Source organism: Humulus lupulus, chromosome 8 (assembly GCF_963169125.1).
Source record: "Humulus lupulus chromosome 8, drHumLupu1.1, whole genome shotgun sequence".
NCBI lineage: Eukaryota > Viridiplantae > Streptophyta > Magnoliopsida > Rosales > Cannabaceae > Humulus > Humulus lupulus.
In genome coordinates this window covers 96,413,872-96,485,960 of record NC_084800.1, presented here as the reverse complement: position 1 = coordinate 96,485,960, position 72,089 = coordinate 96,413,872, and positions in this window count along the sequence as shown.

The window sequence follows — 72,089 nt, the reverse complement described above, 5'->3', positions numbered from 1 at the left end:
TGGTTAGAACTAGTAAAGGATTATGACTGCGAAATCCTATACCATCCAGGAAAAGCAAATCCAGTTGCAGATGCGTTAAGCTAAAAGACTTACGAAAATCTAGCAACATTATCCGGAATAGAAAAGTCTCTACAGCAAGAGCTAATTAGTGCCGGAATAGAACTATTCAGAGGTCAACTGGCTAACTTGTCCATCCAGTCGAGTCTACTAGAAGATATACAGATCGGACAAGGGCATGATGACGTGTTAGTATCACCAATGGCTGCAGTCAAAGAAGGCAAGACTATGGATTTCTCCATGTCAGAACAGGGGTTCTTGAGATAAAAGGGCCGGGTATGCGGGCCGAATGACCATGGAATTAAGATGAAGATTTTAGAAGAGGCACACACTACCCAATACTCAGTTCACCCAGGGTCGACCAAGATGACTCATGACCTTAAGGCACTATACTTGTGGCCGGGAATGAAGAAAGACATAGCAGAGTATGTGTCCAAATGCCTTATCTTCCAGCAAGTAAAAGCAAAATATCATCGACCTGTAGGCTTATTGCAACCACTTAGTATTCCGAAATGGAAGTGGGACGATATAGCCATGGACTTCGTGATAGGATTACCATGAACAAATAAGCAACACGACTCGGCTTAGGTTGTGGTAGATAGACTCACCAAGTTAGCTCACTTCCTACCTGTCAAGACTGCGTAAACTATAGATCAGTACGCATACATTTATGTTCGAGAGATAGTACGACTGCATGGAATCCCTAAGACCATAGTATCCGATAGAGGATCAGTGTTTACATCGATATTTTGGGGAAGCTTGCAGCAAGCCATGGATACGAAGCTAAGTCTTAGCATGATATTTCGTCCTCAGACCGACAGTCAGTCCAAGCGTACCATACAGATTTTAGAAGATATGTTGTACGCTTGTGTACTAGACTTCAGAGGATAGTGAAGTAAGTATTTGCCACTTATAGAATTATCCTACAATAATAGCTACCGGGAAACGATCGGTATGGCACCCTATGAGTTACTTTATGGAAGGAAGTGTCGATCGCCGTTACATTGGGACGAGGTAGGAGAAAGACAACTTCTTGGACCCGAAGCTGTTAGAGAGGCTCAAGATGTAGTGGCACTAATTAGAAAGTTTATGCTTGCTACTTAGAGTCGATAGAAAAGTTATGCGAATGCCAAGCGGCGAGATGTGGAATTCAAAGTCGGAGATCAAGTCTTCTTAAAGATATCTCCTATGAAGGGAGTGAAGCGATTTGGGAAGAAAGGAAAACTTAGTCCCCGATTTATAGGTCCTTTTGAGATATTGGAAAGGGTGGGAATAGTTTCATATAGATTAGCCCTACCGCCAGCTCTAGCAGATAGCCACAATGTGTTTCACATCTCGATGCTGCGTAGATATGTGTCAGACCCATCTAGCTGGTATTATAACCTAAAGTTTAGATAGAATTATTATGAACGTGACACTTGTCACAAGCATGTTTATTAAGGATTTAAGGATTTTAGATGAATAAATTAATAAAAGATAGATATAGAAGCTCTAGAACCTTCTTGCAACTATTAGGATTACGTTTTACTCAGTAAAAGTTGTTATAACAAACTTCAAGTGTGCCGAAAGTGTGCAAAAATGTGTTTAAAATATCATCATATGCCGATATATCGCAGCTATAGGGCCGATACATTGCCTACGAAAGATACGAAAAACACGTCGACTTCGCATGAACGAAACCACGAAGGCTTGGGGCATAGAACTAGGCAATATATCACCTAGGGTAGGGAGATATATCGACCCTAGGTTTAATTTTTGAAACTTCGTGGAATCCAAGCTAGAAACAACCCTTAACCACTTGGACTTTCTCCTGAACATTTTTGACCGAGTTCTGGGCATCTGTTGAACCAAAAATTCAAATATATTCAATTTATATTCATTTATTTATTCATTTAAAAAGGGGTTAGTTTCACTCCTTAAAATCTATAAATAGGACTTAGTACTCAGCCATTTCATTCATCATTCATGCATTTTTCAGAGGCACCAAGCTGCTAAGTTTATTCTAGAGAGAAAACACTGAGGTTTGGGATTTAAAAGATTTTCAATCTAAGCTTTATAAACACTTGGGAAGTAAGATAGAGTGACATTTCGGTATTGAGGTGTAGAACGAAGTCATAGACTATCCAAGGTATTCTTATCCTCAAATTTAGTTCATCATAGTTCTTTTATTTTCTTTCAGATCCTAACTCATTATTATGGCTTTTGGTTAGGTGTTTAAGTTTCTTGAAAGTTAAGGTTCTTTGGTAAGTTTCTATCTTGATGGTTTAGATCTCCTTTTTCATCTCCATTTCTTTAGAAACTCATGATTCTTACTGTTGGTTTTTAGGAGTTTTCCAATCCCGTTCTTGTCTCCATTATCCCAGTTTTTGGTAAGGAAAATAGGTTAGATTATATGTGTAATGATATGTTATGTGCTATGAATATATGTATGAACATGTTTTTAGTCGCTTGGGGCTTATAGTTGCTTAGACAGCAAACCCCAAGATTTTTATCATTATCGTGGTTTAGAGTTATGATTTACCCTACCTCGATTAGTAGACTGAGGACCTAGATGGGTTATCATATAATATTTTGTGATCTAAGCTACCTCGATTAGTAGATTGAGGACCTAGATGGTTTTATCACTTGCTACGGTAATGAGTTAATGGCCATTAATATTGTAGCCATATATGATATACATTTTTACGTCATATGTTTTATAGTATATGTTTTATGATACAGTCTTATGATTTATGATATATGTTTTTAGTAGATTTTCCTTGCTGGGCATTAGGCTCATTCCTTTTATTTTAGATGGTGTAGGAAAATAAACTTGGAAGGCGGGATGGATTCATGGCAGCTTAGCATGTGTATTGGGGATGGATTGATTGAATGGACTGCTGGAAGATCGAGGATGACGTTGTTTCAAGTCTTTTAATTTATGTTCTTATGTATTTCCGCACTTAGTTTTTAAACAATTAATTAAAGTTTATGTTTTTATGTTTTATGTAGTAAACAATGGGATACCGTAGCATATTTTGTATTCCGTACAGTATTTTGGATTTTCAATAAAGTTTTATTATTTCTTGAATTTATTCCAAAATAGTAGTTATGTTTAGTAGTTTTTAATGGCCCAAGGTCTAGAATTAGTTGGGGCATTACATAAGGATCCCAATCTTGACAAAAAATATCTATCGACATCTTCATTATATACAATGGTATCATGTCATTTGAGAGACTATCAAAAGTATACCCAGTCATGTCAAACTCAATGAAGTTAACTGCACAATCTCCCCTGTTATAAGAAAAGTTTAAAATCAATAGTACATTTAAGTTTGAAATAAATATAGACTAAGTAAGCATGTATAAATAGAGTTAAATAAATATACTTACCTTGAATTTTGTGGAACACTAAGTAAGCATGTATATGTCCATGGTTTGTGAAAACATTGTGCTATGTCACAAATTGTGAAGATGCACGAAGCATAGTTTGAATCATCATTTGGAGCGGCGACATCAAAGCATCCATTTCTTTTGATGAGGTCGCTCCAATACTGCAGTCATATACAATCAACTATAACGCTTGTAAGTCTACTTTTCCTACAACTCAATGATGGTCCCATATGTTTAAAGGCATATACAACTTTTTTGAGCCTTTCCATTTATTTCCCTAAAAATGAGGATGATTCCCTAAAATATATTGACTTATCTTATCACCAATAATGTTAGGGTTAGATTGGAAGTTGATGGTCACCAATTGAATAAAATTTTCATCTAAAATGATCGCATCTTGTGGAATCACATCTTGATACTCATGTTGCCACTTTCTAATGTTAAACAGAGCATCATCAATGTGCTGTAAAGAAAATAACATTATACTCATGTAAACAAAATTAAGTCTTAGATACAAGAGATCATAAAAGCATATGTTATACCTCACTAAATATCAATTCATGGTCTTTAATAATCAGCTGGAAATAGTCTATAGTTCGTAAACCAGGCCCACAATTAATACTTTTTTTGAATTCTTAAATGCTCATCAAACATATTTTGTTTTTCAAGATTAATCTCCCTTGAAGGATCAAGCTGGATATGATCTTCTCGTCGCAATCTAGTTCGACGAAAAAGGGTCAGTGTATGGTGATTTCATGTAGTGTGAATGCTTTAGTGACTTCTTTAGAGGTTTCTCTTCAAATTGGGGAGGATGATCATCAACTTGGGGTGGTAGCTTTTTATCAAGAGAAGGTTGGTCATTAACCTAAGGATGTTGCTCTTCATTTTTCATGGTATATTCTCATGTAATCATCATCTCTAGTATAGTTGTCACCATCACCATCATCACATTGGGGCGTTGATATGATATTCTGTTGTTGAAGTAAGGAAATTATCTTTGAAGGCAACATTGCAATTACTGATCTTATCAATGAATTTTTTTTATCTATGTGAGCCTTGATAGCAAACCAGTCAACTTTGTCAGCTTGTCTCTCTTCTGTTCCAACTTCTATAACTTGACTAGTGGCTTGGCCTTCCTTTGTAACACCAACATTTTCATAAGTCTCATGCCTATCAATATAATCTCTTGTGGCTTCGCTCATAGATTGGACATGATTTCTGTTACCAACTTCTATAGCTTGACCAATGGCTTGGCCATCATTTGTAACACCAGCATTGCCACAATTCTCATGCCTATTAGTATCATCAGCCGAATTAATTGTATCTCCAAACTCTAACACAACAATCAATATATCCATTATGCGGTTTGACTTTGGTTCAGGGATACAAATGAATCATTGCATGTGTGGCATCCTTTTCTCTCATTTAGTAGGTGAAATGATACTTTTTATATCCTGAATACAAAAAACATTAATACATATATATATATGTATAATAAAAGGAAGACTAAATAACAAAAAATAAATTAGATGCTAACATTGGAATCACCTAGAGTTTCTAGTACATCACTATAAGAGGGAGGTTTCTTACGCTTCCAAACAGTCCTCCATCGACAAATTCTCGGTACTGATTTTTCAATATCATCTCAAAGATCTACATATTTGCTTGCCACTACCGGCACACATTCATACATGTATACACATGCAAATAAGAAATTTTTTAAGGTATTCAAACATAATGGATGTTCTTCAACTTTACTTAGGGAAATTTTCTTACTGCTAATGGAAGAACGAAGCTCGAATAAGTGAATGAGGACATTGTCTTTGCTTTCTCATGCACCACTTTTGCTTTTCCTTTCAGTCCCTTCAAGGGGTTCTTTAATGCATACTTATGAGAAGGAGTCCTCTAAGGTTATTGGTTTAACATGTCCAAATTATCAACTAATCCCAATAATAATGAGTTGATGTTAGAAGAACTTTTGTTCCTGTACATTAAGGTCGCAAGAAAAAAATAGAGAAGCCATCTTTAATATTTCCTTGCTTCTTACAGTTACATTCCTTTAAACCTTTTTATTTTGTTTTAGGTTGGACATTTGTGTAAATTTGGCCTTCACATCGTCAATGCTGACTATTTCTTGCTCACGAAAGTGTTAATCATTAAATGTGTTTGACTAAGCTTGATTTTCCCAACCTTCTGGATATTCTGAGCATTTTAGCCCAGACATTAATGCATACTCTATCAACGAGAATCGGATCGGTAACCCATTAACGACATACCACATTTCTGATTCTCTATCACAATATGCTTTCTGAATGAGTAATAACCACATCACTTGACTTGAATGTTCATAGTTCTTAGCAAGAACAAGAAAGTGGCTGAACAAAGATTCCTTGAACAATTGTAAGTTGGTCGGGTCTTTCTTTAGTACATCATTGATAAGTTTTGTGGCCTTAACTATCTTATTTTTATACTTATTGTTGGGGATAAGGCTATACACCAAGCTTTGTATAATACAATTCAAAGGAATAAACCAAAGATAATATATTCTTTAAGGGAAGAATAATACAAAGAACATAACACGAATAAAACAAGTGGTAGAATGACCTTTGAGTTGTAGAACCTTGGTTACATAAAATCACAAGTCTATGATTTTATGTGAACAAAAAAATGTAACAAATGCTTGACACAAATTGAGATTTGTTGTCCAAAAATCTCTATTCCTAGCCTCCTCCTTGAGATTGATTGAAGCTACTACAATGGAATGAGATCGTGATTCACAAGCCTTGAATCTTAATGCAAGTCAAGCTTTCTTGATGAAGATCTTGGAGAAAACTAGTAATCTTGAGAGCTGGAGAGAGAGAGAGAGAGAGAGAGGTGAGTGATCAATTCACCAAAAACTCAAATGATTCATTTGAATAGTATAGGAACCCTCGTGAGACTCAACCAATGAGATTAGAGCATTTAATTTGAATTTTAGATTAAAAAAATACATCATTGTACGGTCCTGTACAGACCGCCCAAACGACACATTGCTTGCACCCAAGCGATGCATCACCACCATGCAAGTGATGCATCACTTGTGTTGTGTTTCCAGGGACCAGCGGTGTGTTGCCTCCCAGAGGTGACACAATGCATGTCCCTCTGATTTGGCGCCCCAAAACTTGTCTCAAAATGTCACGTCCCAAAGTTCCTAATAAGGCTTAGTGCCTTGATTAGGGTGTCGAGATGGAATTATTAGAATATTATGTGATATTATATGATTTGAGTATTTTTTTTATGTTATTATGTTAATTGTATGAGTTATGTTATAATATGACTAGTTATGCATGTTTATGTGTATTAAATATGCTTCTGGAACCATTTCTGTTAAAATGGGCATATTTGTAATTTTAACCCGGTGAGAGTATAATTGTGATTATATGTGTATTATATGATTGAGACCACATTATTATGTGTATATATTTGAGATATTCGGCAGGAGTTGGTCTTTTTGAGCAAAGTAGCGGTAAAGTCACAACGGGATAAATACTCGGCTCGGGGTGAGCTTAGAGGTATTTTGGTAAATTATCGGGAGTTAGTGGTAATGGGAATTAATTTGGTGAGTATTTTAGTTTAATGGACTTAATTGGGAAATTCGTGGTACAATTTGAGGATTAGTGTGAATCCCAGGAAAAAGACTAAAATACCCTTAGGCTTAGCCTTGAGGGTTAAAAGGGGATGATGGAAAATTGGTCTTTTGACCAAATGCTAGGAAACTTTGACTAAAGCTTTGGCATCCACGTTTTTGGGTCATTACCTATACACTATGTCTTCTCCTTTGGAACCATCTTGAAAACCATTTGGTAGAGTGTAGCATACAAGGCTTGGAGATTGAAGCAATTGAGGAATTAAGATGCAAGTGGGAGAGTTAGCTGCTAATCCGCCTTTACTCCTATGGAATTAAGACTCGACCTATGAGGAAAGCCTATAATGTTCTTGAGTGTTGTTCTTGAGGGTTTCTTGGTGTTCTTGAGTATAGATGGGTTTTGATTTTCAAATTCGTAATTGGTTACTATAGTGTTGTTTAAATGTTGGATTGATGGTGGAATTGGTTTATAAACTGATTTAGAGGCTTGTATTAGGTATGGCTTTTGGGTTTGGGCTTTGAATTAATGAAATGGAGAAAAGCTTTAGTTTCAAGAACTCAAAGTGTGATTTTTTGGCATTTCTAGTTTTCCGAGTGATTTGAGGTTGTTTGTGAGTTCTTGGGTACTTGGATAACCTATTTGGGATCAAGGTTTTGCTATAATTGAGTCAGGAACTTGGTTTGATGACTCTTGAGGGTCTTGGGTTGGATTTTGTCAGAGGAATCACAGAAAACGGAACCCAGAATTCTAGGTTCGCGTTGTAGCACCCCTGCCTTTGTTTTGGGCGCCCCTATGCTATGCAGGGAGAGTTTGGGGTGACTCTGCCTATTTGTGTGCCCCTGGGAGGAGGTTTTGGGGAGCCTCTGCCTATTTGGGCGCCCCTACACTAGTTTTGGGTGCCCCTGCCTTATGGCCAACTGATGATATGTCTTTTTGGGGCTTGGGGGCTCGGGGGACGATTCCACCACCCCTTTTGGTGGAACTGGAGGTCCCGAGAGCACGAGATTGGTCTCGGAATCTTTTATTGGAGTTGAATCTTAATGGGAGTACCATTTGTGGTTGTGACTAGGTTTACCGCAAGGCTTAGAGAAGGATTGTGCTCGGGGTCGTACCATTATTCACACAGGACCTGAGGTAAGAAAACTCCACCTGGGTTAAGTGTAGGGCTTGAGCCCCAGTATTGAACATGGTTATAACCATGCTATAAAATATCTGTTTAAATGTGAATGACTGTGTTATGTCTTAGTTGCATATTTGTCTATATCTGATTGAAAAGCTCTGTTTATAAGCTGTGGTCGGCATTAGCGTGTGAAACATAGGCCGTTATGGCTGGGACACTTTGGAAGTGTGATATGCACTTGTACAACTCTGAAGCTGTGAAGAAAGAACGTAATGCAATATACAGTCAGGTGACTTTATGGTCACATAAATGAATAGAGTGCCTGCTTGAGTATGGTTATTACTGCTAAGCATGTTGTTTATATTATGTTGACTATCTGTATTTGTGTATTTAAGTTTTCTTGCTGAGCCTTGGCTCATGGGTGCTATATGGTGCAAGTAAGGGCAAAGAAAATCTGGACCAGCCATGAGTTGGAAAGCTTTGGGGCGGTATGTACATATGCAGCCTGCTCAACCGCCACGGCCGGGATCGCTTTTGAGGAACTAGGGTTGAACCATGTTTTGCCGCCTAGGCCGACCTTTTTTGTATTCATTTTGTGTTCGTAATTAACTGTTAAACTCTTTTTGGGATCCCATGTACAAGCTTAAACATTTAATGGAGAATGATTACTTCTTTGAGAAAATTTTTTAATACATGAGTCATGTGTCATAAAAACATGGGAGCCTCTTTTTCAAGCATAAGGGTGAAGGCCCCTAAATGTAAGCCCTTATAAAGGTCCATTAGTGGCAGTCTAAGACTGACGGAAACTGGGAAAAATTAAGTAAAACTTTTTAAACTTGAAATAGGACTGACCGCAAACTACATTTAATAAGCAGGAAAAATGCATCACGGTAACTCGATTGTATGAAAATGACAGGTAATAAGTGAGGAATCCATTTTGCCAACCTCTTCTTAGTCCTCTTGATATCGGATGGAGAATGGAGTGTCTTTTAACATGGATTTTACCAATTCGTTGTAGTTTAGGGAATCAAAATCCATTTCTGGAAAAACAGTTTTATTCTCCATCCTCACATTTTTTTGACAATAATAAAATGGGCCTAAAAGTGGGCCCGACTAAGAAAAGTGGGCCGACCCAAGTTGGGCTCGACAAGGCACGGCATGGGTTGTACCTATAGGTCCGGCACAACACAAATTTGAATACGGCCCCCAACCCAGCCCGAATTATTCGAAGGCATAAAAGTATGGGTCATGTCAAGCCAGACCGACCAACATTTACAACTCTAATTGAGGCTAACATTTACTTGGGAAACAAGAATTTGTGGATGTTCCTTAATGTGGTAAAAAAATTCATTTAGTGGTCTGGGAAATTATTTTTTCTCTAACTTTGAATTTTTTCTCTCGATTTATTTATTTGAAAAGAAGATTCATGGTTATCCAAACACACCAACGAGATGGATGACTCCCACTAGCTTGAATGCAATGCAAAATCCCTACAAATATATCAACTTAAATCTCAAAATTTTGACTAAATATAAAATAGGAAAAAAAAAAAGAAACATATCTAGATATTAAAGCTACAAAAAAGTAAAATTCAAACTTGTTTAAAAAGTGAAATAATAAAGAGCTAACCAAAATAGGAACGATATGGTGGCAACGGTGGTGAGAAGAATAATTATAGTGAAACAAGATTACAGGATTCTATGCATTTTGCATACCAATCGATACTTCGATCAGCATATGCCACTACAAGAAAGTCCAAAATTAAAGTGAATTTTTCGAGATCCAAGGACGAGTGAAAATCCTTCTTCAATCCAAGTAAACCATGCACCTTCTTGCATTTAGACAAGAGGAGACGCAATGTGGGTAGTATTCTAATTACCTTTCTAGGCTTAATTGGCACAATTTATAAGCTCCTTAAATGGTTTTTAATGGAATTTCATATTTTGTTAAGCTCCGGATATGATGAAGCATGAGCAGACAAAAACTCAAATACCTGAACCATTGAAAATAGAAAATTTGATATCACACAAGTCTGAAAACTTTCACAAATGTTGTTGGGACACATTCCAAAGTCTCCCAAGTTCCATAAATTGTCCAAAAGGTATGGACTCCCGAGATGAAGAAAGTATAAAATTAGCTTGAATAACAAAGGGAAAATATGTAACCATAGATGTCAAATCGATATGCTCACCACCATTTTATGTTACATACAGTAACCACAGAGCACTGAGTAGAGAGTATATACGTAACCTATATATGTCTATTTTTGCTTCAATTACATAATAAAAAATCAAAATTATTTTATTTTAAAAAAAAGCTGTAAAAGATTATAACACGTGCCACTTAGGCACTTTACTTCTTATAAAGACAAAAAAGTACAAATTCAGGTTTCTTTAACCTAAGCATTTGAATTATTATTTTGAGAAGGTCATTGTTTGACAGCATTGTTTCCAACTCTATTCTTGGATTTCTTAGCAATCACCTCCTCCCACTTCCCGTCGACCCCCCCCCCCCCCCCCGAGGCTTGGACTTTTGCCCAAGTTGGAGTTGCTTCGGTCAGTCAAGTAACACTCGCTAATCATAATGAAATATTATTGGTGGGTGATGATGAGTCCCTCTCCCAAACATATATATTAAATTTGCACGGGTCCCTTCAATTACTCTATTGTAAGAAAAAAAATATTAATGTATATATTAACTCTCTTTCTCTCCTCCTCACTTAGGTATGTATTTTCTTCTCTTATCCTCCTTGTTAGGATTAGTTTTTATATGTTTTTATGGTGTGTTTTATGATGCAATTTTAGTCTTTCATTTGGTTTTGTGCGATATTATGCGGGTGTTTATTGTGTTTTCAGGATTAAAGTGTGGTTATTAAGGAAATAACTTGAAATTGGATGAAAAACGATTAATTGTTGAAGAAATGGTGCTAAATGGGCTAAGGAATGGAAATTGGGTGAAACTGATGGACAAATTAATGATTTGGTGAAAAACATGGAATTAGAGCCGCTATTCTATGCTGTAGAGCCGCAACCCTATGAGTTACAGAGAAGAAAAAAAGAATGAGCCAGAATTAAGGCTGAGGCGCCAGGGAGACAAAGCTGAGGCTCTATTAAAATGAGAATTAGAGTTACGTCTCTACTAGATAGAGTTGCGGCGCTACATATTCCAGAGACGAAATCTGGAACGCGAAGCACACCAGAGCTGCAACGCTATCATGTGGAGTTGCGGCGCCAGTCCGTACGGAAGCCAAATTTAGGGTATTTTTCAAGGGCAATTTTTTCCTTTTGCACAGAATTAATTAGGGACTATAAAAGCTTTCTTAATGATGTTTTTAAGGGGGTTAACCCTAGGATACAAATAGAAGCACATTGTGGAGGATTGCAAGTGGAATCAAAGAACTTTTCTTCTTTTCTACTTTTAATTTTTCAAATTTGGATGCTTTTTAATTCTTCTATGGTTGTTATGAATTCTATCATGAACTAAACTCTTTTTCTAGGGTGTTAATGGATTCTCCTGAAATATTATTTTGAATTAATGCAAGTTTTATGATTTCTATTTTATCTTGTGGTCTATTTGAATTTATGCTTAATGCTTGTGATTGACTGGCCATCTATTACATGATTTATATGATTTTGATTCAAAATCTGAGAAGTGAGAATCGATTATGCTGTAATTGAATAGACATAGATTTCATTATAGGATGAGAGTACCTATTTGGTCTATGTAGCTTTAGGGTTGTCTTACTTAATGCCTGTCTTATGTTCATTTATCACAGAAATGTAGAAAATTTACATAAGGTTGAGACTTGTATATCCTAGTACGAATATAGGTTACTTTTGTGACCTGTTATCATGAGAGAGAATTGAATAGTATAATTTGTATTACTGAAATATAAAGTGGATGGTAGAAGAAGTTAATTTCCTTAGTTCATTTAATTATTGAATTCTATTTCCTTTGCTATCTTTTATTCCCGCAATTACGTTCTTATTTCAATAGTTTTACTTAATTCTTATAATCAAATTATCGTTAACCAAATAGAATATTAGGATTAATGATTGGTACTTGGTAACAGTCCTTATGGGTTCAACCTTTCCTACATTATATTAGTTGTTAAACGAATGCATATACTTGCGTGTAGAAAATCTGTAACACTCCCATACTTGTCTTTTTTTATAAGCATTAACAGTAGACGATCTAAACAAGGAATGCCTCGTTTGTATGTGCCAATCTTCATCCTGACCCATGCATGTGGTTGGGAAGCATGTCTGGATTGCCAGTTCCAACCATGTTGTAGCGGCGGAGCAATAACAGGTTAAGGTTGAGGTTGAGGAGCCTTGTGGTAAGGCTGAGCAATGGATGACAAATGCCTTGAGTTTCCATCGATAGTAGGTTTCTTTAACCCAAGCATTAGAATTTTTTGTGCCAATTTTCATCCTACCCCATGTATCCCTAGAAGAGCGAGAGTTGTGGAGGAGAAAGCAAGATAAGCTGATGAGAGAGCGAGAGTGGCTAAGGAAAGAGTTGTGAAGGCAAATAAGGGAAAATTAGAATCTGAGAAAATTAGAGTCGAGGAAGAAATAGAGGTTTGGAAGAAAACATTTGAGGGATTGTAGAAAAGGGTCGCCTTATTACAGGCTAAAACTTGATATATAATGTATTTACTTCTTTATCTGTAATTTGTATGTATGTTATGTGAGTGTATGTTTTAGTTTGAATAAAACCCATCATGTTTGTTGTTTCCACATAAAAAAAAATCATCGCAGAACAAGGAGAAGTGGGAGGAGGTGATTGCTAAGAAATTCAGGAACAAAACTAGAAACAATTCTAAAAATATCACAGTGGCATGCTGAGTAGTGCCATTGCCTATCAAGATCATTAATCTCGTTTACTTTCAGTTTATCAATGATCTTGAAAATTTTCGCAAACCATTTCATCTTCTTAAGAGTATTATGGCTCTTTTCACTCGAATTGGAGTGAAAATCATCATCATCCGAGAAATCCTCTATATCGTCAGATTCATCCTCATCATATGTCTCATCTTTATTACCATCCTCATCATCAGAAGGATTCGTTACAGGGTGTGTGTCTGAAGGGTATGACACGACACGACATGGGTTGTGCATATACGTCTAGCACGACAAAAATTTGATGGGCCCAGCCCAACCTGAATTATTAGGAGGTATAAAAATATGGGTTGTGCCAGGTCAGACCGGTCCGTATTTACAACTCTACTCATGTGTTTGCAAACTACATGTAATAAGCGAAAAAAAATGCATGATAGAAACTCGATTATGCATAGACTACAGGTAATAAGCAGGAATCCATTTTGCCAACCTCGTCTTAGTCTTCTTGATATCGGATGGAGAATGGAGTGTCTTTTAACATGGATTTTACCAAATTGACCGTAGTTTAAGGAATCAAAATCCATTTACGGAAAAACGGTTTAATTCTCCATCCTCACATTTTTTGACAATATAAAAATGGGCCTAAAAGTGAGCCCGACTAAGAAAAATGGGTCGGCCCAGTTTGGGCCCAACAAGGCATGACATAGGTTGTGTTTGGCACAATAAAAATTTGAATACGACCCCGACCCAGCACAAATTATTCAGAGGCATAAAAAGATGGGTTGTGCCGAGCCAGACCAGCCCACATTTACAACTCTAATTGAGGCGAGCATTTACTTGGGAAACAAAAATTTGTGGGTGTTCCTTAAAGTGGGAAAAGAATTCATTTGGTGTTGTGGGAAATTATTTTTTCTCTAACTTTGAATTTTTTCTCTTGATTTATTTATTTGAAAATAATATTCATGGTTATCCAAACACACCAATGAGAGGGATGACTCCCACAAGCTTGAATGTAATGTAAAATCCTTGCAAATATATCAACTTAAAGCTCAAAATTTTGACTAAATATAAAATAGGACAAAAAAAGAAACATATCTAGATACTAAAGCTACGAAAAAGAAAAATTCAAGCATGTTTAAAAAGTGAAATAATAAAGAGCTAACAAAAATAGGAATGGTGTGGTGGCAACGGTGGTGAGAAGAATAATTATAGTGAAACAAGATTACATGATTCTATGCATTTTGCATACCAATTGATACTTCGATCAGCGTATGCCACTCCAAGAAAGTCCAAAATTGGAGTGAATTTTTCGAGATCCAAGGACGAGTGAAACTCCTTCTTCAATCCAATTAAACCATGCACCTTCTTGTATTTAGATAAGAGGAGACGCAATGTGGGCAGAATTCTAACCACCTTTCTAGGCTTAATTGTCACAATTTATAAGCTCCTTAAATGGTTTATAGTGGCATTTCTTATTTTGTTAAGCTCCGGATATGATGAAGCACGAGCAGGCAAAACCTCAAATACCCGAGCCATTGAAAATAGAAAATTCGATATCACACTAATCTGAAAAAATTTCACAAATGTTGTTGGGACACATTCCAAAATCCCTAGGTTCCATAAATTGTCCAAAAGTATGGACTCCCGAGATGAAGCAAGTATAAAATTAGCTTGAACAGCAAAGGGAAAATATGTAACCATAGATGTCCAATGAATATGCTCACCACCATTTTATGCTACACACAGTAACCACAGAGCATTGACTGAAGAGTATATATGTAGCCTACATATGTCTATTTTTGTTTCAATTACATATTAAATAATCAAAATTATTTAATTTTTTAAAAAAAAATTGTAAAAGACTATAACGTGCCACTTAGGCACTTTACTTCTTATAAAAACAAACAAGTACAAATTCAGGTTTCTTTAACCCAAGCATTAGAATTATTATTTTGAGAAGGCCATTGTTTGGCGGCATTGTTTGCAACTCTGTTCTTGGATTTCTTAGCAATCCCCTCCTCCAACTTCCAGTCGACCCCCCCGAGGTGGAGTTGCTTCGGTCAGTCGAGTAACACTCGCTAATCATAATGAAATATTATTGGTGGGTGATGATGAGCCCCTCTCCCAAACATATATATTAAATTTGTACGGGTGCCTTCAATTACTCAATTGTAAGAAAAAAATATTAATGTATATATTAATTCTCTTTCTCTCCTCCTCACTTAGATGTGCATTTTCTTCTCTTATCCTCCCATACTTGTCTTTTTTGTATGCATTAACAGTACATGATCTGAACAAGGCATGCCTCGTTTGTATGTGCCAATCTTCATCCTGACCCATGCATGCGGTTGGGAAGCAGGTCTAGATAGCCAGATCCAACCATGTTGTAGCGGCGAAGCAATAACAGGTTGAGGTTTAGGTTGAGTTTGAGGAGCATTGTGGTAAGGCTGAGCAGTGGATGACAATGCCTTGAGTTTCTTCTGATAGTAGGTTTCTTTAACCCAACATTATAATTGTTTATGCCCATCTTCATCCTAACCCATGTATCCCTAGAAGAGCGAGAGTTGTGGAGGAGAAAGCAAGATAAGTTTATGAGAGAGCTAGAGTGGTTGAGGAAAGAGTTATGAAGGCAAATAAGGGAAAATTAGATTATGAGAAAATTAGAGTCGAGGAAGATATAGAGGTTTGGAATAAAACATTTGAGGGATTGTAGAAAAGTGTCACCTTATTAAAGGCTGAAACTTGATATATAATGTATTTAATTCTTTATTTGTATTTTGTGTGTATGTTTTAGTCTATATTCTTTATCATGTTTGTTGTGTCCACAAAAAAATCATCACAGGACGATGGGAAGAGGGATGAGGTGATCTCTAACAAATCCAAGAATAAAGCTGAAAACAATTCTAAAAAGATCACATTGGCATGCTGGGCAGTGCCATTGCCTATCAGGATTATTAATCTCATTTACTTTTAGTTCATGAATGATCTTGAAAATTTTAGCAAAACATTCATCTTCTTAAGAGTATCATGGCTCTTTTCACTCAAATTGGAGTCAAACTCATCATCATTCGAGAAATCCTCCATATTGTCATATTCATCCTCATCATATATCTCATCTTTATTATCATCCTCATCATCAAAAGGATTCGTTACAGGGTGTGTTTCTGCAGGGTATGACACGACACGACATGGGTTGTGCCTATAGGTCTGGCACGACAAAAATTTGATGGGCCCAGCCCAACCTGAATTATTCGGAGGCATAAAAATATGGGTCATGCTAGGTCAGACCGACCAACATTTACAACTCTACTCATGTATCCGCAAACTAAATGTAATAAGCCGGAAAAATGCATGACGGAAACTCGATTGTGCGCAAACTACAGGTAATAAGTGGGGAATCCATTTTCCAACCTCGTCTTAGTCTTCTTGATATTGGATGGAGAATGGAGGGTCTTTTAACATGGATTTTACCAATTCACCTTAGTTTAAGGAATCAAAATCCATTTACGGAAAAACGGTTTAATTCTCCATCCTCACATTTTTACAATATAAAAATGGGCCTAAAATTGAGCCCGACTAAGAAAAATGGGCCGGCCCAATTTGGGCCCGACATGGGCTATGCCTATAGGTCCGGCACAACACAAATTTTAATGAGACCCCAGCCCAGCCCGAATTATTCAGAGGCATAAAAATATGGGTCGTGCTTGGCGAGACTAGCCCACATTTAGATCTCTACTCATGTGTCATGACAACATGTGGAGCCTCTTTTGCAAGCATATGGGTGGAAGCCACTACATGTAAGCCCTCAAAAAGGTCCATTAGTGGCAGTCTGAGATTGATGAAAACTGGAAACAATTAAGTAAAACTTTTAAACTTGAAAGTAGACTGACTGCAAACTACAATATATAAGCGGGAAAAATGTGTGACAGAAATTTGATTGTTTGAAAACTAAAGGTAATAAGCGTCGAATCCACTTTTCCAACCTCGTCCTAGTCTTCTTGATATCAGATGAATAATGGAGTGTTATTTAACATAAATTTAACCAATTCGTCAGGCAATGCAAGGAAGTTTTTTCCTTCTTGCATTTAGACAAGAGGAGACGAAATGTGGGCAGAATTCTAACCACCTTTCTAAGCTTAATTGGCATAATTTATAAGCTCCTTAAACGATTTTTAATGGCATTTCTTATTTTGTTATGCTCCGGATATGATGAAGCACGAGCAGGAAAATACTCAAATACCTGAGCCATTGAAAATAGAAAATTCGATATCACACAAGTCTGAAAATCTTTCACAAATGCTGCTGGGATGCATTCCAAAATCCCCAAGTTCCATAAATTTTCAAAAAGTATGGACTCCCAAGATGAAGCAAGTATAAAATTAGCTTGAATAACAAAGGGAAAATATGTAACCATAGATGTCAAATGGATATGCTCACCACATTTTTATGCTACACACAGTAACCACAGAGCACTGAGTAGAGAGTATATACGTAACCTAGATATGTCTATTTTTGTTTCAATTACATAATACATAATCAAAATTAGTATTTTTTTTCTTAAAAAAAGTTGTAAAAGAGTATAACATGTGGCACTTTACTTCTTATAAAAGAAAACAAGTAAAAAATGAGGTATATTTAACCCAAGCATTAGAATTATTATTTTGAAAAGGCCATTGTTTGGCAGCATTGTTTGCAGCTCTGTTCCTGGATTTCTTAGCAATCACCTACTCTCACTACCCCTCAACCCCCTCGAGGCATGGACTTCCGCCTGAGGTGGAGTTGTTGTTGGGAATAGTATCCTTAAAGCAATTGTAGTTGAAAAATGTTTTAAATGAAATAAATAATTGAAATGAATTATTATATATATAGACTGTGTCTGATATTATGTTGATAATATTAAGTAAATATCATAAAATTCCAAAGTTCATATATGTGGTCTTAATCTCACATTGGTATGAGAGGATCGAGATTGAGATAATGAACTTAAAATAGATCGCAGTAAAATAAAGTTATGGAATCTTTAGATTAATTATTTCTAGTACGGTTTGCTGGTATTATGAATACAAGTGACCTAGATCTGGTTCACTAGTGTAGTATGACACTTTAGTGAATGTACTTTATATATATTGATATATTGAACTGGACCATATGTGATTTGTTAATACTTGTTTAAACACCGTTTTGTAGTATTAATCAAACACATCAAACAATGATCATATACACGATAATCTTAATCCTGAGGTTACTATGGACTCCTATATATGTCATCTGATCATTTGATTCATGTGTTAAGGCTTTTCAGAATGATCAGGCTAAGAACAATTATTTTGGGGACTCAATGATATATATGGTTGGGGACATAGTTTAACAGATATGTAATATATACATTCTTATAGATTGAATAATGGTTTCCTATTGGTTTGACTTTTGGAACTGAAAAGATTATGGACGCTCACATCACAAACTTGTTGTGACACAACTTTTACTAGTAAAGTCAATGGTACATTAGGAACTAGATATAGTTAAAAGGGTAAAACTGTAATTTTATTCCCTTTTAATTATGAACCATTAATAGAGGATTAATGTTCTATGTAATGATTAGATCAACAGACACTTTATTCTTTAATAAAGTACTCTATAAATATATGTCTATAATTATCAAGAGTTCGATCTCATAATTATAGTGGAGTAATCATGAGATTAATAAAAATGATTATTTAATCAAAGAGCTTTGATTAATAATCTAATATTTATTGGAACTTGATATTATAGGTCCATGGGTCCATAGGTCCCAGGGTGGCTTTATCAACATCATATCAAGGTAAGAGTTGATATAATGGTAAAACTGTCATTTAGAAATTCGAGAAGAATTTTATTCTTCGGGTCAAATATACAATTATATGATAATTGAGGTTTAATAATTAATTTGGAATTAATTATTAAATTTCAAAATATATTTATTTATTTAAAAATATAATTTTTGAAATATTTATAATAATAAATAAATTAATTTTTTAAATTAATTATTTTATTTGAGTGGGAGAAAATAAAAATGGTAAGTCAAAATAGTTTGTTTATTGATTTTTAAAATATGATAATAATGATGATCATTGATTTGAATTTTGAATTTAAAATTTAAATTTTGAATTATGGTTGTGATCTTTTCCTTAAAATGATAATACCATATTTTGTGAGAATGATTTATTTAAATAGATAAAAACAAATAGGAAAAGTGCAATATTTCCTGAAAGGGAAAAGTGCAAAATTTAAATAAAAACAGTCTTTGGACACGCATGACATAGTCCAAAGACTGTGCCATGTGTGTATATGATATTAATAAGTATCAACATTATTTATTTATTTATTTATTTAATAATAATTTAAAAATAGAATTTTTCAAATTTGGTAAGTTAGATATTACATAAATCAATTCATATCATCATTATGATTGTATTATCATATTATTATTATTATTATTATTATGAATAATAATGTAATATATAATCTATATATATTATGTGATAATAAGAGAAAAAAAAGTGGTGATTTAGAAGAGTTTCAGAAAATTGTCAGACAATAAATTCTTCATCTTCTTCTCTTATTATTCCAACATTTCTCAAGCCATAATCCAAGTACTCGTGTGTTGAGATAAACTTGTGATTTCTAAATTACAAACCCCTTTTCTCTATGCTCCCACCCACATCTTGAGGTGTAGAGAACACTCTAGAAGATCGTGGTCTTAGTACTCAAAGCGTTGGTTAGGAAGATTGTTATTTATACAAAATGACTCAAGGAGACTTGATAGGCTTCAAGAGGTAAATATTTTTGTCCTTGAATATTTGTATACATGTCCATATAGTATATAAGTTTGTGTATGTATATATGTTGCATGATTAATGATATTGCATATTAATGGTTCCTGTATGTATTCTTGAACATATAAACTGTTTATATGAGAGGTGGAAAAAATTGTTGTTGTTTATCAACTGGGCCCACCATGCCATTTTGCTGCGCACTCTAATTATTTTTCCAACAATTGGTATTAAGAGCAGGTTATTAATCTCTGCATATTATTAATTTTTGTGTGAGATTATGTGCATTTTTATATTATATGTGATATATATTTTAATGGATGGATGTTTAAATTGATGATGATAGATTATTAAGGGTTGTTTATAATGGTGCTTTTGGGTTTAGGAAATGTTCTTAAAATTTCTAGATGAAAAATGTAAGTCAATTTTTGTGGCATAGGAATTTCATAATTTTATTTTTTTCAAATTGTTAATTATAAAATTGTTGTAATTGGGTTCGACAGAGTTTGGCACAAAAATCGAGACGACGAAACCACCACCGCTGACTACTGTGGCACACACCCCAAGGTGCCCCCCTCTCCACGTCCGTACGGACCATACAGCTGTCGTCGCTCGTGTGCTCGCCTCCACCGTGAACGACTGAGCTCCTCCATGCCGCCAGGACCCCTTGCCATCGCCCATCTTAATGACACACCTAGGGTTTGTGTCATGAAAACCCTAATGTGTTGTTACCAAAAATGTTTTAATTATTTAATTAATTAAAAATTTGAAACTGAATTAAATTGTTTTAATTTGGAAATTTCTATAATTGAAATAGTTTTGATTATTTTCCTTAATTAAAAATGTTTTAATTATTCTCTTCCATAATTAAAAATTATTTTAATTAAAATATCTTAATTTATTAAAATTAAATTGTATAATTTTATTTTTTAATTAAATAACACAAATTCAAATTGGACCTTAGAAACTATTTGGGTGTTAAAACCCAAAGTTTAATTATTTTAAAAGGTTGTTTAAAATAATTAAAATTTGTATAATTCAAAATGGATATGGAAAAGGGTGGCATTGGCTCAACAAGACTACTTCTCAAGGCTCGAGATCAAGGTGTTCTTCATGAGGCCTTAGCTATTCTAGGTTACATTTTCATGTATATTTTGCAAGTATTGTAATTTTTCTAGAAATACCCAAAAGTTACCAACCCGCTTTTATTTATTTATTATAAATGTTTGAATATGATTAAATTGTTTAATATTTTGTCATACATTATAACATGTCATTCATATACCTACACAGTATGCAATTAACATGAATTACATTCGCGTAGAAACATGTTATTAGGAACGTCCTATATTTTATTATATGTTTATATATTACAATTCATATAACAATAAATTTAGTCTTAATTAGTTAAGATGGTAAATTAAAATTAAAGTTGTTTAATTTATTATTTTAATAAAAAATATTTTATTAAAATAAAAATTTATTAAAATAAAAATGATATTCTTTTAATTAAATCAAAATTAAAATTAGAATTAAGGGCACAATTTATTCATTTTATTTTTTGCTTAATTGGATTAGTAATTATTAGAATATCATTTGGTAAAAATAAATAATTTCTTTTTACAACTAAATTAAAAAATATTGATTTTGTGAAAAACAAACTATTCCAAAATAGTGAGTGAGAGAGGTAGTTATGACAATAAGTCCTGTGATCTCCATTATTGGTTGAACACTGAGAAGCATAGGAGTGGCCTCATGTCACCTCCGTTTGCAGCCTCTCTAATGAAAGTCTTCCGAATATGTTTATTTTATCTCAAGGTTGACTTCTCTTATGAGAATATACTTAATGATGTATTTCAAGTTTGATTGACTCTAAGTCACACTCTTGTGTTAAGTCATTAATTGAAAATAATGGTTTACACTCCGAAGGTGTATTTAGGCTTTCGAGCACGACTAGTACATCTTGACCAAACTAGCAGTAATTCATAAGTCAAAAGAGAAAAATGTGTTTTTAAGTTTTCACTTATGAAATTAAGATTTGTCTCAAAATTAATTTGGAATTAATCAGACCTACCCCAAGGCTAGTCCATTCATTTTCAAATTAATTTATCGTGGATTAGTATATAATTTTTATGCGTTTTTATATGTTGCATTCATGCATCATGTTTACTTTTCCAAATAATATCTGGTACTTATTATATGTTTTAATTCATCATAGTTTATTTATCTATTTCCAGCAACAATGGTTAATTCTCTTAATCCTAATCAAGGACCTCAAAACGTGAAAGAACCAGTGAATCCTTATGACGACTACCTAAGTACCTTTCATTTAGACTTCAACAATCTTGATGATTGGTATAGAGGCATACATATAGTTCTGAGTAAACTAAAAGTGTATGATGCAATCATTGATGTGCCTCCAGATGAGCCATCAACTTTATCTAATTAAGATGATCATAAAAAAAATATGCAGATTGGATGAGATCTGATTATCTGGCTCGTCAATGCATACTGAAGACTATGTCTGATGATATTAAATCGAGATATGTAAACCTCGATTCCACATATGAGATATGAGAAAAGATCAAAAGAGACTCTATTGATCACTTTAGAAGTTTGCAAGAAAAAATGATAAATATGATTTACTCATCTCCTTTTAATATATTTGAATAGTTTATTCAAATTTGTATCCCATAAAACATATTTTTCATCTTTTTTTAGGAACACATTATTCAAGAAAAGAAAGGAATGTGGAAAAGAAACAAGAAGAGGATTGCAAATTGGTAGACCAAGGAATGACAGGCACATAATTTAGTTTTTATTTTTCAACTTTCTATTAAGTCTGAATCTTTAAATTGGTTCTAGAATTCTTTCTAGAAACTATATTTTAGACTCCTTTATTTGATGAGTGAACAAGTTTAATATTTCTTTTAGATAATAAATTCAGTTGTTATTTTTGAAATATATTTGTTCTACCTATTTCATCAATGAGTATAAATGATAATTATGAATTATTCATTATTGTGCAAATCATAGATTCAATAAATAAGACATATTACTCCAACAAAAATTAAGTGAAACATATATGTGAATTATTTTTTAGATTGGTTTATAATTAATTAGACACATAAAACAAATAAAAGACAGTCTTTTATTAGAATCATTCATTGGTTCTCTCCCTATTTATATAGTTGTTGACGCGGTTTTTTGCCAACCGTGTATTAAGAAATAATAAGGCAGATTAGTGCTTAATGATAAACCATAATGAACCATAAAAAAAATTCACTGAAGAACACAGAACTTTTACGTGGTTCAGTGGTTAAAATCCATATAGTCCATGAGTCAATATTATTGTTGTTTCTCTCTCTATTTTGACAGAGTTTTGGTATTATAGAACAATAGTCCCCATTCCTGTCCAATATTCCCAGTATTTATAGGGGAATTCCATGGACATGTTTGGTTAACCGCGTGAGTCAATCATGTATTTACATAATGTCCACATTTAATACAAATAATTCCCATTTATATTGGGATATGTTTTGATAACAAGATAACAGGTTCATGTTATCTCGGATAATAAATACGACAACCTGGTCATAAATAAACATATAAAAGGGGATCTCTGAGTATGCAATATACTAGAATTACCATGAGCTAGATATCTCCTCCAAGCCTGTGCTTCGACAGCTATTTTATATTTCGAGCTCACGCTTCACAACCATCATATCCTTAGTTCGAGATAAACTCAGGACGCCTAACACCACGTATGACCACCATGAATCTCGATTTGCTCACATGGATAATAAGCAGATATTATTCCCCTTGGTTATTTCTCCGTGAATTTATCTGCCAGCTGTACCCGAGCTGAGTGAATGAACTCGTGCTAAAATCAGATGAAGTAGTCCCATGGACTTGGAATGCTCTATATTTGAAAAAAAATATTATCAATAGTACCACCATCCATGTAAGGCTTATTTATAAAAGTCGTTCTGATTAAATAATAAATGAATTGCTAAATAACTATTTCATAGTATTGTATTAACTCGTGTTCTCATATTTGTAGAAGCAACCCAGAAAGTTTATACATTCTAGTTTCTTGGGGGGCACATAACCTGAGGTTGGCAAAATTAAGCCTGCTCGATTAGAATAAAAAACTTAGAAGCTTGGAAAAATTGATTATTTAACAGCTTTTTAGAAGCTCGAGTTTTCAATAAACCTAGCACGAACTAAGTTTAAATCATTTAAAACCCTGGACGAAACCAGGTCTGAAACTTAGAAGTTTGGAAAAACTGATTAAAAGGCTTTTTAAAGATCGAGTTATCAATAAACCTGGTGCGAACTAAGTTTAAATTATTAAAATCCCGAGATATAACCAGGTTCGAGGCCGAAACTTAGAAGTTTGGGAAAATTAATTAAAGGGATTTTTAAAGCTCAAGTTATCAATAAACCTAGTGTGAACTAAGTTTAAATTATTAAAAACCCTGGATATAACCAGGTTCGAGCCCTGATTCTTAAAAAAGTATGATAAAAATAACCAAACAAAACTTGGTCATCCAAGTTCGATAAAATCTATCTTGATCTAAAAGTTGATTCCTAAAATCTCGAATGTACAAGAATCTAAAGATTCATAAGCATGAGAAGTTAATAAAGGAAAGACGAATGGATCAAAAGTTAGATATATATATGTATTAATATAAGACAAATAAATATATTACCACGTCGAGGAGGAAAAAACCTCGAACTAAGCCCGAAGGCAATTGTTTAATATCAAAAAATGGTTAGACAATCACAAAGAAAACTAAAAAAAGGGATCATTGGGCTCCATCAGCTCGCCCCACAGAAGTGACCTCCTCGCCTCCCACCGCCACTCTGGATGCCTCACTAGTCTCTGATGGTTCTTGCGAGAGCCGAGCCTTGAGTTTAGCAAGGAATGAATCCCACAGCCCAGGCTCCATAAATAAGAAGTTTCCATCCTGGTTGAAGGCCCAACAATGGTATAACATCTCCTCCATGGTCGATGAAGACACCATATTTTCCTCCTTTGCTTTAGCTTCGGCCTCGAGTAATTTTGCCTGGAGCTCACCAATCTCGACCTGAAGATGTTCAATGAGATGATTTTCCTTGCCAGTTTGAACTTGGGATGCAGATAGCGTGGTCTTTGTAGCCTGCTCGCTTTCCTGGGAAGAGGTAAAAGCAGCATGCTCATTCTTCTAAGCATTCGTCAGGGCAGCTTTGGCGGCCTGCTCACCTTCCTTGGCAGCATCTAGCTTGGCCCGGAGCTCTTCATTTCTGGCCCTAGCACAAGCTATGCTGCGATATTGGGCCAGGACGGACTACAAAATAATAGAACAAGTCAAAAATATAAGGTGAGCACAGTAAAAAAACACAATTTCACCACCAAGTATAGGAAAAGAACTCACGGTGAGATTCATTCCCATGGAAGACTCAAGGACGTTCTTGGGGTTGCGCTCCTCAATGGTCCTCAGGTCCCTCGCATTGGCTTTATAAGCATGACCCACCATATGAGTCGCGATCTCGTAGATGATACCCCGAAAGGCTTCAGGGATCTTTTCCAGGTCCTGAGGGTCGACTGGTATTCTGACGGTGGGGGCCTTAGTTTGTATTACTTGAGGAGGCATGACTTGAGGTGGGGGAGGGGGAACCTACCCAACAGTGACAGAAGTCACCAGAGCTAGTTCCCGAGCTTAGCCTGTGTCCTTACCCTTGGCAGGGGATTTTGAGGTATTCCTCGTTGAAGGGGTGGCCTTCTTTGCCATCCGGAGCCTCTTCACAACGGGGCCCATGCCAGTTTTCTTGGCTTAAAAGGCAGTCTGCAGGTAGGGAGCTCCTGGTTGTTCCATCTCTTCACCTATAAAGAACAAAGGGAGTTAGTTCATCAAAAGTTGTGTCAAACATTTATAAAGAAAGAGAAAACAAAGATCCTACCGAAGGGTCTTTTTGGCAAATAAGGACCCCAAGGATGGTGTATTAGGCCCGAACTGGGAGCCTATTAGGTCGATTCCCCATACTACAAATGGCCATGGGGATGAAATCATCGTTAGCTCAACTGGAGCAGCTTGGGCAATCATAGTGAAACGCTGGCATTTCTCACACTTCTGAACATACGAGATTGAGTCTTTCGTTAAAGTGGGCCAAAAATAGCCCTGCCTCAATATCTTTAGTGCTAGGTTTTGCCCCCCAAAATGATCTCCACAAAATCCTTCGTGTATTTCTCATAAAATGGTTTTGGCTTCCTCGGGCAGAACGCATCGTATGAGAGGCAATGAATGACCACGTCGATACAAGGTTCCATCTATTATTATGTACTGCTGAGCTTGGTAAAGTATTTTTCTTGCATCTTTTTTGTCGTCAGGTAACTATCCTATTGCGAGGTATTCCATTATGAGAGTCATCCATGTCAGTCTTATGTCGATCATTTTGACCTCTATCATTTCTTTTGCCACACTCGGACTCTCCAGGAACTCCACTGGCACTACATTCAACGTTTTAGCTTCTTTTGTGGTGGAAAGTCGTGCCAAAGTGTCAGCATTAGAATTCTGCTCGTAGGGTATCTCTTCAATAGAAATGTACTCAAATTCAGACAGTTCTCCCTTTACTTTTGCTAGGTAGGCCGCCATCTTGGTACCTCGAGCTTGATATTCTCCCAATACTTGATTGACCACGAGCTGAGAATCACTAAAGCATTGGATAGCTTTCTCCTTGAGCTCTGTTGCCACTCTTAGCCCTGCTAGTAAGGCCTCATATTCGGCTTCATTGTTGGATGCCTCGAATCCGAATCTCAGAGCTGTATGAAATTGATGCCCTTCTGGTGAGATTAAGATGATCCCAGCTCCTGATCCATTCTCGTTTTATGATCTGTCCATGAAGATTTTCCATAACTCCTACAACAGCTCCTTCAAGAGCTCCTCTTGAAATCCGGTGCATTCAGCCATAAAATCAGCAAGGGCCTGACTTTTGATTGAGGTCCGTGGCACGTACAATATCTAAAACTGGCTAAGTTCGATAGCCCATTTTAAAAGACGTCCTGACATTTTAGGTTTTTGCAAAACCTGCATTAAATGTTAGCTGGTCATGATGTTGATAGAATAGGACTGGAAATATGGTTGGAGCTTTCTGGAAGCCAATATCGGACAGAATGCCAGTTTCTCTATTAGTGGGTATCGTGACTCAGCTCCGAGAAGTCTCTTGCTTATATAATATACTGGTTTTTGAGCACGGTCTTCTTCTCAAACTAACACAGCACTGACTGCATTCTCTATCACGGATAGATAAAGGAATAGAGGTTCTCTAGACATAGGCTTAGATAACACTGGGGGCTCGGCCAAGTTCATTTTTAGGTCGAGGAATGCCTGTTCGCACTCCTCAATCCACTCAAAAATTTTGTTTCCTCTGAGCAAGTTGTAGAATGGCAGACACTTATTAGTGGATTTTGAAATGAAATGATTCAAAGCCGTGACCCTTCCAGTCAGGCTTTGAACTTCTTTACGCGACCTAGGTGAGGGAATTTCTAACAATGATCTAATTTTCTTAGGATTCGCCTCTATCCCCCTTGTGTTGACAATGAACCCCATGAATTTTCCAGATGCCACTCCGAAAGTGCATTTCTGAGGATTCAGCTTCATGTCATACCTCCTTAATATTCCAAAACATTCTTCTAGATCGAACACATGGTTATTGGCAGTCTTTGATTTGACAAGCATGTCATCGACATACACTTCCATACTTCTCCCTATCTGATTAGCGAACATCTTGTTGACCAAACGTTGATATGTAGCCCCAACATTCTTCAGCCCAAAGGGCATAACTTTATAACAATATATGTTATGTTCGGTCATGAAGCTAGTATGTTTCTAATCTGTAGGATTCATAGCAATCTGGTTATATCAAGAATACACGTCCATGAAGGACATGAGCTCGTGACCTGCCGTGGCATCTACCAACTGAGCAATCCTTGGCAGTGGGAAACAATCCTTGGGACAAGCTTTATTCAGATCGGAGAAGTTGATACAGGTCCACCATTTCCCATTTGGCTTTGAGATTGGCGACCAGATCAGGCATTTTGCCTCACGAATAAACCCGTATTTTAATAGTCTAGCTACTTCTTCCTCACGAACTTCAACTCGGACCGTTCCCAAGCGTCTTCATTTTTGGGATTTCGCAAGCACGTTCTTGTCCAAATTTAAGGTGTGCATGATTACATTCGGACTTATTCCCACCATATCTTCATGTGACCAAGCGAAAACGTCCATATTCTCCTGTAAGAAATCGACCAGCTCCTTCTTCCTTCTATCGCCAAGATTCTTTCCAATATTTATGACTCTTGAAGCTTCTTTAGGGTCAATGTTTACTTCCTCGAGTTCCTCTATGGCTTGGAGTTCTAACCTCTCTTCACCTATCCGTGGGTCAATGTCATCGCGTTGGGCGATGTCACTATCCTCTTTTTAATGAGGTTCTTCTGTCCCACAAGAAACTTCTACTTCCTGGGACTCCTCACCTCCGCTACCCAGGTTATGATTTTTCCATCATAGAAATGTTATAGCATTCTCTGGCACCGAGCTGATCACCTCTGATGGTGCATATTCCCATGGCTGAGGGGAATTTTATTGCTAGGTGGTGGATAGAGGTTATGGCTTCAAATGCCATCAGCGTAAGTTAGCCCAAAATCGCATTGTATGTAGCTGGACAATCGATTACCACGAACTCAAGTAACTTGGAAACAATTCGTGAGTCTTCTCCCAATGTCACCACCAATCCAATCGTCTCGATGGCTGCTGATCCTTCACCAGAAAACACGTATAGAGTCATTGAGGTTGCCTTCAAATCAGTTACAAGTAACCCCATTCTTTCCAAGGTGGACTTGAAAAGTAGATTTATAGAACTTCCGTTATCTACTAGTGTTCTCCGGACCCTCCAGTTGGAGAGCTGAACAATTATGACCAACAGATCATTATGTGGGAATTGGACGTGGCTAGCATCCTCTTCTGTGAAAATGATTGGTTGCTTTTCCAATCATTGTTGTTTCAATAACCGCTATTCTGGGACGAACTCCACCCCGTTATGGGACTTCAGTTCGTTAATGTACCTCGTCTGGGCCCCGCTGCTCGTGCCTGCCAAATGAGGCCCTCCCGAAATGGTGGTTATATCTCCCCCTACTACCGGAGGAGGGTCGACTTGATTTTCTTGAGCTCCGGTTTGACTTACTAGAGATTTGTTAACTGATTGAGGGTTTGGTCCAGCGGCCTGATTAGGGACCACCCAATTTCGGGCGTACTGGGTCAACGGTCCGGTTCTGATGAGAGTTTCGATCTCATCCTTCAGTTGTCGACAGTCATCAGTGTTATGACCGATGTCGTTATCGAATCGGCAGAACTTTTAAAAATCTTTCTTCGCCCTTTGGTTCTTCAACGGCTCTGGCTTCTTCCATGGAAGGCAGGTAGAATTTTCCAGGAAGATGTGCTCCCTGGTGTCCGTTAGGTCAGTATAAGTAGCGTAAACAAGTTTGAACTTCTCCACAGATTTATTTTTCTTCGTCCCGCTTTGGTCGCCTTCGCCATGTCCCTTCCTTTTGTTATTCCCCCTTGGCTATTCTGGGTAATGGTTTGAGTCGTAGCTGCAATGTCCATTACCACTCCAACGGGCTAGACAGGGGTATGGCTGGTTCCTGTGATGAAAGCTTGCACCTCCTCTAGGTTAATCCACTCTTGAGCTTGGGCCAAGAATTCGTCCACACTCTTAACTCCTTTTCTTTGGAGTTCCTACCACAGGTCGCCCCCAACAAGGACTCCCATCCTCATTGCCATGAGTTTGGAGCTGTCATCAGCATCTTTAGCTCGTGCAACAACATTGGCAAACCTACTTAGATATGCCTTCAACGTATCGCCAGGTTGCTGCTTTATGTTGGCTAATGAATCGGTATCAACCTGAGTTGCCTATGAAGCTTGTAATGCTTTTTTGAACTTAGAAGAAAACTTCTTCCACGAGCTTATGGAATGCCTCTTATATTGCTTAAACCACTACCTGGTTGGCCCGACCAGAGTTGCATGGAATAAAATACACCTTAGATCGAGCCCGACATTGTGAGACATCATCATGGTGTTAAAAATTTCGAGGTGATCTGACGGATTTCCATCTCCATCAAATTTTGACAAGTGTGGCATTTTAAAGCCAACTAGATATGTGGCCTCTACAATATTTGGAGCAAAAGGCTCAAGCTCATCTTCATCGTCGCAGTCGTCTTTTTCTTTTCCAGATAAAAACCTCTTCATTGTGTCTTCCATCAAAGCTAGTCTTTCGAGTGTTTGGTCCCTAGTCCCTAGGTTACCTAGGGGTTGTTCAACAGCTCCCATCCTATCGTATGCGTTTGATGGTTTATTGTCCCTCCAATCTCGAGCTTGGTTTTGTGGGTCATTCCCGTTATCACGTACTGTGGATGGACCTTCTTCTTTTTGAGTATAGCTAATATCTTCATTCCGAGCTGGATTTCTTCTCTGCGAATTCAGACAATCGTGCAAATCAGGATGCAGATCATACCGAGGGCTCTGTGCTAAACTCAACTGATTGCTTAGGTCGCCCTCGGATCTACCGCTACGATGACTTTCAGTCCAATAACTCCCATTTGTGAAACTTACAGCTCGCGGTTGTGATCGAGGATCTAGAATTTTGACACGTATTCGTGGGACGTAAGTATTGGCAAATGGGGGAGGATTCCTCTTACTGTCTCCATAAGCTGGAATGTCCCTTTGAAGATGAGGTGGTGTCGGATGTCTTATAGGAGATGGGGGATTCCTTATTGGTGAGGCTATCCTCATTCCATCAGGGCAGACTAAATTAGCTTGCCTATGTTCTACTCCAATGTCTCTAGTTCTCTGTGCCTGGAGATCTGATCGCGATGTAGGAGGGTTTGTTTGAATATTTGGTCTTTGTGAGCCTATCCTAGTCCCTCCTCGTGGATTGCCATGGCATTCCCAGGGACTTGTGAAGAAGGCACCGAACTTGGGGTTGCAGTCCTAACCGACCGACTGACATGCTGACAACCCCTATGATGGTCGTTGGGTCGAGCATTTTGGTGATCTCGCTCTGCAGGTACAAAACTTTGGGTGGAAGTTCTAATTGATCGACTTGGTTTGGATCGATTATTCCTATGGGACTTGTGAGACCTACTTTGCCTCTTTCCGGCGTTAACTTCGGTGGCAAGAGGGGGTAACTGAGCCAAAACCTCCTCATTCTGCATGTTTGCCTTAGCGAGATGGCTTCTCAATTGCATGTTTTCCAACTCGACGGTAGTTAGGCAATCTGGATTTGGATTCGGTGGCAATGATGCCAAACTCCCAGTGTTGCCTTGTCCCGCTGGTTGTTTTCCCAGACGTTGCTAAATCTCAGGGCCACGCTCGTTCGAAACAGCAGTATGATGGGCCTCCTGCCCACCAGGCTATTCTATCTCATTATTGTGCATTGAGCGAGTGAGCACCATGATGAGAATCGATTGGGATTTTGATGAAGCACTAATTTTCTCTCAATGAAAGCACCAAATTGTTGACGCGGTTTTTTGCCAACGGTGTATTAATAAATAATAAGGCAGATTAGTGCTTAATGATAAACCGTAATGAACAATAAACAAAATTCACTCAAGAACACAGAAATTTTACTTGGTTCAGTGGTTAAAATCTACATAGTCCATGAGTCAATATTATTGTTGTTTCTCCCTCTCTCTTTTGACAGAGTTTTGGTATTACAGAATAATGGTCCCCATTCCTATCCAATATTCCAAGTATTTATAGGAGAATTCCATGGACAGGTTTGGGTAACCGTGTGAGTCAATCACGTATTTACATAATGTCTACATTTAATACAAATAATTCCCATTTATATTGGGATATGTTGATAACAAGATAACATGTTCCTATTATCTCGGATAATAAATACGACAACCGGGTCATAAATCAACGTATAAAAGGGGATCTCGAGTCTCTAGGGATCTCTGAGTATGCAATATACTAGAATTACCACGAGCTGGATATCTCCTCCAAGCCCGTGCTTTGACAGCTATTTAATATTCTGAGCTCGTGCTTCAGAACCATCGTATCCTTAGTTCGGGATAAACTCAGGACGCCTAACACCACGTATGACCACTATGAATCTCGATTTGCTCACATGGATAATAAGCATATATTATTCGCCTTGGTTATTTCTCCGTGTATTTATCTGCCAGCAGTACCCGACTGAGTGAATGAACTTGTGCTAAAATCAAGGTACAACAATAGTCTTTTAATTAAAGTTACCCAAAAAGACATTTCTCTAATAAAGGCTCAAAAATCACATAATCGTTTAGCTAATACATAGAGATGAATGTTGAACCTTTTAATATTTAAAGTTAAAAGATAAAATAAATATTAAGTCAATATTGATTGACATTTATTTAAGATATGCTAACCTTTGCTGAATACAACGAAAATTTATAGAAATTTTCATGCAACATTTGAAGTAAAATCACTTAAAGACTTGTTTGATCTAATAAAAAGGAGGACTAAACTCAAATTTGGAATTCAAGTTATTTGCATGTGAACTTAGAATTCAAACCCAACTCACATACAACTTGGAATTAAATAGATTATGAGTGATCATTATCGTCTTCATTATTTCTATAATTTTGGCACTAGTTATACTCTATACATGTTTGATTGTACATCATCAAAGACTTAAAAGTTGGGATTCACAAGTAGTTATGTGAATAAATTGAAAGTTTTCCATGAAGTCATTTAGTGAAACAATTTAATAATCATAAATGGTTACAAAAGTGTTTGTATCTCTTAAATGCTACTTTAATGAAGCATGATTATTATAATCATTATATTTCTATTTAACTTGTACTAGAAATAATGACCATAAGTCAAGTAAGCGAGTTATTGATAATAAACAATGAAAACCAAAGAATATCACAAATTCTGTAAAGCTTTATTATAGTGGGAGCGTTAGTTAGTAACTACTTCGTGACAAACATAAAGTTTAGTTGGTTGTGTGTAACACAATCTAACTATATTTCATTCACATACTAGTATAAATGAAATATTTTAACAGAAAACAATGGTTGAAACACCATGAATCTAGAAATGGAATTTTGAATTCCTATGACATCTGAATTCTTGAAAATCCAACTAAAGTTCATTAAACTTTAGTTTGCAACAGGATATTCAAGATGAAGAAGAGAACAGAGGAAAGAATAGACTTTTCAAAGTAAGGTTAATAGCCGAAGACTATAAACAAAAAGAAGAAATTTATTAATCAAATAAATACCTTCTACTGTAACCAAGCATAAATATGTTTACATACTCTTATCCATTGATTTTTGCATGGATTATAAGATTTATTAAAATGGATGTATAAGTAGTCTTTTCTTAATGGTTGACATGACAAAACCGTTTGAAGATCTCGACCAGAAAGATTCAAAATAAAAGATCTAAAGCCAAGTTCTTTGCAAGGCTTCTTAAATCCACCTTTGGATTTTAACGAATCATCAAATCTTAAATATATTTGATTTAGTCAAAGATAATATTGTGATTTTTATTCTTCATTTTGATAACTTTCTTATCACTGAGAATGATGTAGGTGTTAGGAAAACTTATACAGGATCTTGTTTATTTTCATGTAAATCTTATATTAAACAAATTAATATGGGACAACCTAGAACATGTTTGTAAAATTGAATTCAAACAAAAATAGTGATAAGAGAACTTACATTATACGCAGCGGAATGAATGAGACATTCCATCAGTTTCTCTAACCCTTATATCCTTTCTGTCGCAGGGTATCACCAAGAAACTGAACCTAACTTCAATTTCTTCACAGTCTTCCAACGTATCCTTAGAATCACCTAGACTAGAGTGGAAAATTCTCAACAGATGAGATAGATACAAAGAGAAGAAGAATAGAAGAGAAAAATTGAGGCTTAGAAAATGACTTATGCTGTAAAGAGAATCTTAAAACCTAGAGCAACAAGAATTGATCTTCTAATCTTCTAAAAAACAACTGATTTTAATATCTCACCTAGCATTCCTTTTATAGAATCAATTATCCCATTTATTTTAATTAAAAAATCAATAAAATAATATATAATATCAGCCATTAGGTTGAAATTCTCATGGGCTTTAGGCCCGTGAAATTTCCCTTTTAATTATAAGCTCATTGGACTTAAAATCAAAGCATGTATTATTTTCTATTTATTTAATTATTTAAATCCTTTATCAAATTAATTATTTATAATTTGAACCTTGATTTAAACTTATTTATTAATTTAGACATCAATTTACCTTAATTAATATATTTTCCCTAATTTCTCTTTTCTTCTCTAAATTACATAACTCTGTGAAACTATACAAAATTGACCTGGTCAACTTTGATAATTCTAATTGATAATTAAATCAATTAATTGAGACTATCTAGATGATTTTATCCAAGGTACAGTGGGGACCATGGGCCTATGAAATCAAGGTCCAATAAGTTATCATAAATTTAACAAATAAATTTACTAACTTATTAATTCATGGTGACTCCACTAAAGACTCAGAATTGCAAACTTGAATTCATAAAATGCTCTATAAGCAATATAGATACGTTATTAATTATCCATTGTTACAACCATAATTGTCACTCAATTCTCTATAGATGGTCTACAATGAGATGGACTAAAATATCGTCTTACTCCTCATTGTATTTTATCCTTAAAACACTTAGTTCCTTGTAAATAATATTTCAGTAAACTAATATTAATTACTGAAGTGAGATCTCTATCATTTAGCACCTTGAACCAAACTAAAAGGAAACCATCGTTTCACTTCTTCATCAGAAGCTATAGATGTTCATATCTATGATTAATACTCCCACTCAATTATACTACTGAGTTCCGTAAAGTAAGCGTAAGTATGGGCTAGTCCGTAAGGTAAGCTGGTAATGAACAAGGCAAAGAACTCAAATGATACAATCAGTTAGAATACTAACCACTCAAAATTTAGATTGAATTGACCTATGGTCAACTATATGATATGACTAGAATAGATAATAACGATATGTTTATTTATCCTGTCTATTGTCAATATCGGTCCAGTTCGATGTAACAAATACATCCAATCTTATCTACTTTGCTAATGTTCTGGAAAGAACATAACACTAAAATGTGTAAGTAGATCATGCTGTAGATTGGCAAGTCAATATAAATCATGTGCACTGACTAATCTGTAATGACCCAACTATTTCTAAGACCTTGGACCATTAAAACTACTAGACGTAGCTACTACTTTGAAGAAAACTTTCATAAGAAATAATCATAACTTTATTAAACTCCAAATAAATATTGTGCAAATTACAAAATAAAATATAAAATGTTGTATGGGTGCCCATTATTTAATAAAACATAAATTTAAATTAATTGTTCAAAACTAAAATGCGGAATTACAAAAGAACATATTCAAAAGACTAAAATAAATGTCATCCTCGATCGACTCGCAGTTCATTCAGTCCATTCATCCTTAAAACACAAGCCAAGCCACCAAGAATCCTTCCGCCTCCGTATCTAATTTCCTGCATCACACTAAAAATAAAGGAGTAAGCCTAATGCCCAGCAAGGAAAATCTACTAACAACATATAACATCAATCATAAACATAAGACTATATCATAAACGTATACTATAAAACATATAACTATAGAAACATCTATGACAATGGCCATCATACTTCTTGGGGCTTGCTAGCTAGGAAAATCATATGCCCATAAATTTGTAGGGCTTTGTTATCTGAACAAGTCATATAAATTTATGGGGCTTGTTATCTGAACAAAACATATGCCCAAGGACTATATTCTTGGGGCTTGTTATCTGAACAAATCCTATGCTTGTTATCTAAACAAGTCATATGCCCAAAGAATTCTATACATATACATATCATAAAATACACATATCATTACACAAACATATCATAACATAAACAATTCATAACATAACATATAAGCACATAAAATCTATCCTATTTTCCTTACCAACACCGGGATATTTGAGAACAAGGACGGGATTTGGAACATTCCTAAAACCAACAATAAGAATGGTGAGTATTTCTAAAGAAAAGATATGATAAAGAAGAAAACTAAACCACCAAGAAGAAGCTTACCGAAAAGAAACCTTAAGTTCAAAGAACTTAAATACCTAACCAAGAATCGAAAACAACAAGTTAGGACTTGAGTAAAGAAAACTAAAAAGCCACATAGAAATGAACTTAAGAATAGTAATACATTTGGATATACTAGAACCGATCTACACCTCAATATTGAAAACACACTATATCTCACTTACCAAGTGTTTATAAAGCTTAAGATGATAAAGCTTTTATCCCAAACCCAAGTGTATCACTCTATAGTAACTGTAGCAGCTTGAAGGCTTTGAACACAGCTTGAAGAATGAGAGAAATGGCTGGGTACTAGATCCTATTTATAGAGTTCAATGAGTGAAAATATCTCATTTTAGCTTGAATAAAATAATGAATATTAATTGAAAAATATTTGAATATTCGTTCAACAGGTGCCCAGGACTCGGTCAAAATCGTTCAGAGGCAAGTCAAGAGGTTAAGGAATGAATCAAGCTCGGTTTCTACGAAGTTTGAAAACAGGCCACTGGAGCCGATATATCGCCTAGGGTAGGCGATAAATCGCCCCTACCAGCATATCACAGGCTCGTGTTTTCGTTCGTGCAAAGTCAACGTGTTTTTCGTATCTTCCATAGGCGATATATCGGGCCCTATGCTGCGATATATCAGCATATGTTAATATATTAAACACGTAATTGCACTTTTTCAGCATAATTTGAATTGGATAAACAACTTTGACTGAGTCATAATACGATCCTAACAGCTGCTGGAAGGTTCTAGAGCTTCTAGATCTTTCTTTTTAATTAAAATATTCATCAAAATACTTAAATCCTTAATAAACATGCACACGACAAGTGTCATGATCTTATTAGTTCTATCTAAACCTTATAGTATAATAAATGACACTTTATAATCAGATATATTAATCAAACCTTATGTTATAATTAATATTCTTAAACTATAGGTTAAACTTATAAAATCTATAGGTGTTGCTACGAGTGTTCAACTAAGTCCCGGCTTGAACCAAAATCTACAGTAACAAACATACTATAACTACTACTAGCTACTACTACTACTACTACTACTACTACTACTACTACTACTACTACTACTACTACTATCTAACTAGCTAAGTAAAGTTCTGGGACTCTACATAATCTTAGGACTAACTTATATTTGAACATATAATCATATTTATATTCCACTGTGATTATGTCACTATAAATACGATTAACTATATGCTCGGAATTTAATAGAAGTTTATATTAAACAAATAATCATGAAAATAAAACATGTGAGCAAAGTGATTAACCAATTCAAAAAATGATTTCTATTCTTTTATTGATAATAAAATGATATTACAAAGAAATTTGGTTTTTAATTAGGGAATAAAACCCCAACAAACTCCCACTTGCACTAATTGAAACTAATGCCCTAATTCTACTAATCTCATTTCTTTGATATGCTTATCAAATGTAGCTTCTGGCAGTGTCTTTGTAAACAGATCCGCAAGATTGTCTTCAGATGCAATCTTCATAATCTTCACATCTCCCCTGGCCACATATTCTTGAATTATGTGATACTTCATTTCTATATGCTTACTCCTCTTGCGACTTCGAGGTTCTTTTGAGTTGGCTATCGCTCCTGTGTTGTCCCAAAACAACACAAGCGGTTTATCCATTTCTGGAATAGCACCAAGATCTGAATAGAACTTCTTTAGCCAGACTATTTCTTTAGTTGCTTCTAACACAGCTATGTATTCAGCCTCCATGGTGGAATCTGTGATCGCAGACTGCTTTACACTTCTCCATTTCACAGCTCCACCCCAAGAGTAAACACCATTCCAGAAGTAGACTTCCTGTCATCGACATCAGTCTGAAAATCTCAATCGGTGTAGCCTACAAGGTTCAGAACACCACCCTTTTAGACTAACATATAATCCCTAGTTTTCCTTAAATACTTCAGAATATGCTAGACTACTACCCAATGTTCCGGTCCTGGGTTTGACTGATACTTGCTCACTACTCTCATTGCATTGCAGATATCTGGTCTAGTACACAACATAGCATACATCAGACTACCAACTACAGATGCGTAAGGAACTTTTCTCATTACATCTTCCTCTTGAGGAGTCTAGGGAGACTGCTTCTGTGAAAGATGAATTCCATGGTAGGACGGTAAATTTCATTTCTTGGAATTTGTCATTGAGAAACGTTCAAGCACTTTATCAATGTAAGCTACTTTAGACAGAGCTAAGAGTCTATTCTTTCTATCCCTAATGATCTGGATACCTAGAACATAACTTGCTTTGCCCAAATTCTTCATCTGGAATTGAGTGCTTAGCCAATTCTTCACATCTGACAATTTCTTAACATTGTTTCCAATGAGTAAGATATCATCTACATAAAGAATCAAGAATACCACTATTTGATTTGCCTTCAGTTTGTAAACACAAGGCTCTTAAATATTTTGTTCAAAGCCATAGGTTTTGATTATTTCATCAAACCTAAGGTTCCAGGAACGAGAAGCTTGCTTAAGTCCATAAATGGACCTATTCAACTTGCAAACTTTTCCTTTTTTTCCAGCTACTTTAAATCCTTCTAGTTGATCCATATAAATGACTTCGTCAAGCTTCCCATTAAGAAAAGTTATCTTGAAGTCCATTTGCTAGATCTCATAGTCGAGAGCAGCTGCTATGGATAGGAGGATGCAGATGGACTTGAGCATGGCTACCAGACTAAATGTTTCCTCATAGTCTACACCTTCTCTTTGGGTATAACCCTTTGCCACTAATTGAGCTTTATAAGTTTCAATATTTCCATCAACACCTCATTTCTTCTTGTAGATCCACTTGCACCTAATGGCTCTAAAGTCACCAGGTGCTTCCACAAGATCCCAGACAGAATTTGAGTACATGGACTCCATTTCCTGTTTCACGGCTTCAAGCCATAGTTCCTTTTCAGAGCTAGCCATTGCCTATTTGAAAGATAATGGATCATCGTCACCAGTGTCACCAACAACCATATTGGTTTCACCATCCAAACCATGGTGAACGGAGTTCCTAGAAACCTTCCCACTACGACGAGGCTCCGTGACTATTTGCTAAGGAACAATGGTGCATGAAGAGTGGGAATTTCATCATCAACTCGCATTGATGACGATGGAACATTGGTTGGAGTCCATTCTTTAACCATCTCCTCTAAAATTACTTTGTTGTGTGGTTTGAATTTTTGGACATAGGCATTTTCCAAAAAAGTAGCATTCATAGAAGTAAACACTTTCTTTTCTAAAATACTATAGAAAAGCCCACCCCGAGTACCTTTACGATAGCCAACAAACATGTAAACTTCAGTTCGCATTTCTGCCTTTCCTTCCTTTTTTTCTCAGGACGTGGGTAGGACACCCTAGATTCTATAATGGCGTAAACTAGGTTCACGACCATTCCAGCAATCTAAAGGTGTTTTGGGGATTGATTTGGATGTCACAACATTGAGAATTTCATTCGCAGTTTCAATTGCATGTCCCCAGAACAAAGTTGGTAGAGTAGAGTAACTAAGCATGCATCTAACCATTTCCAATAAAGTTCTGTTCTGGCATTCCGCTACATTATTTTGTTGTAGAGTACCAAGGGCAGTAAGTTGTGATAAAATCTCAAGTTCAGTTAAATGATCTTGGAACTGCATATCGAAATCTCCACCCCTATCAGATCACAAGGTCTTTAACATTTTACCTAATTGGTTATGAGCCATAGCTAGGAATTCCTGAAACTTTGAAAATATTTCTGATTTCCTATGCATTAGGTAAAGACATGAGTATCTAGAGAAATCGTCAATGAAAGTGATGAAATACTCAAAACCACCCCTAGCTTGTACATTTAAAGGTCCACAAACATCTGAATGAACAAGTCCAAGTGGTTCCTTGGCCCTATCACCCTTTGCAGAGAATGGACGCTTGATCAGTTTGAATTCTAGACAAGATTCACAGAGAGGTAATTCACCTAAGGTGAGTTCCCTCAAAGGCCCGTCCTTTGTAAGTCTATGAATTCTATCATAGCTAATGTGACCTAGTCTCGAATGCCATAAATATGTCATGTTATCTTTATTGGTTTTTTGATGTTTGTTGGTCCTAGGTTTAGCTACTTTGAATAAATCATTGTTAAGAGTGTTGAACCCAAAATAGGGTGTTTCAATATTTATACTCGCAAGTGCACGAATCGTTTCGTAATATAATGTTCATGTAAGTACGAGGTCGAACCCATGGGAGTTGACTAACATCAAAAGAAACTATTTCAAACAAAGCAAGAAGATTCTAACCTAGTTCCAAATATTTGATGAGATTTTGTTTTAGAAAAATAAAAGACAAGTAATAAAAAGATTTAAGATTAAATAGAAAAATGGTTTTCAAATGAGATATGTAGAATAAGATTATTAAGATATTAGAATCCACAAAATGCAAGTTCAATAATATTTATAAGTATATTGATTCCCAAGTTTAGATATAGTTGAAATAAATCACACTATATTTTTTTTCAAAATACATTTTCTATTCAAGCACAAGTTACTTTCAGGTAGGATTTTTCTTCACTTATATAAGATATAATTTCTAAGCATTAGTTGTGTTACAACCTAGTGAAACTACAAAAAATCAAAGAGATTATGTTTAGGAAAAATATGATACTTATGCTCTAAGAATTAGATGTGAACAATTTAATGAAAAATATTTAATCAAAGAATATCATATTTTTGCATAATGAAGAACTAAATGTAATATGCTTTAACAATCAATAATAGATGAAAATTGCATATCTTTGATAGAAAAATCCATAAACAATGTTGCACAAATGGGAAATCAACATACAACAAAAAATACTATCTAGTTACATTTTGCTTCATCATCATCTTAATAATCTTGAAAAATATTAGAAGCTCATAACTAGATTGAAATAAAAATTACATAATAACATACTTGACATGCTCTTCAAAAGATGAAAATGGTAAAGAGAAAATAGTGAAAAGAAGATAGAAAAATATGGAGTGTAGAAGAGGTTGAAAAGATGAAGAAGAGCCCCTCAAATGGTCTTACAAGACTATTTATAGGCAAAATATGGAGATTAAATTAATCAAATTAAAATAAATAAAATGATTAATTTAATTGTGTTGGGAAGTGGTAGGCTAAAAAGAGTAAGTGTAAGGGTATTGGAAAGATGAAATGTTTGGTTGGATGGAAGATTAGTGAAAAACTAGGGTAAAAAAATGAATTAGGAATGTTTATTTAGGTAAGAAAAAATAGGGAAGAGGGAATTGATATTTGAGTGAAAAGAAAAAAAACATTGGGAAGAAAATATGATTTTTGGCCTTTTTTGGTTTTGACTATTTCAGAAAAAAAAATAGTTTTTTTTCTTTTCAGGTGGGCTTGGCGAGCTGCTGGAGGTTGGGTGATGGGGTCCTTTTGGGCATGGGCCTGGCGTTGGCCCAACTTTGTTGGCAGCAATTGGCTGATGGAGGGAAGAAGGCTTCTGGCATTGGGCCTGGCTGGGCCGAAGATGCTGGCAGGCCCGAGAGGCTGAACGTGAAGGGCTGGAGCTGTGGTGTGTCAGGCGGTTGACAGTTGGCTGTTGAGATGCATCATGTGATGCTTTGCTGGGAGAGTTTCAGGAGGCAGGCATTGGAGTTGATGTAGGAGCTTCAGGTGGCACGGGCAGATGGACTGGGGAGAAGTGATGGCGTTGGGAGGAGGTGGAGTGATTCGGTTGGTAGGCTAGCCCGAGGAGTTTGGAGCAGCTGGGGAAGCACCTGGTGGATGGAAGGCTGTGGTGCAGCAATCATTTCGGCTGGCAGGGGCTGAATTAGACGGGCCTGGAGGGAAGCTGGCGTTGGGCCTTGGCTAAGGCTGGTGTGATGGGCCTGAGTACAAGTGGCGTGGGCCGAATGGCTATCTTGCTGTTGGGCCTTTGAGAAAATGCCACTTTTCTTTGTTTCTTTCTTGAAAATGCCACATTTTACCTTTCTTTTTTCAACTTTAAATCTTTTCTAACACCAATCAAATAACATACTCCCTACAAAATAAATCATAAACTAAATTAAAATTAAATATTTTCACTAATAAAATATATCATACAACTTCCATGAAAATATTAATTAAAATTTAATTTACATAACATTTAATTTCAATAAAATCATATTTTTAGCATTCAACTAACAACATTAATTTCAACTAATATCTATAAAAATATATAAATATCTATAAAAACATATAAAAATTTAGAAAATTACAATAAGACTAATAAATGCAAAATTACTTAAAAACTTAATAAATCAATTAAAAACTCAAGAATTAATCAATAATTAGCACATAAAAAGTGGTAAAATAACTCTCTTTTGTAGAGTTATCAAAGAGTGAGGGGTTTGTTAGGTCGTAGAATATAAAGCCCATTTTCCAAACATGCAATACACAATTGTGATCCATTGAAAGAAATAGATATATTAATACTTGTAAAAGTCATAACAAATTGTTATAATTGCAACATGGAAATTGATATTAAATTTCTACTAAAATCCGGAATAAAAAATACATCTTTTAAAATTAAATATTTATTTTTGAACTTTAGGCGAGCTCTTCATCTAGCTTGGACCGTAACGAACGCTCAATTTCCAACTCTAAGCTTTAAGCTGCCTTCGTAAACTTCCTCCCACGATTCAAGAAACTTTGTTTTTCGCTGCTAGAAACTTGGGGAAATCTTTTTTCCAATGTCCCTTCTCTTTGTAGTGAAAGCATTTACATTTACCTTTCTTGTTCTTTTTATTCCCCTTATGTGTCGTGCATTTGGTTGTGCCCTCGTCTTTACAGCCTTTGAGGGCTTGGGGTTGTTGTTTTGTCCATCTTTTCTCTTGTTTCCAGCTTTCGAAGACGAAGCTTGGTTAGCTCCAACCTTAGTTGGATCAGCAACAACTGTAGTAGTCCTCTTGTCCTCCCTTACTTGGTCCACCCATGATAGACTCGAAAGTCTAAAGCTCGTCCATAAGCTACGTCAGACCATAGTTGAGTTGATCACGAACGTGCACACACGGTGTCATTCGAGCATTGACGATGCCATCATGAACATGTAGAGACGGTGCTCATTCTGGGGATTCCTCAGTCATGACGAACTAGGCGTTGTCACCAATCAACACTATGTTGATATTCTGCTTCCACTTAAGGAAGTTTTCTCCAGTGAGTTTCTCCATCGAAAGTTGAGAAATGATGGGAGTAGACAGAACCATACTTAAAACTGCCAATTATCAATAAAATAGAAATCAATCACTTTTGCTCAATAAAACTTCTATTCACTCTAATTTAAAGAAATAGCACAACATATACCAAAAATATGTAAGATATGGAGAAAAAAATACCAAAAAAACATATCTATAGTTCTTTAAGTTTTTAACTAATCTATGATAGCCTTGTCCCGGTTGGCGAGAGTAAAAAATATCACTAGTTAAATAAAGTTGTAAACTTATTTAATAATGGATATCATTATTAACAACTTACTATTTGATCAAAATAAGAAAACAAAATCTCTTATTTTATGAGCTAGACCTATGATTTCGATAATCATAGATTTAGTCCTAGTAGTTACCGTAGGGGTGAGTCTAGTAGAATTTTACCTATAATTATCAATCTTTCGAAATTTAACCTTGTCAAAATAACTAATGAACACCTTCCGTAGGGGGACGAATCAAAGCGCCTAGATGCCTCATTAAGCTATTGACCTTGTTAAACCAACAGTGAACATCAAATATAATTTTTAAAATAAGATCATTCTAGAATCAAAAATAGAATTTTTATTATTTATTTTCGAAAATTAATGACTATAGTTCTCCCAAAAATTATAAGATTAGAATTTTAAAACCAAAGTCCTATAATTTTCTATTAATAATAAAGTGTCACATTGACACAAATTCAATTAATTTGTTACTAATCAATATTTAGGTTTAACTAATATAATAAACATATACAATTAAATTCAACTCAGGCAAATGGGCCTTAACAATTGGGCTTGTATGGAGGAGGGTTGGGCCAATATGTCGTTTCCACTACTAAGGCCCACATACTTCCATACAAGGTCCAAAAGATAGGAATTTAAACCTTCATTTTATTAATTGATTAGGCTCACTATAGTCTTGCAAAGCAAATGGGTCTTCACAAGTGGAATCACCCACAAGAGAGGAATTTAAACTTTACATTTTCTAATGGGCCCAAATAAAACTTATCATTTTATGAATATTTTATTGGGAATTTTTTAAAAATATGACTTTTATACTATCAATGTGCAAAAATATGGGAATTATATATTTTTCTTAATGTGTATGAGAAAAATTTATTAAAGACAAAATTAAAGTATGGAAAACACAATTAGTAGCAAACTAAAATATAAAAATGTCATATTTTTATCATAGTTATATTTTCTTTGATTTTGAAGTTGGTTTATTTTATTTTTTTCCTTCATTTTTTAATTATTTTTTCTTTCATTTTTTCCTTACTTATTTTTCTTCCATTTTTTCATTTTTCATTTTTTTTCCTACCATTTTTTTCCTTTATCATTTTTTTTCTTTCCATTTTCCATTCTTCTTTTCTTCTTCTTCTTCTTCATTTTAATTAATTTATCTATTTTTTATTTCATTTGTATTGTTTTTTTTTTTCATATTTTTTCAGTTTTCTTTCTTTTTTTTCCTTTTTTTTCTTCTTCCATTTTTTCTTTTCTTTTTCTTTTTTTTCTACCAATTTTTTCATTCATTTTTTTCTTTCCATTTTCCATTATTTTTCTTCTTCTTTTCATTTTTATTCATTCATCTATTATTTTTCCATTATCATTTCTTTTGTTTTGTTTTTTTTTCATATTTTTTTTTTAGTTTTCTTTCCTAAGTTTTTTTTTCCTTTTTTTCTTCTTTTTTTGTACTTATTCTTTTCTCATTCCATTTTCTTTATTTTTTTCCCTTTTTCACACATATTTTAACATTACATAATTATTTTACTATTTTTATTTATTGTCTTTTATTATTGTAATTTTTTTTTATAGTTTTTTCCACTATATGTAAAAAAATTCAAATCAATTTTTTCTGCATTTTCTTTTTACTGTAACCCTTATAGGAACATCAAAATTTCGAAAGAAAACTAATAAAAATATGAAAACGTGAATGGGTAACAAGTTACCTAGATGGGAACATTCAAATCTAGCAAATAAATATATATGAAGAAGATGGGAGAGAATGGAAAGGGGGTGGATCTGATTTTTTTTCTTTCTATCTTCAAATTTGTGGAAACTGGTTACCTTCCCGTTATTTGTGTGTATATTTCTAGGGGTAACTAGTTATATTCACGTTCTTTGTGTGTATATTTCTGGGGGTAACTGATTACCTTCACGTTATGATGTGTGTGTATATTTCTGGGTTCTTTAGGTAACTGGTTACCTATGTTACTGTAACGACCCACTAATCTAGACTATTTGGACCATTAACGGATCTATACATAAAACTTACATTTTTGCGGAAATACCATAATTTTATTGAAACTTGTGGAAACAAAGGTTACTTTCATAAATTAAGTAGGATATGGGTACCCATTGTCTTTAAAACAAAAATAACTTAAAGTAAAAAGGGTTACATAGAAAATGCGGAAAAATACATTTAAAAACCATAAAAACATAAATAAGACTACATCCTCGAATCGAATAACGCTCGGCCCCTTGACTCCATTCACCATCGATACACATCCTCTAAGCGTCACGAATCTTACCGCCTCTAAAGCTTATTTCCTGCACATAAACAGAAAGGAATGAGCCTAATGCCCAGCAAGGAAAAATCTAACACATAGTCATAAACATAAACATAATTTCATAATAACGTAAAGACATATCATAACACATAATACACTTATTATAATGGCCATTATTACTTGGGGTCCCATAGACTAAACAAGCTTATGCCCATGAGATTAGTGGGGTCCTACCAGCTAAATAGGCATATGCCCACAATCTTTTTGGGGTCTTGTTAGTCAAATAGGGCATAAGCCCAAGCCTACAACAAACACATGCATAACATATTCATAACATATCATAACATAACACATAAGGTAACATAAACATAAACATAAGCATATAGATTCTAGCCTATTTTCCTTACCAAAGTTACCGGGATAAAATGGACTGAGTTAGGACTTTTGGAACACTCCTAAAACCATAATGAACAAGAGTGAGTCTAAAGAAAGGAGATGAAATGAAAGAGAATAGGAAGACTAAACCATTAAAAGAAAATATGCTTACCAACTTATATGCTTAAGAGCTTGGATTCCCTAACCAAAATAAGAATAAGGTTAGGGGATTGAGTAGAAGGTTTTGAGAAAAGAAATAACATAAAATACAGAAAGGAACTAGAGTTTTGGGTTTACCTCAAAGATTGCAAGATCACTCTAACCTTCACCGAAATACTATAGAACTCACTTCCCAAAGTGTTTGATAAGCTTATGATGTTTAAGCTTATAGTTTTTCCCCAAACCAAGTGTTTACACTCTCACACTCACTTAACACTAGCAGCCTCTGAACTTAGAGCAAATGGTGAATAATGGCTGGGTACTAGGTCCTATTTATAGAGTTTGGGAATGAAAATATCTTGATTTTACTTTAATAAAAATAATGGCTTTTTAGGTGAAAATCATTTGAATAATCGTTCAGCAGAGGCTGAAGACTCGTTCACAAGATGCTGGACTGTTGAAGGAGTTTGAATGGCTGAAAGGAAATGAATTCAAAAGAGTTTGAATCCATGCTGAAGGAGGCGATATATCGCCCCCTGTAGGCGATATATCGCCTGGGCCAGTATGCCCGAGGCGACCGTGCATCGTTTCGTGCTTTCCGTATCTACGTGCTGCGACATATCGCCCCCTATAGCTGCGATATATCGGCACACGCTGAATATTTAAACACGAAATTACACATTTTTAGCTAAGTTTGAATGGAGTGAACAGCCTTGACTAAGCCCTCAACGTACTCAAAGCTGCTGACTGACCCTATGACATTCAAACTTTACTCCTTATTATATTTAATCCTCAAAAATCTTAATCCTTAATTACCATTCAAAACATGTGCTTAAAATCCTATTGGTTGATGTCTAAACCTTATAATATAATAATATAATCCTTAATATCAGTCACATTAATCAAACCTTAGGTTATACTTAATATTCTTAAACTATAGGTTAAACTTAGAAAATCTATAAGTACTACTATGAGTGTCCAAATAACTCCCGGTCTGAACCAAAAATCCAAAGTAACAAAGATAATGCTATAAATACTATCATACTACTATCTATCTTAGCTAAGTAAAGTTCTTGGACTCTACAATTCTCCCCTACTAAAAAGAATTTCGTCCTCGAAATTTACTTATCACATAACTCCGGATACCGGCCTTGCATGTCCTCCTCCAACTCCCACGTTGCCTCGCATTCAAAACTATTGCTCCATAGGACTTTGACTATAGGAAAGCTCTTAAACCGTAACTACTTCATCCCTCTATTTAGGATGCTAACCGGTTGTTCCTCATAACTTAAGTCTTTCTGGAGTGCTATTGTATCGTACTTGAGGACGTGAGATGGGTCTGACACATATTTGCGTATCATTGAGATGTGGAAGACGTTGTGACTATCAGCTAGTGCTGGCGGTAGGGCTAGTCTATACGCAACTGTTCCCACTTTGTCCAATATCTAAAAGGACCTATGAATCGGGGACTAAGCTTGCCTTTCTTTCCGAACCGCTTGACACTTTTCATAGGAGATATCTTCATGAAGACTTGATCTCCAACTTGGAATTCCACATCGCGTCGCTTGGTATCCGCATATCTTTTCTGACAGCTTTGAGTAGCCAGCATACGTTGTCTAATAAGCGTTTCTGCTTCTTGAGCTTGTCTAACAGCTTCGGGCCTTAGAAGCTGCCTTTCTCCTACCTCGTCCTAGTGCAACGGTGATCGGTACCTTCGTCCATATAGCAACTCATAAGGTGCTATTCCGATCGTTGACTGGTAGCTGTTGTTGTACGAGAACTCGATCAGTGGTAAGTACTTATTCCACGATCCTCCAAAATCAAGTATACACGCGCATAGCATATCCTCTAAGATCTGAATCGTACGCTCAGCTGCCCATCTGTCTGAGGATGGAAAGCTGTACTAAGGCTTAACTCAGTACCCATGGCTTGCTATAAGCTTCTCCAAAATCTTGACGTAAATACTGATCCTCTATCTGACACTATCGTCTTGGGGATTCCATGCAATCGTACAATCTCTTGGATGTAGATGTCTGCATATTGGTCTGCCGTGCATGAAGTTTTAACAGGCAGGAAATGAGCCTACTTGGTTAGTCTATTTATTACTATCCAAGCGGAATCATGCTGCTTATTCGTCTTTGGCAGATCCGTCACGAAGTTCATGGCTATATCGTCCCACTTCCATTCTGGTATGCTAAGCGGTTGCAATAAACCTGCAGGCCGCTGATGCTCTGCTTTCACTTGATGGCATACCAGACACTTAGATACATACTCCGCTATGTCCTTCTTCATCCCTGGCCACCAATAGACTGCCTTGATGTCATGAGTCATCTTGGTAGACCCTGGATGAACCGAGTATGGGGTGTTGTGCGCTTCTTCTAGGATTGTCTTCTTAATACTCTGATTGTCTGGCACGCATACCCGATCCTTATATCTCAATAAACCTTGGCTAGATATTGAGAAATCTGTATTCTTGCCTTCTCTGACTGCTTCCATATGTGGTGCTAGCGATTCCTCATGTCTCTGACCAATCCGTATGTCCTCTAGCAGATTTGATTGGATAGACAAGTTAGCCAGCTTGCCTACAACCATTTCTATTCCAGCACTGATAAGCTCCTGCTGTAGTGGCTTTTCTATCCCGGATAAGGCTGCTAAATTCCCATAGTTTTTTCCGGCTGAGTGCATCGGCAATTACATTCGCTTTCCCTGGGTGGTATAGGATTTCACAGTTGTAATCCTTTACTAACTCTAACCACCTGCGCTGCCTCATGTTGAGCTCCTTCTGCGTAAAGAAGTATTTTAAACTTTTGTGGTCCGTGTAAATCTCGCACCGTTCTCCATAAAGATAATGGCGCCAGATTTTTAACGCAAAGACCACCGCTGCCAACTCCATATCGTGAGTTGGATAGTGTTGCTTATACTCCTTCAACTGACGTGAGGCGTAGGCTATCACCTTGTCATTTTTGCATCAACACGCATCCCAATCCTAGCTTTGATGCATCGCATTAGACAACGAACTTATCGTCGGGTGTCTGTACACTAAGTACTAGTGTTGAGCAAGGCTTATCTTTAAGCAACTGGAAGCTTTCTTCACACTTATCGTTCCAGTTAAACTTTTGTTGCTTCCGGGTCAGGTTGGTGTGTGGAGTGGCTATCTTAGAAAAAGCCCTCTACAACTTTCTATAGTAACCTGCTAGCCCTAAGAAGCTTCTTACTTCTGACGCGTTCTTTGGTCTAGGCCAATCCTTCACGGCCTCTACCTTCGATGGATCTACTGCAACTCCGTCTTTCGATAAGATGTGCCCGAGGAACGCCACTTGTGAGAGCCAAAACTCGCATTTCTTGAACTTCGCGTAGAGTTGGTGCTCCTTCAATCGCGTCAAAATCATCCTCAAGTGTTCCTCGTGCTCCACTTCATCCTTGGAGTAAATTAAAATGTCATCGATGAACACAACGACGAATTTATCCAAGTAGTCTTTGAAGACCCTATTCATTAAGTCCATAAACGCGGCTGGCGCGTTAGTAAGACCAAAAGACATAACCAAGAACTCGTAATGTCCATAACGAGTCCTAAAGGCTGTTTTAGGGATATCTTCTCCCTTTACCTTGAGCTGATGATACCCGGACCGTAAATCGATCTTAGAGAATACAGTCGCGCCTCGGAGTTGATCAAACAAATCATCAATCCGAGGTAGCGGGTATTTGTTCTTAATCGTTACTTTATTCAGCTCACGGTAGTCTATGCACATGCGCATACTTCCGTCCTTCTTCTTCACGAATAGTACCGGAGCTCCCCATGGTGAATGGCTTGGCCTAATGAAACCCAAGTCTAGGAGTTCTTGTAGCTGCGTCTTTAACTCCTTGAGTTCCGTAGGTGCCATCCGGTATGGTGCCTTAGAGATAGGCTCGGTGCCGGGTACTAATTCTATCGTGAAGTCTATTTCTCTAGTTGGCGGCAATCCTGGCAAGTCATCGGGGAAAACTTCTGGAAATTCTTGTATAACCCGAACATCTCCAACTTTGAGTGATGTCTCCTTCTCCACATTCGTGATGCTGGCTAAGAACGCTTGGCATCCTTTCTCCATCATTCTCTGAGCTTTGAGAGATGACACTAGCGGTGTACGTAGTCCTGAAGCTTGTCCCATGAAGCACAGTTTCTGGCCGTCAGGAGTCTCGAACATCACCTTCTTGCGTTTGCTGTCGATCGTTGCGCCATGCCGTGCTAGCCAATCCATGCTTAGTATTACGTCGAAGTCCTTGATTACTAGCTCTATCAGATCTCCTTCTAGTCCTATGTCCTCAATCTTGATCGGTAAGCCTCGTACTATTCGTGATGATAGAACTACTCTGCCCGAAGGCAACTCGGTTACAAACCTAGTTCTAAATCTTTCACTAGGTTTGTCTAGTTTTTCTATCATTCCTAACGAGATATACGAGTATACTGCTACCAATCTAGCGATACATATACTATTGAGGATAGGATCTGACCTGTAAATCCTTGTTACTAGCATGGGTTCCTCCTTGGGTCAATGCAAAGACTTTGGTCTGGAACCATCGTTTAATCCTTCTTCTCATTCATCAGAATCCTTTCTACTTCGATTGCCGTTTCTAGAACATTGGCATAGGTAGTGGTTCCCAGGTTTGCTAACTTAACCCCTAATTCCATCTTTGGTCTAAGTCCTCTGACGAACTTGGTCAACCTCGTAAAGTCGGTTGGGACCAACTTTGGTGCAAACTTGACTAATCTGTTGAACTGACGAGCATATTCTTTTATCATTAGCGGTGACTGCCGAGGTGTAATACTTCTTGTGGAACAGCTCCACAAATCTTGTCCATATCATGGTGGTGACATCGTTAGTCTGCTGAACTAAGCCCCACCATATTCTGTCATCCTTCCTGAGTAATGACGAGACGCAGGATATGCGGTCCGTATTACTGAGGTTCATGTGCGTAAGAATTGGCTCCACATTCCTTAGCCACTCTTCTGCCTCAAAGGGGTCTATAGTCCCTTCGAAGTTTGGAGCGTCCTGCTTGCGGAACCTTTCATACACTGACTCCATATTCGGTACTGGATGTGGCGCGTAGTTCGTCACTGGCCATCCCCCATATGGACCAACTTGTTGGGGTGCTAGGGCCATTTGTTGTAGCTGCGGCTGCGGTTGCGGCGGAGGCTGAGGCTGAGTCTGCGCCTGTTGACGTTGTTGCTGCAAGAGTTCCTCGACTTGTTGTCGCCGTCTAGCGATTTCCGCGGTGTTGTCAGCTGACGGTGTCGGCACGTTGCGGCTAGTAGTAGCACGCACTCCTCTTCTGCGAACTGGAGGGCATCATTGGTCGTTGGAACAACGTTGGAGGCGTTTCCGTTGGTGCGTGCAGATCTTCGGAGCGACATCTTCACCAAAAGTTCTAACAGTCGAGAACTTGTTAGAACTTACCCTAATAGGCTCTAAGGCAAAAACTTATTCTAAAACAAACATATCTCGGACCTATTTATTATGACTTCTTATGAAAAATTATATAGGTCTTTATTTATTATTAGAGTGGGTTTCTATACTTAGAAAAACAAGTCATCTTTATTTTCTAAGTGTGTTTCTAATCATCCTATATGACTTAATTCTCAGGCTCGAAACTTATCTTTGTTCCAAAGTTAACAATATTGAGGGAGGGCTGGGATCAGTAAAATCGTTCCCACTACTAAGGCCCCCTAACTCTCAATAAGGAAACTTGGTTCATTGATTTGTATCCACCCTCACTGAACTTGGTCATTATTCATTTTATTTATTACTTATTATGATTGCGAAAATAAAATCAAACTCATACATGATGAAATAACATGAAATTAATTTGGAAAAAAAATTCACTTAATACAATCATAAAATAAAGAAATAAACAAAACAAACAATGAAAAACTAGCTATTCTAAAAATCAGGATCTTCTACATCCGATCCTTCATCTAGCATATCATTATCTATCTCCTTATAATCATCATTGTCTTGAGCCTCAAAATTTCCTCGGGGAAGATTCAAGAAGATCCTATGTTGTTGCTCATTAGTGAATTGAAACTCTAAATCATAGGTGAACTTAAGTATGAGAGAATAATATCTTAGGGCTGCTTGTAAGTCATCATCATTATTTATATTCTCCCATATTTCTTCTAAAGTTAAAATTGCTGAAGGAAAATCTTTTAAAAGCCTAATTACTAGGACATATTGTTCTCCAGCTCTCATCATGATTTTCTTAGACTCTTGAAGGTGACCTATCTCTTTGTGGAACAAGATCAATCTTTGGGTGATCTTTTCTAGTGCTCCTACGGTGTTTCTTGGCTCCCTTATTCTTTTTAAATCCTTAATGGCTCGGATATCCTCATTGCTTAAAGCTCCATTCATTCTTAACTGAAACATAAACACTAAAGTCGTTAGCTATACACATAGACAAAGTAACTTGTAACTTGTAACTTAAACACTTACTTGGCGGTCCGATTCGGAGCTTTGAGCATGTGTATCGAGGAGAACTTCATGCGAAGGAACCGTTTGCTCTGATACCAACTGTAACGACCCACTAATCTAGACTATTTGGACCATTAACGGATCTATACATAAAACTTACATTTTTGCGGAAATACCATAATTTTATTGAAACTTGTGGAAACAAAGGTTACTTTCATAAAATAAGTAGGATATGGGTACCCATTGTCTTTAAAACAAAAATAACTTAAAGTAAAAAGGGTTACATAGAAAATGCGGAAAAATACATTTAAAAACCATAAAAACATAAATAAGACTACATCCTCGAATCGAATAACGCTCGGCCCCTTGACTCCATTCACCATCGATACACATCCTCTAAGCGTCACGAATCTTACCGCCTCTAAAGCTTATTTCCTGCACATAAACAGAAAGGAATGAGCCTAATGCCCAGCAAGGAAAAATCTAACACATAGTCATAAACATAAACATAATTTCATAATAACGTAAAGACATATCATAACACATAATACACTTATTATAATGGCCATTATTACTTGGGGTCCCATAGACTAAACAAGCTTATGCCCATGAGATTAGTGGGGTCCTACCAGCTAAATAGGCATATGCCCACAATCTTTTTGGGGTCTTGTTAGTCAAATAGGGCATAAGCCCAAGCCTACAACAAACACATGCATAACATATTCATAACATATCATAACATAACACATAAGGTAACATAAACATAAACATAAGCATATAGATTCTAGCCTATTTTCCTTACCAAAGTTACCGGGATAAAATGGACTGAGTTAGGACTTTTGGAACACTCCTAAAACCATAATGAACAAGAGTGAGTCTAAAGAAAGGAGATGAAATGAAAGAGAATAGGAAGACTAAACCATTAAAAGAAAATATGCTTACCAACTTATATGCTTAAGAGCTTGGATTCCCTAACCAAAATAAGAATAAGGTTAGGGGATTGAGTAGAAGGTTTTGAGAAAAGAAATAACATAAAATACAGAAAGGAACTAGAGTTTTGGGTTTACCTCAAAGATTGCAAGATCACTCTAACCTTCACCGAAATACTATAGAACTCACTTCCCAAAGTGTTTGATAAGCTTATGATGTTTAAGCTTATAGTTTTTCCCCAAACCAAGTGTTTACACTCTCACACTCACTTAACACTAGCAGCCTCTGAACTTAGAGCAAATGGTGAATAATGGCTGGGTACTAGGTCCTATTTATAGAGTTTGGGAATGAAAATATCTTGATTTTACTTTAATAAAAATAATGGCTTTTTAGGTGAAAATCATTTGAATAATCGTTCAGCAGAGGCTGAAGACTCGTTCACAAGATGCTGGACTGTTGAAGGAGTTTGAATGGCTGAAAGGAAATGAATTCAAAAGAGTTTGAATCCATGCTGAAGGAGGCGATATATCGCCCCCTGTAGGCGATATATCGCCTGGGCCAGTATGCCCGAGGCGACCGTGCATCGTTTCGTGTTTTCCGTATCTACGTGCTGCGACATATCGCCCCCTATAGCTGCGATATATCGGCACACGCTGAATATTTAAACACGAAATTACACATTTTTAGCTAAGTTTGAATGGAGTGAACAGCCTTGACTAAGCCCTCAACGTACTCAAAGCTGCTGACTGACCCTATGACATTCAAACTTTACTCCTTATTATATTTAATCCTCAAAAATCTTAATCCTTAATTACCATTCAAAACATGTGCTTAAAATCCTATTGGTTGATGTCTAAACCTTATAATATAATAATATAATCCTTAATATCAGTCACATTAATCAAACCTTAGGTTATACTTAATATTCTTAAACTATAGGTTAAACTTAGAAAATCTATAAGTACTACTATGAGTGTCCAAATAACTCCCGGTCTGAACCAAAAATCCAAAGTAACAAAGATAATGCTATAAATACTATCATACTACTATCTATCTTAGCTAAGTAAAGTTCTTGGACTCTACAGTTACTAAAATCATAGTTACTTCTTCCATTTTTTAATGAAGTGTTCTTATTTTTTTTTCATTCAGATTTTATGTTTATTTTCATATTTAATATGAGTAACCTGTCACCCCTCTTATGGTAACTGGTTACCCCTATTATGGCAGAATGTTACTCCTCTTAGGGTAACTGGTTACTCCTCCTAGTACATATTATTTAACCTAGCTCTAGGATTTTTTTACATAATTGTCAAAGATCAATCAAGTAATTGGTTATCTTATCCGGGATTTAAAAAAAGGAACGTACAATATAAAAATAAGAAAAAAAATTTATAATAAATAAAAAAAATAATAAATGTGGATGCCAAAAATCCAACAAGGAAAAAATCTCTAGTCCCTGGTTAGAACACAGGGATAAAGGTCACTTAGTCATGCTATCGGGCTCGAGCCTGTAGGTCTTGCGAATACGGGAGATTGTCTCAAGGGAAACAACACGTTATGAGAGGTTTGGCCCTGCTAAGCTAAGGGGCCAAAATAAATATTACAAGAGGATGGGTGCACAAGACCCTCACATAGTGAGGTCCGGTGTGCCAGCGCGAGGTTGACATGCTCATGGGTCGAGATGCACTCACATGCGTAAGGGTTGTCAAAGGCACCCGAGGCATACGCCTACCTATGTGCAAAGGGCACCCGAGCCATATATGTCAAGGGCCTCGCCAAGGAGCCTCACACAGCGAGGCACAACCCTACCTCGCCCACGCGCATCCCGCGACCCTGCTGCGCGCCAGTGCCTTGCACAGCGAGACACACCTCGCCTCGCTCACGTGCGTCTCACGAGGTACGGTCTCGCCAAGGAGCCAACGTGTGGCATGCTGCCCCTTTGGCACACCCACATGGGGCCATTTTGTAAGTGAGCATGCCTTGGTGCTTGATCATTAGTCAAGTCTTGCACCAAGCAACCTCATGGGATAGGGTAGTGGCAGTTTTGTAATTATGCATATGTCTCCCAGACAATAATCATATATGTTCCTGGGAAGACCTTATTTCCCTAGAAGTCTCCTTAGGGGGAGGTGACCTGGTGACTTAGGGAAGCACCATGGCCATCAGCAGATAGGGGCCAAAGCTATGTACTCCCTTCCCTTATCAAGGCTATATATTAATAAAACAATATTTATCCATACTTGCCCATGTGTGCTTCCTTGTTGCATATGTGTTACTTGTTTGTTATCTTCGTTGGGCCATTACGTGCCACTTGCCTTGTTGTGTGCTTTGTGTTATGTGGACGTTCCTAGGAATGACTTGCTTTGTGCTTGCTCATACTTCCTTATTTCCTGTTGCATGTCCGAGATGTGTATGTGGCTAACCACTGAGTTTGTTTGCATGTAGGTGTGTGTTGTAGGCTGACTTGCTAGCTTGAAGAGTCTGCAAGTGCCGCACGTTTCGTCTAGTTGGAGTACCCAAATAGTCGATCCGTGACAGTTGGTATCAGAGCCAAGTTAGAAAGAGCTTGGAAAAACACACTATGGTGAGCAACACTCAGAGGATTGAAGCACTTGAGAAGCAGTTGGGGGAATTAGATGGCATGGACGAAAGGGTCAGGAATCTTTCCTCTGCAAGTCATAACTCTGGATCGTCTGATGCAAACAATCGCATAGCTGCACTAGAAAAGGAAAATGATGTTCTCCTATTCAGAATAATCGCGTTGGAGAAAAGAAACACTCCAAAAATTACTTCTGTTTCCCCTCGGTGGGAAGAGCGCATCGCGGTAGTGGAGCGCATGCTGAAAGAACAAGAAGTTTCCATAAATGACACTACGGAAGACTACAGGAATGCAGTTGGCGTGCTCAGAGAAGAAATGACTGAGCTAACTTCCAAGGTAAACCTGACCATGCGAACGGTTGGGAATGCCCTTGCAACAGGGCCAATAGGTATGGAATATGGCCGAGCTAAAGTACCCAAGCCGAGGCCCTATAACGGGGCCAGAGATGTAAAGGATTTGGAGAATTTCCTCTTCAACATGGAACATTATTTTAGAGTCGTGCGGGCAGATTCGAAAGACGGAAAGGTCGCCATGGCTACCATGTACTTGTCTGGGGATGCCAAGGTGTGGTGGAGGACCAAGTATGATGACATAGAGAATGGCAGGTGCACCATCACATCTTGGGCAGACCTGAAGAGAAAATTAAAGAAGCAATTTCTACTAGAAAATGTCGCTTATATGGCTCGACGCTAGTTAAGAGAGCTTAAACAAGTTGGGACAGTCCGAGAATATGTGAAGAAGTTTTCGGGACTAGTGCTCAACATAAAGGACATGTCCGAAGTAGACAGGCTCTTCTGCTTCCTCGAGGGATTGAAACTGTGGGCCAAGCAAGAACTTCAGAGATAGCGTGTGTCTGACCTAGCCACCGCTCAAGCAGCTGTTGAACACTTAACAGACTATACTCCGGAGAGCAGCCTGCCGAAAAAGGCTACCCCTCCAACCAGCTCAAGTAGCGCTGGGAGTAAGAAGTCTGAGAAGTCATGGCAGGGCAAGAGTGGGGGAGAGAAGAGGATAGCTGAGTCCAATTCTTCCAGCGGTATAGATGCCACTGCAGGGAGGAAGCCGCTAGCTTGTTGGCTTTGCAAAGCCCCACATAAGTCAGCAGTTTGCCCTTATCGGGGCAAGTGGAATGCCCTCATTTTCCAAGAACAACAAGGCAAAGGAGAAGAGGAAGATGAAGAGTACGCACACATTGGCGTTGTCCGCCTGTTGAATGCTCTCAAGAAACACGACGAAAAAGGGAAGAAGACCCTGGGAAAGGGGCTAATGTTCGTAGATGCCACCATCAATGGCAAGCCCGCCATAAGCGTGATGATCGATACGGGCGCCACCCACAACTTCATCTCTAAACTCGAAGCAAAGAGACTGGGACTAGATCTGGAGAAAGATGCCGGCCGCGTGAAAGCGGTCAACTCCAAGGCCTTGGCCACAACTGGCGTGGCTAAAGGGGTAAAAGTTAGAATCGACACATGGGAGGGGCAGACTGACTTAGTGGTGCTCCATATGGATGACTTCAATGTAGTCTTGGGAATGGACTTTCTAACCGAGAAAGGTGCCACTCCAATCCCTGCCACTGGGAGCTTGCTCATAATGGGAGAGACTCCTGCAATGGTGCCTGCAAAGGTGAAACTACCCCCTGGTGTGAAGCTTCTATCAGCTTTACAGTTCAAGAAGAGTGTGAAGAAGCAGGAGCCCACTTATGTAGCAGTACCCACCTTATTCGAAGAAGTAGTGGAAGAGATTGTTCCACTAGAAATTACGAGGGTCTTAAAGATTTATGGGGATGTAATTTCGGATAAACTCCCCAAAGCCTTGCTACCAAAGAGGGGGATTGATCACCAGATAGAGCTTGTGTCAGGAACAAAACCTCCAACTAAAGCGCCTTACAGAATGGCACCCCGTGAGCTAGAAGAGTTGAGGAGACAACTAAAAGAGTTGTTGGAGGCAGGCTTCATCAGACCGTCGAAGGCGCCATTTGGCACACCGGTGCTATTCCAGAAGAAGCACGATGGGAGCTTAAGATTATGCATTGACTATAGGGCTCTCAACAAGGTGATAGTTCGCAACACCTACCCCATCCCTATGATCGCTGATTTGTTCGACCAGCTAAGTGGAGCCAAATACTTCACAAAGTTGGACTTGAGATCGGGCTACTATCAGGTGAGGATTGCAGATGGGGATGAACCAAAGACAACGTGCATTACTCGATATGAAGCATTTAAGTTTCGAGTAATTTCGTTTGGGTTGACAAATGCACCTGCTACTTTCTGTACACTGATGAACCAAGTATTCCACGAGTATCTAGATAAGCTCATGGTGGTGTACTTGGATGATATTGTGGTTTATAGCGCCACGATTGAAGAGCATCAAGAACACTTGGCTCAATTGTTTCAGAAGTTGAGAGAGAACCATCTATATGTGAAGCGCGAGAAATGCTCGTTTGCACAGGAGAGCATCAAGTTCTTAGGCCACGTTGTGGAACGTGGTCGAATTCGTATGGATCTGGAGAAGGTGAAGGCAATCCAAGAATGGAAAGCCCCCACAAATGTGAAAGAACTCTGCTCCTTCTTGGGCCTAGCCAACTACTATAGACGATTTGTGGACGGCTACTCAAGAAGGGTGACACCCTTGACTGAGCTTCTGAAAAAGGGTGTGACTTGGGCGTGGACTGACAAGTGTGCTGAAGCATTCAGGACTTTGAAGGAAGCCATGATGAAGGATCCTATTCTTGCCTTGCCAAATGTTATCAAGCCCTTCGAAGTATAGACAGATGCCTCAGATTATGCCCTGGGAGGGCTACTAGTACAAGAAGACCAACCGGTCGCATATGAGAGCCGCAAGCTGTCTGAAGCTGAGAGGCGGTATACTGCCCAGGAGTAGGAACTCCTCGTAGTTATCCATTGCTTGTGAGTGTGGAGACATCACCTGCTGGGGTCAAATTTCATGGTGAAGACAGATAATGCAGCGGTTAGTCATTTCCTTACTCAACCAAAACTGACCCCTAAGCAAGCTCGATGGCAGGAGTTCGTGGTGGAATTCGACTTCCGTTTTGAGCATAGGGCAGGATGCTTGAACCAGGCATTTGACACCTTGAGTCGCAAAGCAGAATTGGTGACTCTAAAGATCTTGGCTAGTTTTTCGGCTAGCATGGTGAACACTCCACTCAAGGAGCGCATCAAAGAAAACCTGGAGAAAGACCCGGTTGTCAGGACCATCCTGAAGCTCATAAAAGAAGGCAAGACTCGCCAGTTCTGCATGGAAGATGATCTTCTGTGGGATAAATGGGGTCGCTTGTATGTTCCGAAAGCTGTAGATTTGCGGAGGACATTACTAAGCGAGTTTCATGACACCTTGTGGGCAGGTCATCCAGGGTGGCAGAGAACCTACGCACTCTTGAAGCAGGGATACTACTGGCCACAAATGAGAGATGATGTAGTGGAGTACACCAAGACCTGTCTCGTCTGCCAGCAAGAAAAGGTCGATAGGAACAAGACACCGGGTTGTTGGAGCCCTTGCGAGTCCCAAGTCGACCATGGGAGAGTGTGTCGATTGACTTTATCACCAGTCTACCGAAGAAATGGGATTTAAGTGCGATCTTGGTGGTCGTGGACAGATTCTCAAAGTACGCAACATTCATCCCAGTGTCGAAGTATTGTTTGGCAGAAGAGACAGCCCAAAAAAATTTCAAGCATATTGTCAAATATTGGGGAGTGCCCCAGAACATTGTTAGTGACCGAGATGGAAGATTCACTGGGACCTTTTGGTCCAAACTATTCAGTCTCTTGGGGTCACAACTGAACATATCCTCGAGCTACCATCTACAGACAGAAAGATTCAACAGGATGTTGGAGGAGTACTTGCGACACTTTGTCAATGCCAATAAGAAGAATTGGTCGCAACTACTCGATGTAGCACAATTTTGCTTCAACTCTCAAAATAGTTCTTCATCGAATAAAATCCCTTTTGAAGTTGTTAATGGACAGCAACCGCTGTTGCCCCACACAGTGGACGAATATCGTGGTCGGAACCCGCGAGCCTTTCACTTCACAAAAGACTGGAAGAAAACGACAGAGATTGCCCGAGCTTATTTAGAGAAAGCATCAAGAAGAATGAAGAAGTGGGCAGATGAGAAGCGCAGACCACTGGAGTTCAAACCAGGTGACTTAGTGTTAATCAAACTGAGGCCCGAACAGTTGAGATTCAGAGGGGACAAAGACATCAGACTCGTTCGCAAGTACGAGGGTCCGGTCTCAATCATCTCAAAAGTTGGCCTAACTTCCTACAAAGTCGACCTACCAGCATGGATGAAGATACACTCGGTCCTTCATGTCAGCAACTTGAAGCCGTATCGTGAAGATCCAACAAATCCAAAGCGCAACCAGTCAACCAGAGGAGGAGTCATCGTTTAGCCAAGGAGCAAGCGTCAACCTAAAGAAATCCTGTTGGAAAGGACGGTCACCACTGACCGTAAAAAGCATAAAGAGTATCTGGTAAAATGGAAGGCGCTCGCAGATGATGAGCTCAGCTGGGAGAGGGTGGAAGACTTGAAGAAGCTCACGCAGAAGATTGAAGATCTACAAGCTACTTCGTTGAGGACGCCGAAGGATTGAGTGGGGGAGAGTGTGGCGTGCTGCCCCTTTGGCACACCCAGATGGGGCCATTTTGTAAGTGAGCATGCCTTGGTGCTTGATCATTAGTCAAGTCTTGCACCAATCAACCTCATGGGATAGGGTAGTGGAAGTTTGGTAATTATGCATAAGTCTCCCAGACAAAAATCATATATGTTCCTAGGAAGACCGTATTTCCCTAGAAGGTTCCTTCGGGGGAGGTGACCTGGTGCCTAAGGGAAGCACCATGGCCATTAGCAGTTAGGGGCCAAATCTGTGCACTCCCTTGCCCTATCAAGGATATATATTAATAAAACAATATTTATCCATACTTTCCCCTGTGTCCTTCCTTGTTGCCTATGTGTTACTTGTTTGTTATCTTTGTTGGGCCATTGCATGCCACTTGCCTTGTTGTGTGCTTTGTGTTGTGTGGACGTTCCTAGGAACGACTTGCTTTGTGCTTGCACATACTTCGTTATTGCCCGTTGCATGTCCGAGATGTGTATGTGGCTAACCACTGAGTTTGTTTGCCTGTAGGTGTGTGTGGTAGGCTGACTTGCTAGCTTGAAGAGTCTGCAAGTGTCGCACGTTCCGTCTAGTTGGAGTACCCAAATAGCGGGCCCGTGACACCACGCACAGCGAGGCACAACCTGCCTCACCAATGCGCATCTTGCGACCCTGCTGCGCGCCAGTGCCTCGCACAGCGAGACACACCTCGGCTCGCCCGCGCGCGTCTTGCGAGGTACGACCTCTCCAAGGAGCCTCGTAAATCAAGGCATAACCTGCCTCTCCTGCGCGCATCTCGCGATCCTACTGTGCGCCAGTGCCTCACACAGCGAGACACACCTCACCACGCTCGCGCCCATCTCGCGAAGTACGACCAGGCCAAGGAGCCTCGCACCACCACCATCTCTCGGCCCCCATACAACCCCATCACACGTAGGCACCAAGGGTCTCGCCTTGTGAGACCCATCCATGAGCCTCGTGGAGGCTCAAGTCAAGCATGGGTACTCGCCTAGGCCCCAAGGGTCTCGCCTTATGAGACCCATCCCCGAGCCTCGTGGATGCCCAAGTCACGCATGGGTACTCTCCTAGGCACCAAGGGTCTTGCCTTGCGAGACTCATCCCCGAGCCTCATGGATGCCCAAGTCACGCATGGGTACTTGCCTAGGCCCCAAGGGTCTCTCCTTATAAGACCCATCCCCGAGCCTCATGGATGCCCAAGTCACGCATGGGTACTCGCCTAGGCCCCAAGGGTCTCGCCTTGTGAGACCCATCCCCGAGCCTCGTGAATGCCCAAGTCATGCATGGGTACTCGCCCAAGCACCAAGGGTCTCGTACATGCCTATTTCAAGGCCTCATACCTGGAAATAGGGCCAGGAGAAAAGAAGTATGGTCGACACTTACCAAAATATAAAGAAACCTAGAGAATATGCTTAGGTAAGGGGGACCACTAGGCATGAAATACATGTACGAGCATGGGATGTACAACCCTGAAAAGAGCAAAGGCATGACTCTGACATCTATGTCCGACAAGTAGTGGTGGTACGAACTCGTACGAGGAGTGGAGGCACTACCTGAGGGCCCCTAACCATGTACCAAAGTTGACACCATAACGTCTTGCACCACTACCCTGACAGTGTACCTATGTACGATTATGTCCCCTAGGACCACCTTCTATCAAGGGCCTTTAGAGCTCATCTATAAATATACCTTCACCCCGCCAGCAAAGGGGTTGGAAAATTCATTGTACACTCAGGCTATTAAGCAATATACAAAGGCTTACTCCATTGTTGATCCGTGTTTATCCTTCCATAAGTTCATTCTAAGTCCTTATCTAAATATCTCCATACTTATCTTTGAGTTTTCCAATCTAATTAAGTTGACGAGATTTCACCGTCAACAGTTTGGCACCGTCTGTGGGAAAAACAAGCATCAAGCCAACGTTATTTCATCACTTCTAGAAAAGAAAGATGTCGAGGCGTTCACAACGCTTGTGAAAACTACAAGACGTTGAGGTCCACCTGAACGGAAAATGAATGAGGGCTTCCAGGAAAGACCCCCCTCCACCTGGGCATGGAGATATGCCGGAGGAATGTCCTCCCCCAATGGAGGAGAAGGAAGCATCATCCCCGGTTGTCCAGCCCGACGGAGGTCACTCAGAGCCGTCAATGTACCCACATCCTCGGTCCCTGGTGGCACCATGCTCAGGCTACCAAGACCTGGGTCCCTCGACGCACAGGCCTGGCAAGGTTCCCCGAGTACACTCGATGAGTTCCAACTCAAAGAATCACTTCTACAAGGATGAGATTCGCGAGTTGCATAAAAAGACTCGAAGGCTGGAAACCATGATAGAGAACATGAAGGAGGTACGGCCTCCTGCAAGGAAAGTCAAGCATACCCCTTCCTAAGCGTAAAGAGAAGGAGTGTGAAAAAGGGTAAAATACTGTCCCCGTAGACGATGGGAGAACCCAAATTTCCACCAGTAAAACTCCCCAGACAAAGTACCATGAGGGACCTAGACCGACGAAATGCCCCCAGGAGCAAAGGCGGAGGGAAGACGATGGTCGTAAGAACGAAGCAGAAGTCACCTCGAAAGAGGTGCCCCCTGGCCTAAGAGAAGAGCTCCATGGGAAGAGGTCAGAAGTAAGAAACGCACCCCTCGCGGCTCCCCCGAGGAACACAACCAAGGCAAGGGATCAGCCTAAGAACCCGCAAGACTCCTTATGCAAAAAGAGGAGGGAATAAGACATCAAAATGCAGCACCCTCAAGGCAAGATTATCACCGCACCTGGGGGGCACAGAGATGATGAAGAATTTGATCATGATTCGCCCTTCACAAGGGAGATCAAGGCTGAGCAAATCCTCGCCAACCTCAGAGAGCCTCGCATGACTCCATACGTACTACGGACCCAAAGTATCACTTAGACTACTTCAATAACTTGATGAGGTTAAGAGGGGTCAACAGCATAGAAAAATGTCATTTCTTTGTTGTTACACTTAAAGGTGTTGCATACAAGTGGTTCAAGAGGTTAAGGCCAGGAACAATCAAATCATGGCAACAATTCTCTGGCGAATTTCTTCAATAGCACCACGCGGTCGGTGATTATGTTATGCCAATTACCAGCCTTGCTAACACAAAGCAAGGCAAAAATGAAAGTCTAAAATACTATATCCATAGGTTCAATATGGAAGCAACAAAGGTGGGAAGTTTAACTAAAGCGGAGCTCAAGATGGCTATTACGGTCATAGTTCATCCAGGAAGCAAGTTATGGGGCAACATGCTCAAAAGAGAAGTTTCAAATTTAGATGATTTCTTCAAAAGAGCACAGAAGTACATACGTGTGGAAGAGGGCCATAAGAACTCACATGTTGAAGAAAGCGAACCTTCCTCCAGTCGCCTTACTACCAATACGTCTGAAGATTCCATATAGAAGGGGACGTCCTGCTAGAGAGGTCGCTAACCAAGTTTAAAATTGGACGAGGACCATCTAGCCATAAAAGTCCCTACCCGAGGGGAGATCACCTCAAAAATCGCAAAAAGGGTCTCAAAGTAGAAGCTTGCAAAAACGGTCTCAAAGTAGATGCTTGCAAAAAGGGTCTCAAAAAAGGCGCTTGCCGAAAAGGTTCTCAATGAAAACGCTTGCAAAAAGGGTCTCAAAGAAGACACTTGCAAAAAGGGTCTCAAAGAAGATGCTTGCAAAAATAGTGCTATGCCTAATGATGAGAAGGACGCTTCTCGCAAGAAATAATAAGCGCGCGCAAAAATATATAAAAGGATAACGAGAACTCAAAGGGTCAACATATCCTTACAAGTAATCAAGGTGCACCAACAGACATGAGTCAGACGCAATAGAAAGGTCCCTAAAAGGAACTCTTTCAAAATGAAGCTATTGACCGTGAGGACTTACGAAAGTCCCTCACAAAAGGAGGCAAGCCCCACCATGTGAGAGGGTTTTTGTAATGCCCCGAAATCCCTAATGTGGTTTAATGGCTGGATTAGTAGGTCGGGAGGGCCATAACTGTTTAATTATGCCATTAAATGATTATGTGCATGTTTATGTGAATTATATTATAATATGATGTTATATGCATGCATGTGGGTCCACATTTGATTATTATGATATTTTGGTAATTTGGCCGTTGAGAGCATATTTGTGTATTTGGGTGCATATTGTGATTTGTGGATGAGATCTCATTATTATGGAGATATATTCGAGCTATTCGACATAAGACATTCTTATATTATAAATTAGCGGTTTTGTCATAACGGGGGTCTTTTATTGGGATATTGAATTATGAGAATGTTATTTGATGATAAATTGGGAGTTATTGAGATCGGGAGGAAATTCTGGGAGTTTTGACTATAATGTTCCCAGGGAGGTTTTTGGGGTCCCGAGCACTAGATTTTATTTGAGGTTACTTAAGCTTGAAGTAGCTTGTCAGATAGAACCGTACGTTAGAAAACCTCTCGTTCTTTCCCGTTAGCTCATTTTACCGTTCGAAGCATTTTCGAAGATATCTCGAGTTCTAGGAGTCAGAATCAAGCGAGGATCGAGGCATAGCGATCCTAGGAAATATTAGAAGCTTCTTGATCAAAGGATTTGACAAGAAACAACCCAATCAAAGGTATTCTAAGTTTTAAGTTTTGAGTTTTTAGAGTTTCTAAGCTTCGAATTGGCTTTTGTGAATCATTGAGTTTTTGGTTCATTTGAGCCTTGGGATTTGATGGTTTTGGATCATTGGGAAGCTTGGGAACTTTGATTTGATGATTTGTAAGTGTTTAGGTATGTTTTTTGAGGATTTGGGATGAAGGAGAACGAGTTTGGGGATGGTTCTGAGTTGGGGGCCGCGACCCTGTTCTTGGGCACTGCGGCCCTAGCTCGAAGAAGCTGGTGGAGCAAGTTTGGCCTTGCTGGGCACTGCAACCCTAGGTGTAGGGCATCACAGTCCTTGCTCCTAGAGTGGCTAGGGGCCACGTCCCAAGGTGTTAGGGCTGTAGCCCTTGGTTAAGTTTGAGCCCGTTTGAGTGTTTTGGCCCCGAGAACTTGGTTTTAGGCCTCGGGATTGTTCCTACTACCTGGATTAGTGGGGATTGATGTCCCAGAGGCTAGATCTTGGTTTGGGAACCTTTGATGTTCATTTTATTGATGGTGTCCCATATTTGGTTATGACTAGGTGATCGCCAAAGGACTTAAATTCAGATCGTTCTCAAGGGTCGTTCTTTTATTTATTCTCGCTCGAATCAGAGATAAGAAAACTGCACCCTGTGTATATGACATGCATGATTGTTGTTGAGGCATGTTGATTGATAAATGTGGGCATTGATTGCATATTAAATTCTAGTGGATGTTGTTTACTTTTGTATGGCACTGACTAGTCAAGGACAGTACTGGCCGCGTATCACTGACCTAAGAGTCAGAAACGGCATAAGTGTCCTGAACGCAGGGCCGAATGACTCTAAGGCATTAATGATGGACCAACCCTAAGGTCAATGAAACTTATAAGCGCTTGGCTAGTCTAAGACTAGTTACTCAGAGCCAGGGCCTAAGGCCTAGGTGACTACTTGTCACATGGCTAGGGAACAGTGTTCCACAGTTATGACTCTAGAGTCATGAGGAAGGTTATGTTGGTGACTAGTCATCATACACCTATCCTGTTTAAACTAGTGAAAGGTTCACTTATCTGTTAAGCCCCGGTGACCCTATCGTCACATGGCTAAAGGGAGCTATACCCACCTTAGTGACTTTTGCGACTGTCACTTACCTGTTTTGGACTGAAAGTCCTGAATGATTATTATGATCATTGTTGATATTATATCATGCTATATTGTGTTTTCTTGCTGAGCCTTGGCTCATGGGTGCTATGTGGTGCAGGTAAAGGGAAAGAAAATCTCACCCAGCCTTGAGTGGAGAGCTTAGGTGGTGATGTGTACATATGCGGCCGCTTGACCACCACGGCCAAGGAGTTCTCAGAGGAACTAGGGGGTTTACCCTATTTTTACCACTTAGGTCGGCGGGATTGTAAATTTGAAACAATAATGACAATTTTGAGCTTTAAATAACTTGTAAAGGTTTTTATGGGCCCATGAATAGTTTTATGTATTTAATAAAATATATCCTTTCCTTTTGATTGGTTTTCCACCTTAGCCTGTTAATAACACTAGAAACATGTTTTTAACAAAAGGACTCGGGTAGTGAGTCAAATTTCTGGTTCACCGTTCATCTTAATTTTTCTGGGGTAACCAGGGTGTTACAGTTTCGCTGTGCGAGACCACCTCGCATGCCAAGGTCTGAATTGCCTAATAGTAGTGAAAACCGTTTCCTTCTATTTTGTTTTCTTGTCTATCTTCTTTCATCTCTCTTGGAACCTCATATACTGGATGTTTTATTTTTCCAAAGAAATATATTCGCTCAAAAAACTGAATCACATCCTTCGCTGCTTTATACGCCTCTGAGAATAATGTAAGTATCGCACTCATGAAAATATAAGTATAAACATCATATTCAGTCTACAAGGATGTCTCAAGACCTCCTCATAGACTGGGGGGCAAGTGTGGATGCCAAAAATCCACCAAGGAAAAAATCTCTAGTCCCTGGTTGGAACACAGGGATAAAGGTCACTTAGTCATGCTACCGGAATCGAGCCTGTAGGTCTTGCGAATATGAGAGATTGTCTCAAGGGAAACATGTTATGAGCCATGAGGTTTGGCCCTGCTAAGCTAAGGGGCCAAAATAAATATTGCAAGAGGATGGGTGCAAAAGGCCCTCACATAGTGAGGTCCGGCATGCCCGCGCGAGGTTGACATCCTCATGGGTCGAGATGCACTCAAATGCGTAAGGGTTGTCAAAGGCACCCGAGGCATACACCAACCTACGTGCAAAGGGCACCCGAGCCATATATGTCGAAGGCACCCGAGCCATATATGTCAAGGGCCTCGACAAGGAGCCTCGCACAATGATGCACAACCTGTCTCGCATGCGCGCGTCTCGCGAGGTACGGCCTCGCCAAGGAGCCTCGCACAGTGAGGCACAATCTTCCTTGCCCGCACACATCTCGCGACCTTACTGCGCGCCAGTGCCTCACACAGCGAGACACACCTCACCTTGCCCGCGCGCGTCTCATGAGGTACGGCCTCACCAAGGAGCCTCGCATAGCAAGGCATAACCTGCCTCGTCTGCGCGCGTCTCACGATCCTGATGTACGCCAGTAACTCGCACATCGAGACACACCTCACCATGCCCACGCGTATCTCATGAAGTACTGCCAAGCCAAGGAGCCTCGCGCCACCACCGTCTCTCGGCCCCCATGCAACCCCATCACACCTAGGCACTAAGGGTCTCGCCTTATGAGACCCATCCCCGAGCCTCGTGGATGCCCCAAGTCACGCATGGGTACTCGCCTAGGCCCCAAGTGTCTCACCTTGTGAGACCCATCCCTGAGCCTCGTGGATGCCCAAGTCACGCATGGGTACTTGCCTAGGCACCAAGGGTCTCGCTTGGTGAGACTCATCCCCGAGCCTCATGGATTCCCAAGTCACGCATGGGTACTCGCCTAGGCCCCAAGGGTCTCACCTTGTGAGACCCATCCCCGATCCTCGTGGATGCCCAAGTCACGCATGGGTACTCGCCTAGGCCCCAAGGGTCTCGCCTTGTGAGACCCATCCCCAAGCCTCGTGAATGCCCAAGTCACGCATGGGTACTTGCCCAGGCACCAAGGGTCTCGCCTTGTGAGACCCATCCCCAAGCCTCGTACATGCATATTTCAAGGCCTCATACCTGGAAATAGGGACAGGAGAAAAGAAGTATGGTTTGATAGTTACCAAATTTGTAGTGCCCCAAATTTCCTAATAAGGTTGAGGACCTTGATTTGGAGGCCAGGAGGGCCATAATTGATTTATTATGTTATTAAGTGGTTATATGCATGTTTATGTGAATTATATTATAATATGATGATAAACGCATGCATATGGGTGTATTTTTAATTATAAGGGCATTTTGGTAATTTGGTCGTTAAGGGCATAATTGTGTATTTTCGTGCATGTGGGTGAGTTATGAATGGTACCACATTATATGTAGATTTGTTCGAGCCTTTCAGCATGAGACGATCATGGAATGCAAGTGTTCGGTCTAGTCATAACGGGTTTAAGTTCGGAGCTCGGGGTGAGTCTCGGGGTGATTTTAATGGTTAGATCATTACCGGGAATTAAAGGGTAATGGGATATAAATTATTGGTATTTGAGAATATTGAGAATAGCGATAATTGGAGGGTGTTAATTATGATTAACGAAATAGGTGCGAAAGGACGATTTTGCCCTTGGTAGCTGTTAAGGTTTTATTTAGACTTGAGGGCATTTAGGTCTTTTCACCCTTAAGGATTTATATCAGCCATTAAGGCTTTAGAAGTTTACCAAAAATAGAGTGTTGCTTCCCTTCTCTCCCGATGGTCATTTCTCCCCCATTTCTCTTTGGATTTTCAATCTCTTCTTGAGGAATCAAGCCAAGGAACCAAGCTGTGATAAGCTAGAGTTATGCTCTACCATTGACGAGGGTGTGTTTCCGAGATTGAGGTGAGTTTTTAGCTATTAGAACTCTTGTTTTTGCTCTGTTTTCTTAGTTGAGTTTTAGCTGGTGTTTGAGTTGGAAAGTTGGGAATTGATTGGAGTTTTGGCTAAGGTTCTTGGGGTTGTGGTGCCTAGGACATGTGGAGGCAGTATTTGGGTTCATTTGGGACTTAATTTGATGTTTGGAAGCTTTTGGTTTGGGTTGGAAATGGTGGAATCGAAAGAAGAGGTTTCTGGGCATTTTCTGGCTGAAGGTAGCGCTACAGCGCCCAGTATGGGGCTACAGCACTACCTAGAGGGGTGTTGGGGAAGTTTGGTTCTGCCTTGAGCGCTGGGGCGCTAGGAGGGTAGCGCTACTCTGTTTCTTCAGAACCCTGTTTTAAGTGTTTTTAAGGGTTTTTGGCTTGGGGTTTCAATCCTTAAGGCCCGGGATCGAATCTACTCACCGTGTGGGTACATTTCGAGGTCCCGAGAGTAGGGTTTAGATCAAGACCCTATTATTGTTGATTTTCATTAATTGGAGATTGTATTTGGTTATGACTAGGTGACCGCTAAATGATTAAAGGATCGATCGTTCTCAAGAGTCGTTTTTATTCTAATTCTCGCTCGAACCAGAGGTAAGAAAACTGCACCGTGTGTATATGTGACATGCATGTTGGATGTCTAAATGTGATGCATTTAATGCACGATAAACATGTGATTAGGGCATGCCATGAATATTGGATATGATATTGGTCAGAGCTTGAGCCTCTATGTTTATGCATGATACTAATTGTGCTAGCAATTGTTAAGAGAGCATGCTGAATGCCCTGTATTCGGATATTTGACATATGATATATGTTTGGTAGCATTGCTTACTTGTGTATGGCACTAACTAGTCAGGGTTGGCACTGGTCACGTACTACGGACCTAAGATCCGAGAACGGCATAAGCGTCATGAACGCAGGGCCAATAAAAGATTAGATATAATCAATATCAGCGTTGAATGACTCTGGGAGCAGTGATGCTGGACCGACCCCAAGGTCGATGAAAATTATAAGCGCTTGACTAGTCTAGACTAGTTACTCAGAGTCAGGGCCAAATGCCTAGGTGATGGTTTGTCACATGGCTAGGGAGCGGAATCCTACAGTTGTGACTCTATGGTCATGCGATAGGTTATATTGGTGACTAGTTCACCGAGCACCTTTCTTGTTCAAGCTAGTGAAATGATCACTTATCTATTAAGCCCCAGTGACCCTATCGTCACATGGCTAAAGGGAACGGAACCCACTTTAGTGACTGTTGACCCAGATTTTGGTCAACTGACACGGAGTCAGAATATGCTTGATGTGAATGAATATGTTGACAAAAATCAAATGACGAAAAGTAATAAGAACACGATATTTTATAGTGGTTCGGCCCCAGGATTTGGTAATGACCTACGTCCACTAAGACTGTTATTGATATAAGAATCAAAGGAGTGATCAAAGAACAAGGGTTCAATGAGTTTCACTAACCTCTGAAGAACAATACAATATTCCAAAAAGAATTACTCTAATCTTAAATAATTCAAAAGCCAAAAGTCCCTCTCTTGAGCTATATTTCTCTATTTATAGGCTCAAGGGGGATCACATAAGATCGTTACAGATATTCTCTCCTGAATAATCGGATACTCAGGAGATTGTGTGAGTTAAATTCGGGATTTACAAAGATCTTCACAGTAATGTTACTTTGCATGTGGAACTATCGGCCAGTCTGGTCACAGGTATGACTGGGCTGCTTGCTGCTTCTAATACGTCCTCTGGTCGATACCCTAGCAGAGCTCTTCCAGGTGTCAGCCACGTGTCCAGGGTTCACTTGCCACGTCATCAATGCCAATTTTTTGGACAACATTTGCCCCCCAAGTTTATTTATTACGAGCAATAAATAAACTTTTGAGCGAACGACTCTTCGGTAACCCCGTCTTACGTGTCAGAACCCTTCGTGTGTTCTTGGAAAAAGTAACCTACTCCTGTCTAATCATGACTTTTCGGTTCCCCAGCAATAATTCGACGGCCATTCCGCTTCCCCATATTTTGAAAAAGGGAAACTGATGATTACACCTTTTTAATGGCACAAACAAACTTATATAATATCTTCGAAATCCTCATTTTCTTTTTACGCACGCCACTATTCTTTCCAGAAACCCTAAAACCAGAGCTCTCGTCTTCTCCCAGAAACCGTTCTTCTGCACTTTCCAAGTTCATCTTGAAAGCACCTCGACTTCCGAAGACTCTCTACCCTTCTCAACGATCTTTTTTCTGGTAAGTCTTCAAATCTTTATGTTTTGTATTTTCGCAATGCATGCTTTTGTATGTCGACTGTTTGAGTTCATGTGTTTCTAGTTTGAGATGATTGTGGGTAAAAAGATTTACTAGTTAGTTTGATAGTTAGGATCGTACTTTTAGGACGTAAAATCGAAGTCAAACTTCGATCTTTAGGCTAGTTGGAAAATAGGTTTTTCCCGCCCTAAGGGGAGTTGAAAAAGCTTTTTTGAAAAACTTTTTACTTTCACCCTTTGATCCATTTTCAAACTGTTCGTGTGGAAAAATTTAGCTTTTTGTTAGAATGCTGTTGTATAAAAGTTTGGCTTTTATACTCTACCAGCGTTATTCTAAAAAGCCTTTAAAAATTCTCCATCCTCACCTCCCCATTCTTCTGTTTGCA